Genomic DNA, 72,089 nt, shown 5'->3' on the forward strand with positions numbered 1-72,089 from the left:
AAATGGGATCGAGCGTGTTGGGTTATGTGGTGCACCCCTGCAGGGAAGTTTATCTATTCGAATAGTCGTGTCCCTCGGTAAAAGGACGACCCGGAGTTGTACCTTGACCGTATGACAACTAGAACTGGATACTGAATAAAATACACCCTTCCAAGTGCCAGATACAACCCGGTGATCGCTCTCTAACAGGGCGACGAGGAGGGGATCGCCGGGTAGGATTATGCTATGCGATGCTACTTGGAGGACTTCAATCTACTCTCTTCTACATGCTGCAAGATGGAGATGACCAGAAGCGTAGTCTTCGACGGGACTAGCTATCCCCCTTTTATTCTGGCATTCTGCAGTTCAGTCCACTGATATGCCCCTTTACACATATACCCATGCATATGTAGTGTAGCTCCTTGCTTGCGAGTACTTTGGATGAGTACTCACGGTTGCCTCTCTCCCTCTTTTCCCCCTTTCCTTTCTATCTGGTTGTCGCAACCAGATGTTGGAGTCCAGGAGCCAGACGCCACCGTCGACGATGACACCTACGACACTGGAGGTGCCTACTACTACGTGCAGGCCGCTGACGACGACCAGGAGTAGTTAGGAGGATCCCAGGCAGGAGGCCTGTGCCTCGTTCGATCTGTATCCCAGTTTGTGCTAGCCTTCTTAAGGCAACTTGTTTAACTTATGTCTGTACTCAGATATTGTTGCTTCCGCTGACTCGTCTATGATCGAGCACTTGTATTCGAGCCCTCGAGGCCCATGGCTTGTATTATGATGCTTGTATGACTTATAGATGTTGTAGAGTTGTGTTGTGATATCTTCCCGTGAGTCCCTGATCTTGATCGTACACATTTGCGTGCATGATTAGTGTACGGTCAAATCGGGGGCGTCACAGTGATGATTTGTTCAATTTGCTTACCGTTACTAGTCTTATCTTGATTCGGCGGCATTGTGGGATGAAGCGGCCCGGACCGACCTTACACGTACACTTACGTGAGACAGGTTCCACCGACTGACATGCACTTGATGCATAAGGTGGCTAGCGGGTGTTTGTCTCTCCCACTTTAATCGGATCGGATTCGATGAAGAGGGTCCTTATGAAGGGTAAATAGCAATTGGCATATCACCGTTGTGGCTTTTGTGTAGGTAAGAAACGTTCTTGCTAGAAACCCATAGCAGCCACGTAAAACATGCAACAACAATTAGAGGACGTCTAACTTGTTTTTGCAGGGTATGCTATGTGATGTGATATGGCCAAAAGGATGTGATGAATTATATATGTGATGTATGAGATTGATCATGTTCTTGTAATAGGAATCACGATTTGCATGTCGATGCGTATGACAACCGGCAGGAGCCATAGGAGTTGTCTTAATTTATTGTATGACCTGCGTGTCAATGAAAACGCCATATAATTACTTTACTTTATTGCTAACCGTTAGCCATAGTAGTGGAAGTAATAGTTGGCGAGACAACTTCATGAAGACACGATGATGGAGATCATGGTGTCATGCCGATGACGAAGGTGATCATGCCGCGCCTCGAAGATGGAGATCAAAGGCGCAAGATGATATTGGCCATATCATGTCACTTTATGATTTGCATGTGATGTTTGTCATGTTTACATCTTATTTGCTTAGAACGACGGTAGCATAAATAAGATGATCCCTCACTAAAATTTCAAGAGACGTGTTCCCCCTAACTGTGCACCGTTGCGAAGGTTCGTTGTTTCGAAGCACCACGTGATGATCGGGTGTGATAGATTCTAACGTTCGCATACAACGGGTGTAAGCCAGATTTACACATGCGAAACACTTAGGTTGACTTGACGAGCCTAGCATGTACAGACATGGCCTCGGAACACAAGAGACCGAAAGGTCGAACATGAGTCGTATAGTAGATACGATCAACATGGAGATGTTCACCGTTGATGACTAGTCCGTCTCACGTGATGATCGGACACGGTCTAGTCGATTCGGATCATGTATCACTTAGATGACTAGAGGGATGTCTATCTAAGTGGGAGTTCATTAAATAATCAGATGAACTTAATTATCGTGAACATAGTCAAAAGTTCTTTGCAAATTATGTCATAGCTTACGCTTCAGTTCTACTGTTTAAGATATGTTCCTAGAGAAAATTTAGTTGAAAGTTGACAGTAGCAATTATGCGGACTGGGTCCGTATACTGAGGATTGTCCTCATTGCTGCACAGAAGGCTTATGTCCTTAATGCACCGCTCGGTGTGTGAACCTCGAGCATCGTTTGTGGATGTTGCGAACATCTGACATACACGTTTTGATGACTACGTGATAGTTCAGTGCGTAATGCTAACGGTTTAAAATTGTGGCACCAAAGACGTTTTTTGAAACGTTGCAGATAATATGAGATGTTCCAAAGACTGAAATTGGGATTTCAGACTAGTGCCCACGTCAAGAGGTATGAGACCTCTGACAAGTTTCTTAAGCCTGCAAACTAAGGGAGAAAACCTCAACCGTTGAGCATGTGCTCAGATTGTCTGAGTACTACAATCGCTTGAATCAAGTGGGAGTTAATCTTCCAGATGAGATAGTGATGGTTCTCCAAAGTCACTGCCACCAAGCTACTAGAGCTTCGTGATGAACTATAACAAATCAGGGATAGATATGATGATCCTTGAGCTATTCGCGATGTTTGACACCACGAAAGTAGAAATCAAGTAGGAGCATCAATTGTTGATGGTTAGTAAAACCACTAGTTTCAAGAAGGGCAAGGGAAAGAAGGGATACTTCATGAAATGGCAAATCAGTTGCTGCTCTAGTGAAGAAACCCAGGGTTGAACCCAAACCCGAGACTAAGTGCTTCTGTAATGAGGGGAACGGTCACTGAAGCAGAACTACCCTAGATACTTGGTAGATGAGAAGGTAGGCAAGGTCGACAGAAGTATATTGGATATACATTATATTAATGTGTACTTTACTAGTACTCCTAGTAGCACCAGGGTATTAGATACCGGTTCGGTTGCTAAGTGTTGGTAACTTGAAATAAAAGGCTACGGAATAAACGGAGACTAGCTAAAGGTGAGATGACGATATGTGTTGGAAGTGTTTTCAAGGTTGATGTGATCAAGCATCGCATGCTCCCTCTACCATCGAGATTGGTGTTAAACCTAAATAATTGTTATTTGGTGTTTACGTTGAGCATAGACATGATTGGATTATGTTTATCGCAATACGGTTATTCATTTAAGGAGAATAATGGTTACTCTGTCTATTTGAATAATACCTTCAATGGTCTTGCACCTAAAATGAATGGTTTATTGAATCTCGATCGTAGTGATACACATGTTCATGCCAAAAGATATAAGATAGTAATGATAGTACCACATAATTGTGGCACTGCCACTTTAGTCATATTGGTATAAAACGCATGAAGAAGCTCCATGTTGATGGATCTTTGGACTCACTCGTTTTTGAAAAGATTGAGACATGCGAACCATGTCTATTAGTATATATGCATGAAGAAAGTCCATACATATGGATCGTTTGGACTCACTTGATTTTGAATCACTTGAGACATGCAAATCATACCACATGGGCAAGATGACTGAAAGGCCTCGTTTTCAGTAAGATGGAACAAGAAAGCAACTTGTTGGAAGTAATACATTTTGATGTGTGCAGTCCAATGAGTGCTGAGGCATGCAGTGGATATCGTTATGTTCTTGCTTCACAGATGATTTGAGTAGATGCTGAGTATATTTACTTGATGAAACACAAGTCTGGATTATTGAAAGGTTCAAGTAATTTCAGAGTGAAGTTGAAGATCGTCGTGACAAGAGGATAAAATGTCTGTGATATGATCATAGATATGAATATCTGAGTTACGAGTTTGGCACACAATTAAGAAATTGTGGAAATTGTTTCACGACTAATACCGCCTGGAACACCATAGTGTGATGGTGTGTCCGAACATCATAACTGCACCCTAATGGATATGGTGCATACCATGATGTCTCTTATCGAATTACCACTATCGTTTATGGGTTAGGCATTAGAGACAACCGCATTCACTTTAAATAGGGCACCACGCAATTCCGTTGAGACGACACCGTATGAACTGTGGTTTAGAGAAACCTAAGCTGTCGTTTCTTAAAAGTTTGGGGCTGCGACGCTTATGTGGAAAAGTTTCAGGCTGATAAGCTCGAACCCAAAGCGGATAAATGCATCTTCATAGAATACCCAAAACAGTTGGGTATACCTCCTATTTCAGATCCGGAAGCAAAGTGATTGTTTCTAGAAACAGGTCCTTTCTCGAGGAAAAGTTTCTCTCGAAAGAATTGAGTGGGAGGATGGTGGAGACTTGATGAGGTCATTGAACCATGACTTCAACTAGTGTGTAGCAGGGCACAGGAAGTTGTTCCTGTGGCACCTACACCAATTGAAGTGGAAGCTTATGATAGTGATCATGAAACTTCGGATCAAGTCACTACCAAACCTCGTAGGACGACAAGGATGCATGCTACTTCAGAGTGGTACGTAATCCTGTCTTGGAAGTCATGTTGCTAGACAACAATGAACCTACGAGCTATGGAGAAGCGATGATGGGCCCGGATTCCGACGAATGGCTCAAGGCCATAAAATCCGAGAGAGGATCCATGTATAAAAACAAAGTGTAGACTTTGGAAGAACTACTTGATGGTCGTAAGGCTGTTGGGTGCAGATGGATTTTAAAAGGAAGACAGACAATAATGGTAAATGTCACCATTAAGAAAGCTCGACTTGTCGTTAAGATGTTCTCCGGCAAGTTCAAGGAGTTGACTGCGATGAGACTTTCTCACTCGTAGCGATGCTAAGAGTCTGTTGGAATTATATTAGCAGTTACTGCATTATTTATGAAATCTTGCAGATAGGATGTCAAAACATTGTTTCCTCGACGATTTTCTTGAGGAAAGGTTGTATGTGATACAACCAGAAGGTTTTGTCAATCCTGAAAGATGCTAACAAGTATGCAAAGCTCCAGCAATCCTTCTAAGGATTGGAGTAAGCATCTCGGAGTTGGAATGTACGCTTTGATGAGATGATCAAAGATTTTGGGTTTTTACAAAGTTTATGAGAAACTTGTATTTCCAAAGAAGTGAGTGGGAGCACTATAGAATTTCTGATGAGTATATGTTGTTGACATATTGTTGATCAGAAATGATGTAGAATTTCTGGAAAGCATACAGGGTTATTTGATAAGTGTTTTTCAATGGAAAACCTGGATTAAGCTACTTGAACATTGAGCATCAAGATCTATAAGGATAGATCAAAAACGCTTAATAGTACTTTCAAATGAATACATACCGTGACAAGATTTTGAAGGAGTTCAAAATAGATCAGCAAAGAAGGAGTTCTTGGCTGTGTTACAAGGTGTGGGCATTGAGTAAGACTCAAGACCTGACCACGGCAGAAGAGAGAGAAAGGATGAAGGTCGTCCCCTATGCTTTAGACGTAGGCTCTACAGTATGCTATGTTGTATACCGCACCTGAAGTGTGCCTTGCCATGAGTTAGTCAAGGGGTACAATAGTGATCCGGGAATGGATCACATGACGGCGGTCGAACTTATCCTTAGTATCTAGTGGACTAAGGAATTTTCTCGATTATGGAGGTGGTAAAAGAGTTCGTCGTAAAGGGTTACGTCGATGCAAACTTTGACACTAATCCGGATGACTCTGAGTAGTAAACCGGATTCGTATAGTAGAGCAGTTATTTGGAATAGCTCCAAGTAGCGCGTGGTAGCTGCATCTACAAGATGACATAGAGATTTGTAAAGCACACACGGATCTGGAAGGTTCAGACCCGTTGACTAAAAAAACTCTCTCACAAGCGAGATATGAACAAACCCCATGGGTGTTGGATTCATTACAATCACATAGTGATGTGAACTAGATTATTGACTCTAGTGCAAGTGGGAGACTGTTGGAAATATGCCCTAGAGGCAATAATAAAATGGTTATTATTGTATTTCCTTGTTCATGATAATTGTCTATTGTTCATGCTATAATTGTATTAACTGGAAACCATAATACATGTGTGAATACATAGACCACAACATGTCCCTAGTAAGCCTCTAGTTGACTAGCTCATTGATCAATAGATGGTTATGGTTTCCTGACCATGGACATTGGATGTCATTGATAACGGGATCACATCATTAGGAGAATGATGTGATGGACAAGACCCAATCCTAAGCATAGCACAAGACCATGTAGTTCGTTTGCTAAGAGCTTTTCTAATGTCAAGTGTCATTTCCTTAGACCATGAGATTGTGCAACTCCCGGATACCGTAGGAATGCTTTGGGTGTACCAAACGTCACAACGTAACTGGGTGGCTATAAAGGTGCGCTACAGGTATCTCCGAAAGTGTCTGTTGGGTTGGCACGAATCGAGACTGGGATTTGTCACTCCATATGACGGAGAGGTATCTCTGGGCCCACTCGGTAATGCATCATCATAATGAGCTCAATGTGACTAATGAGTTAGCCACAGGATCATGCGTTACGCAACGAGTAAAGAGACTTGCCGGTAACGAGATTGAACGAGGTATTGGGATACCGACAATCGAATCTCGGGCAAGTAACATACCGATAGACAAAGGGAATTGTATACGGGATTGATTGAATCCCCGACATCGTGGTTCATCCGATGAGATCATCGTGGAACATGTGGGAGCCAATATGGGTATCCAGATCCCGCTATTGGTTATTGGTCGGAGAGGTGTCTCGGTCATGTCTGCATGGTTCCCGAACCCGTAGGGTCTACACACTTAAGGTTCGGTGGCGCTAGAGTTGTTATGGGAAATAGTATGTGGTTACCGAAGGTTGTTCGGAGTCCCGGATGAGATCCCGGACATCACGAGGAGTTCCGGAATGGTCCGACGGTGAAGATCGATATATTGGACGAAGGGTATTGGAGTCCGGAAGTGTTCCGGGGGTACCAGGCTATGGCCAGCATGACCGAAAGGTGTTTCGGGATCCCCGGCAAGTGTTGGAGGGCCTCATGGGCCAAAGGGGAAGGGGCAAACCAGGCCACTAAGGGGTGGTGCGCCCCCCACACCCTTTCCCACGTTACTTGGGGAGGTGGGGTGCCTCCACCTGGCTTGGGAGGCAAGCCTCCACCTGCTTGGCTTGGGGGGCAAGTCTCCCTAGGATTTTCCCTAGGGAGATCCAATCTGCTTGGCCGCCGCCCCCTAGGGGAAACCCTAGGGCGCCTTCCCCTCTGCCCTTGCCCCTATATATAGTGGAGGGGTGGGAGGGCAGCCGCACCTCTTCCCTGGCGCAGCCCTCCCTCCTCATACACCTCCTCCTCCTCCGTAGTGCTTAGCGAAGCTCTGCCGGAGAACCACGAGCTCCATTGCCACCACGCCGTCGTGCTGCTGGACTTCTCCCTCAACTTCTCCTGTCCCCTTGCTGGATCAAGAAGGAGGAGACGTCCCCGGGCTGTACGTGTGTTGAACGCGGAGGCGCCGTCCATTCGGCGCTAGATCGGATCTTCCGCGATTTGAATCGCTGCGAGTACGACTCCATCAACCGCGTTCTTGTAACGCTTCCGCTTAGCGATCCTCAAGGGTATGAAGATGCACTCCCTCTCTCTCGTCGCTAGCATCTCCTAGATTGATCTTGGTGACACGTAGGAAAATTTTGAATTATTGCTACGTTACCCAACAGAACACGCCCCCTCGCCTCCATCAAACCCCTCCGTTAAACCCGCATGCAAACCGAGAAACTTACTCCGGCCCGCGGGAGGAAATTTGCCGGTTGCCGTTGGAGAATAATAGAGTCACGTCCAATCCATTTGAGTTAATTGCGTGTATGATTCTCCCTCTATAAAAAGTTAATTGCATCCTTAATCTTGTATTCTAAGTACTCTGTGTGTTCCACTGTCAGTACAGTGTACATTACTTGCAGGCTGGCTACAGATTCATACAGAAAGTTAGAAAGAAACGAATCCATCCTTAATCGAATTTGAACTCAGGCGTCGCGCTGCAAGGATCCGGCCCGGACCAGTACACCAGGTGTTCGTTGCGGACGATTCAAGAGATAAACCTTTATAGCAATGAGCCGTCCGTAGCAACGGATCCAATGTAGAATAATACGTATACACAAATTTGAAAGAAAACAGTTTAGTTTTGATATACATATCACTAAAAATATCTTATGTTTCACTCCAAATATATTCTTTGGGCTGTTTTGATGAGGTAAGGGGCAAAAGGCCACAACTTACATCATAGCCGTTAGATGCAGATCTAATGGTCAGAAATGGTGGATGGCAGACACACTGTCATCACCAACTGAGTCTTTTATAGGAGTATACTAGCAAGTTGCCCGTGCGTTGCACGGAACATCAAGATGCATTTATATGAGTAGTTTATCTTGTGGGAGATAAGGATGAACGAGGGAAGGCCTTATCTACAAATGTGATGAGGGGTGCGGGTATCTTTCTGCAAAATTGCCATAGTTTCCTTCCTATCCGTCAGATATAGATCGGACGACCTATATTGTAGGATGGCAGGCACACCATCATCACCAACTCTGTTTTTTATAAGAGTAGAGATAAGTATAAGTAATACTAGCAAGAGGCCCATGCATTGCATGGAACATCAAGATGCATTTATACGAGCTGTTTATCTCGTGGGAGATGAAGATGAATGAGGGAAGTCCTTATCTACAAATGTGGAGAGGGGTGCGGGTATCTTTTTGCAAAATTGTCATAGTTTGCTTTCTATCCGTCAGATATAGATCAGACGGTCCATATTGCAGGATGGCAGGCACACCATCATCACCAACTCGGTTTTTTATAAGAGTAGAGATAGGAGTATGAGTAGAGAAAAAACCGAGTTGGTGATGATGGTGTGCCTGCCATCTTATAGTATAGACCGTCTATATCTGACGGATAGAAAGCAAATTATGACAATTTTACAAAAGATACCCACACCTCTCTCCACATTTACAGATAAGGCCTTACCTCATTCATCCTTATCTCCTACAACCTCATTGCCGAGCAATTAAAAAAGGAAGTCTCTGGAACAATCTGGCATGGTGGCCGCTGCCGGCGCCGTCCATCCCCATGCCTCCGCCTAGTCCGACCACCAGTCACCACCACGCCCCACTCCTCCTCACCTTATCTATCATCTTTCTCGAGATATCATATTTTCGATGAAATGGTCGAGATACCATGTTTCCGATAAAATTCTCGAGATATCATTAGTTTTTACACATGGGATTACTCCTGCATGGGTCAATCACAACAGGTGTTTTGTAAAAAAAATGCATCTTGATGTTCCGTGCAATGCACGTGCATCTTGCTATTTTTTTGCATATAATTCCAAACACCACGTAGACACGGTCTTTGACCATTTTACAACTATGTTAGTATCATTGTTAGTGGTCAGCCGGTGCAAGTTATAGCCCCGGGTGTTTTAACCTTTTTTTAGTAATGATATCTGGCGATTGTTCGCCACGAGCCCAATCATGGCGAATCCCACGTAACCGTCAGATTTCCATCCGACGGTGGCCTATTTTCAAGCCATAGTATTTGACAAAACCGCCACCCTTACACACGTACTGTAACTACGTCACGGGCGTTTGCAACTGCCATGTGTGCCAGCGAATGTTTGCTGGGGATTGGAGTTAGCACCGATGGCGGTTCGTAGTCGTTCCACGCTCGGGCATTGAAGTTTGTAACTATTTTAGATTAGAATATACTAATCCCCCGGTGCTAGTAGTAGAGCAGAGTCCTACTCCACTACTACTCTAGTCAAGCAAGTTAGGGCATAGTAGTAGGTGCTGTAGGGAGTACCAATATTGTGATTACTCAAGCAAGTTGTCTGGCATCGATATGATCCTACGCTGCTGGTATGTGTCTCGTAAGTCAAGCGGCGTGTTGTAGTCATCATCACCTGTCCACTTCTCGCAGCACATATTCGCTTCTCCATCCTTGTCCGCACATAATCGTCCAATCTTCCATCCCCGCTAAGGCGCCTCTCCCCTTTTCCGAAACCCAAGCACTAACAATGGCAGAACCGAGCAGCGTCCGCCGAAAGAGTGGCTGGAATTCGCTCCCCACAGAGGTAATCAAGCTCATTGTTTCGCGTGTGGACAATCTCAGTACCATGCCGCTCGCCGCGTGCTCGTTGGGGCTATACCGTTTACTCAAAGCCCTCAGGCCGGAGCTTTTTAAGCCAGCTCCTTGCTTGTTGATGCCGCCTGATCTTCAGAAACGGCGTGTCACGCAGCATAACTATCGTAGGGTGGCGAGCATCAACTCTCTTGACTGCGATCCGATCCCCGTCACCCTCAACTACATTAACGGTAGTACTAGGTCGGCATGAACACGTCTTGGATGGTGCTCGTCGACGGTGGCGGCAGCTGGATGCTCGTGGAGGTCTACACTCGGCGATTGATCCCCCTTCCTTCGATTAACACTGCACTGCTTTGGCACCGCGGCCTAGAATACTCGGAATCTTACAGTAGCCAACATGAAACCAAGTTTGATTTGCTCAAGGTTGTAATCTGCCAAGTGCCCACAAGATCTGCGAATTATAAATACTTCGGGCTAATTGCGTTCTTCAACCACGGTATCGCCTATCTGACAGTTCACTACGGTAAGTGGATAAATCTGCACGTCCATCGCAGGATCATACATCCTCCATGGTTCTCTGATGCCATTGAACACAATGGCTTCATTTACGTTGTTGACTCCTTCTATGGTTGGACGTATTGCTGGCCTACTCTAGTCATCGCTACAAACAGTTGTTACAGCAGTATGTTACTTTCCTATGATATCATGATGGCTTGCTTATATTACTGTCAACATTTACTAAAAAATATATTCATGCTCATAACATGCTGTTCTTAAGATTGACTACATTAAGAGCCCTTTTTTATTTGACTCCAACTTTATATGATGTTGTAGGCCACTTGGTGTCCCTACCCTTCCTAATCCCAGAACCTTTCAAAGAAAAGTGGCATGGCAGTTGCAGGTGGTTCATGGCTCGATCAGACGACGGCGAACGATTGATGATCGTTCGCACGTACCGGACGTGTTGTTTCGCGGAATACAATCACAGTCACTGCAAGGTCTTTGAGAAGGATCCCAGCTTCTCTAGGCCTTCAGGAATTTTTGACTCGAGGCTGGTAAGTAGCCTTGGTACACGCTCTCTGTTTCTCGGACTAAATTATCTGATTAACCAGGAGATAACCGACGGCAAGGATCATGATGGCAGCGCGGTTTCGTTCATCAGGCAAAACTGTGTGTACATAGCGTACCATGCGTCTCTGCATGCACCATACCCTGATATGTGCCGCCCCGCTCTGCAACCCAAAGTAGGAGAGAGGGTCGCAAGTATCAGACTTCGACCTGCTGGCTGGAGTTTCCCCCATCAGGCACCCATCTGGTTCAAGCCGTCAGCCAATCTCCACAGCTTAATAAATAGTAACGTCTAACTGAGCAAGTTAGTTAGATGCGTACTCTTGGTGTAGTAGGATCTTTATTTAGTTTGATGCATACATTTATTTTTTGTAGCCCTTTTGTAATGATGGCTGATGTTTGGTTTGGAAGAGAGAGCTGCGTCTTTACTCTTCTGGCCTGCTTACTGCTTCTGTTGCACCCCCAGCCCTGGTTGCTGATGCTGCTGTTTTCAATGTATAATCAGTACTATATTTCGTCTGTTGGTTGAATAAATGTGTTATCAGAACGACAAACACAATGTTTTGGAAGCCGTTGCACGGTCCGATCCTTTAGTGCCCCGTACCGTACGTAGCGCATACTATTTTTCGTATGAAACACATTTTCCACTTGTTGATAACATGCAGCCCACTGATGAAGGCCCAATAGAGGAGCCCATAATTAACTGGAAGGGAGGCTCTCACTTGAATCCGGCCCAGGTACATGCTCATGGTCCCCTAAACATAAATAAGTAAATAAATAAAGCTAAATGCTCATGCACCAGTTATTTAAATTCATGATTTAACAGGAAGATATTATTTCCTATGATAGTGTCGTTACATTCAGTCGATATAATTCTTAGGCAAATATAGCGACCAGTCTTCTTTCTTCCACCATTTTCTTCCTGCAACCAGCGGACCCATGCAAATCGTAGTCAACGTCGTAAATAGTTTCGGTCCATTTTTATGTTTCAATAAGAATGTCCAACTCAGCCCATCACATTGGCGACAACACTTTATCCTCCGCCTTGGTGCGCTCGCAACGGCGCCGCCGTCCGGCCCTGTCAACATAGTGAATCGGGACAGCACTGTAGATGTGAGTATGACAGTATGGACCCACCAGGTCCACTCCCTAACACAAGCAAAGTGCCTCTTTTACTACTCAGATGCACCCATCGTTGTTTTACTCTAATCCACCCTACTGATATCTGGGACCCACATCATTTTCAACGTATAGTCAATTAACGACATAATTGCACAATTTTTTTTTGAGGATTTGTTCGGAGGAGCAGGCTATAAACTGGGTTGTGTGGTCTCTGTGGCCCGTCTAACAATATGACCAGCCCAACAGTTTTTTCTTTGGGAAAATAGGTGTGCCACTATTTCTTTTTGAAGAATACCCAAGCTAGGTCTATTTGTTTTCTCCGACTTACTGGGCTACAAATCTTTCAAGACGAGGAGGGATGCATTCCGGCAGCAGTGACCGTTGGATTTGAATCGAACGGTCCTGTTGTTTCTTCAATCGTTGCTCTTCTTGCACCAGCCGCCCAAACCAGCGCCGACGAGACCGCCTGCTCCTGCCTCCAATGGCTGGTTTGTGCTGCCGTTGAGGCCTCACCACCCCTACTACTCCCACCGCTGGCCAGGCCCTGCGGCGACGGCAGGCTCACACCGAAGCCGAACCAGTGAACCCTCGTACTCCTCTCCGCGCGGGCTCCCACTGCCGCATCTTCCCCGGCTCCGCGTCGTCCCCTTCCTAGGCCTCGCCGTCGTCCACCGCCCTGGTGCTCTCGCCGCGGCGTGGTCAACATGGTCAAGGAACGACTTCCATCGGAAGAGTACTATATGTGGAGAGGCTGACAGCTGGGTCCACGGCCGCAGCAAGGAAGTGCCTCCTTATTTCGCAGAAAATAATGATTCCTCCACCTGGCAGCAGGGACCCATCGGACGGGCCACCGTATTTCATGAAAAAAACGTTTCCCCCTGACTGCTGGGACCCACCAGCTACATCTTCGCACGCAAGGAAGTGCGTCCATATTATGGCAAAAAAAATGATTCGCCCCCTGACTGCTGGGAACCACCAACTACATCTTCGCACGCAAGGAAGTGCCTGACAGTCGGGACCCGCCCGGTCGAAGCGTACGTAGCGTTGTCATTCTGGTCATGAACGTGTACGTACGTACTGGTCGATGTAGAGACGCGCACGTGTGGTAGTAGAGGCGCGCACGTAGCATGTACACGTACGTACAGCGGCCAGGGTGCAAGAAAGTAAATACGGCCACGTACGTACATACGGGCGGGGTCTCGAACGCCTACTCGCACATACATACGGCCAGGGCTCGTGTACATGGCTGTGGCTGGGTCGGAGCGGAGAAACTGCGTCGTCGTCGTGTTCATGGGGAGGCAACGGAATGCGTTGTGTTCATCGGGAGGCAACGGAAGGCGTGCTGTTCATCGGGAGCCAACCGGCTTGGACGGAACAGCCGATGGAAACGAGGCCTGGCGTACTGCAGAACGGAGGACCTTGTGTTCGACCGGCCACGGTGGAAACGGGATCCTGTTCATCGGAAGGGGTCTGGCGTACCGCAAAACGGAGGAAACGGACCTCCTACGATCGAAAAGGGGTCTTGTTGATCGGGAGGGGTGTGGCGTACCGCAAAACGGGACTCCACGGGACACTGTTCATCTCCACCGTCGACCTCCTCCAGCCTCCACGGGCTACTGTTCATCCACCGTCGACCTCCTCCAGCCTCCACCTGCGACTGTTCATCCACGGGCTCCTGTTCATCCAGCCTCCACCGCGCGCTCCTCCACCGGCTACTGTTCAACCAGCCCTCTCCATGGGATCCTGTTCAACCACCCCTCCACGAGCTACTGTTCATCCAGCCCTCCACCGGCTACTGTTCATCCAGACCTCCACGGGGTCCTGTTCATCCAGCCCTCCACGGGGTCCTGTTCATCCACCGGCTCGATCGATCGGGGTACTGTTCATCCAGCGACAACGGCCTCTACTACCACGGGGTCCTGTTCATCCAACCCCCACCGGGAACTGTTCATCCAACCCCCCCCCCCAACAACATTCACTGTTCATCCAGAGGCAGCATCGATCGGCTTCAGTTAGCAGCAGTAGCGAAGGAATCGCTCGATCGGGTTTAGTTAACAGCCATCGATCGATCGCTCGGGTTCAGTAACGCGTAGCCTGCAATGCAATCGCTCGGGTTCAGTTAGAGCCCAACGCCTCGCTCTGGTTCAGTTAGAGCGCAACGCCTCGCACACACGCGCGTACGTACGAGAGAAATGCGCATCGCTCGGCCCCCGACCACCCACCGTAATCAGGAACTCCCCCGATATTTTCCTCGCCCTCGCTTCTACCACGGTTTTCTCCGTCATGGACGGCCCAAAGAATGTCATGCAGCTGCGTCTCCGGCCCACCCAGGACGAAAAACCCATTTTTTGTCATAGAAGTAGGATCCCACCACATCTATGATGATACCGGGTTTTGTCACAATTATCGTCATAGAAGTGTCATAAGCATGACAGAAAAATATTCATTTGGCCCAAAATGTCACGGATGTGTCTTTTTTTTGTAGTATCACGATGGGCATCCATCCGTGAGGCCTTCGTGGGGTTCGAGAACAGGCGCCCTTATTTTTTGTTTTAATTTCCATACCATTATCCAGTGAAATGGTTAGCTTTTCTACAAATAAAAAAGCGAGAGAGTTTTGTGTAAATTGCGTCGCAGTGATCGGGTTTTTCCACAAATAAAAAATTGTGAGGGTGTGTTGTGTAAAAGGAGTAGGCCAAGCACCATCACTCACTGACAGGTGGGGCCATACACCATGATACGTTCGCATATGTGTTTTGTGACCGTATTTGCACGTGATGTCAAGTTAGGTGACCACAAATCCGTATTTTTAAAGTTCTAGTACCAAACTGAACATCAAGCGCAAGTTGTATGACTCCCGGTGATATTATCTCTTAAAACTTAGGTGTCTTTATGCTCAAGGAAACTTGGGTGGTGATGTCAGAAGAGTTGCAAGTTAGAGCATCTTCACCTGTGCCCCCACGACGCCCCGAGGAGCCTTTCTTTAGCACCGCGATCAAAAAACGTCCCAGCCGCACCCCAGAGGCTCGTTTTGCGCCGGATTTGACGAAAATTACAACCGGTGCATGCAAGGCAAACCCAGGGAACCGGGGGCAGTTGGGGGCGCCGACCCTATTTTTTGGCTGCAAAAGGCCCACTGACAACCTCTCTAATCTCTCTCCTTCCTTTTTCTGGCTAGGCCTACCACGTGTAGTGCATGGAAAAATCTTCTCTCTCCCGCATGCCCACCGCCCCTTCTCCTCCTTGCTCCACCAGCCCTCCTCGACCATCCCGCCGCCCCACCATCGCCGCGCCCACCACCCCAGGTCCCATCCCCATGTCGCCGCCATGGAGGAGAAGGTCTCGAGCTCCCGCTCGGCGGCGGCGGCGGTGGTGGTGTCGCTGTCGTTCGCGGTGGGGCGGGCGGCGACGTGTCCCGCGGCGAGTGGGTGTACGACGAGGCGGCGCGGCCGCTGTACCAGGAGGAGTGCCCCTACATCTAGCTGCAGCTGACCTGCAAGGCGCACGGACGCCCCGACACAGCCTCCCGCCCTCCCGAGCTTGCGTGGCCACGCCTCCCACCCTCGCCGCGCGCGCCCCTCCGCCTTGGCCGCACGCGGCCCCTGCCAGAGCCTCCTCGCTGGCCCCCGCCCTCGCCGCGCGCCTCGCCCGGCCGCGCGCCGCCGCCGCGCGTCTGAGCCTCCTCACACGGACCCCCCGCGTTGGCCCCTTGCAGCGCGGCGTTCTCAACGAGGTGGCGCGCGGTGCACCGGCTGGAGGCCTACCCCTCGCCGCGTCGTGCCCAACGCCTCCACGGGCGTGCCGGAGGTCGTGTGTGGCAACGCGGGGGCCGAGCTCGTGGTGGCGCACGTCAACGGGGCGCTCGCGGACGTGAACTTCGCCGACACCGATGCCTCGATGGGGCCGAGCTCGTGGTGGCGCATGTCGGCGCGGCGCTCGCGGACGTGGACTTCGCCGACGCCGACGCCTCGCTAGGGCGGATCCAGGTGCCGTTCGAGCACGGGCTCGCGCTGTCGCTGCAGCTCCTCCGGTTCGCGTGCAGCGGGTTCTCGCTCACCTGGGGCACCGACCACCTGCTCGTTGACGGCCACAGCCTCACCACGCTGCCCAATGCCTGGGCTGAGATGCTCGTCGCAGGCGGCCTCCGAGCCACACCACGATCGCGTCTCCCTCTTCCGGCCCCTACGACCCGGGCGCAGAGGTGCGGGCGGAGCGACAGCAGCACGGCGCCGATGCGCGCGCGGGCGCTCCTAGGACCGTTCCTTGTGGGCGGCAACGAGGAGGCCAGCTTCGGGTGGCCCAACGTGGTGGTGGCGGTGTGGTGGAGTGGGGGAGATGAGAGCAGTGGCGCATGGGGAAGAAGAGACAGGAGCTGGGTGGGGGCGGCTGGAAAAATTATCCTCCTCAATGAAAAAATTCTACCGGGGCAACCCCAGGAGGCCGAGAAAAAGCGTCCTGAAAGACACAATGGCCGGAGATGCTCTTACTAGTCCGGTTGTAGCTGCACATATGACATATGTGACAGCTTACATTAGATTACTAATAGTATTCACGGATGTGCAATTGCAACGAACGAGGGTCATGGTCGCTGGTCTACGTACCACCTAGAGATAAGTGTGGCGGGTGGAGATCGCTTTGATCTCGTCGGCTGATTCACACGTAAACATTGCGATGCACACTTTGGTGATGGGAAGTGTGCAGTACACCGAGACCTATCGTCTCTTCATGGTTTTCTCTTTAAGGCTAGTCGTGGGAGTAACTTAGCTAGTAACATATCGCACTTTAAAATGAAATTGTTTATGTGGTATGTAGTTAATAAAAAGTGATAACATAATAGAAAAGATGAGTCTACAATATAATAAATGAAGTCATCTATGACACTATTGCTATATTATTTTGCATTATAAAAATAATAACTTAGATTAGTGGCATATACATGATACTAGTATAAGTTATTCTTCACTATGACCAGCCTAAATGATTAAAAGAGAATAAACCTTTCCAACTCCCTCAGAGACTGCATCAATTAATTCGGATCCAAGAAAGTAATACGTACATTATTACAGAAATTTAATAAACAAATTCAATTCTTATGACCTTCGACTTTTTGCTTAAACCAAAAAAATGTCTTTTAGCTTATAAGTCATCAAAAGCCATGAGTTAACCCTAACCAAACACCTACCTCGACCTCTTTCTTGCATCCAACGGTGACACGTCGTGAGGGAAACTAGTCGCCGTCTCTGGGCCTCCGTCTCAGCTGAGCAAACTTGTTAAAATTCAGGAGATTGTAGAACCAGTGTCTGGGAGGTTGTCAATGTAGACCAAAAGATGCAACAACTCGATCTACGTACTAAACCGCCGCCACGAAGAAGAAAACATCTGGAGGATCTGTATAACCCTCTAGGCAGGGGCGGAGCCAGGATTTGAACTTGAGGGGGGCGAAAAGCCAATGATCACACAAGAGACAAAACATCACGCTGGCCTTGATGTCAATGCATATACAAATATATGTTTAGTACTTACCAAATAAAATAAAATTACATTTATATATATTAGATTATAAATTGAGTTGTATGATCACCAACATCCAACAAGTTGATTATCTCATCTGATCTTTAAGGCTTTTTCTTCCTAATAGTGTAACGCCTATGAGAGTCGTCTCCCATTTTGTGTGGAGACGTGTCTGACTATTTTTTACTGTTTTATGCACAATGCTAAATAACCCGACTAAAATCATGATTTATAAAAATAATACTTTCTCGGTTCACAAATATAAAATGTTTTGAATATTTCAATATACTCCCTCCATCCCTAATATAAGATTGTTCTGTAAGCTGTTTTAGTTTTCAAAACGATATTATATTATGGGACAAATGGATAGACTTTATGCAGAGTGAAAGGATTGGACAAACACGCTGAAATGCGCATGTATACATCTAAATGAGGAAATGGTAGAACATCTTATATTGTGAGTGGAGGAAGTAATAAATAATAGCTTAGTGCATAATGGTACCTGCTTATATCCTAACTCCAGGCGTCATCTGCTTGCATCTTGCCATCTAAGAACCGTAGAACAGTGGAAGGTTTCGTCGTCGTGGATATGCACAAGCGTCGGCCCACGGCCGGCGGCAAGCGTCCTAACAGTATACGCACAAACGGCGGCCAGCCGAAAACGCCTGACCAGGAGACGCGCTAGCGGCGTCGGCGACAAACGCCCTAGAGGAACACGCATGCTGAGTTGCTGACAAGACAAACGCCCTAGAATCAGATCAATCGATCGATCTGATCAAGCACGTATTCACGTCCAGAGGCACTGGCCTGGGCTAAAACAACCACCCGCATTGTGGGCTTTGGGCTGTTGTAATTCGGTACAACACATCTAAATTATTTATTCACGTATATGAGCTAATAAGTATGGGCTAATTAGGTAATTAGCTGCGGCCATTAGCGTATGTACACTGGACTACCTGCTACAAATCGTTGAGGGGGGCGAGCCATTGGCAGGGGTCTAGCCCCTGCTCGCCCCTCCCTCTCTCTGCCCCTGCCTCTAGGTCTAGCCAGAAGGGGTCGAGGAAGACACCTCTCACATCCTCCTCGAGGCTGAAGCTAGTCAACCTTCATCGGTTGTAGCTAGAGTTGAGTCGGAGGATCAAGGCGCACAACTGTGACATCCGCTCTGTGGGACAACGCCACCGTGACAAACATCCAAAAAAACACCATCTTTCACACACCTTCTAAAGATGCCAAGAAGCATCATCGAAACAAGGACAAGACGGGAAGGCCTTATTCCATTTCGATGGCGGCGTTATCGCCTCACTGTTGATGATTAGGGACTGAAACCTACACCTAAACTAAAAACCTCACCCTACCATCACCATCGGTTCGGAAACAACAGGGTCTCGGCCCCTTCCCTCCGTCAAAGTGGCAAACGAAGGGAAAAGAGGCCCCTGAACTCACCAGGGAGAAGGTAGATCGTCGCCTTCGCCCTAGCTGCTAGGGTTTCCCGGGAGAGAGGAAGGAGGTACGAACTTTACATGTGTTTTTCATAGACATAGACGCCTCTCGAATAAACCTATTAATTCCCCAGCAATCAGAGGATCACCGTGATACCGACGGCTCTAATATGCTACTGATCACGCACATTTCTTTTTAATCACGCACATGACTCACGAGGCGGAGACCTGAGCGTGACACTGCACCCAACCCAACCAGACCGTCTCCCGTCTGATCTGAAAACGATCGTCCAGCAAGGCAAGCAAGGTATCCCAACGGCGATCTCCCTGCTGCTGGGCGTCAGTAAACAAACAAGCACGGCCACATCCAAGTCGAACCAGATCTCACTCGCCCCGAAGTCCACCCACGCCCCCTCTTTCCCCACTTGTCCCCGTCGTCCCGTCGCCCTCCCCCATTTTTATTGCTCCCCACGCCTCGATCTCGCCTCGCCTCCGCTCCTCTGATTGGCCTCCCCTCTGTTTCACTCTGCTTTTCCCTTTGCCCGCTTTGCTTCTACTCCGCCCGCCCGCCTCTCTTTCCTCGCCCCTTCCTTCGCTTCGGATTCCCTCCCATCCCCCCCGGCTCTCCCACCCGCGCACCAACCCAAAACCCTAGCCAGCCCGCGCGCCCATGGCGTCGTCCCCCGCGCGCCCCGCCGCCGCGTCCGTCTCCGGCGCCTTCGGCCTCCCGCCCGACGCCCGCTGCTCCTTCGACCAGACGCGCCGCCGCGCCGAGGTACGTCCTGCCTGACTATCTCTCTGTCTGTCTGTCGGCCTCCATCTCCCTACTACTACCACCACCACGCGAGGTCCCTCGATCTCGGGCGTTTCTGAGGCGGGGGTTGATGCGTGTGTGAGCGGGGAAAGCAGGATTCGCAGGACAAGAGGCAGCTGGTGCGGACGTTCGTCAACGTGTACGGCCAGGAGGGCTACCCCAAGGAGGCCGTCATGGCGGCCGTCGAGGAGTGCATGAGGAAGCAGGCCGAGGGCCTGCTGCATTCGCTCGAGGGCATCGGCGGGAGGCTCTCGCAGCTCGAGCTCTACTGCTACAAGCTCGAGCGCTCCATCGGGGAGCTGCGCAGCGACGTCATGGACTACCACAGCGAGGGCACCGTCAACTTCCGCTGCCTCGACAAAAATCTCAGACAGGTACCTGCCCCGCCTTCAGATCGACGCACGCCCACCCAATTACTGCCAAATGTCTTGCTCTCGAGTACCCAATTAGTTGAGGCAGATTTCACCATTGAGCATTTGCGTTTCACGTTTGTCTTGTGTGATGCTTAAGGAGTCACAGCGGAACAATTTCACAGGCTGCTATTCTTAAACTACGTACGGTGGAGTCAGACACTCAGACTTGCTGTTCTCGTGAGATTTGGATCATTTTTGTCACATTAAGAATATGTCTCTGAGCTGAACAATCGTTTCTTCTGTTGACCAGGTTCAGAAAGCTGTGCAGATGCTTCAGGATAAGCATGAGCCGGCCGACACGGCGCAGCAACTGGCCAAACTTCAAATAGCGCATGAATTCCCTGCTCGAACAAATGAAGCCACTGCCTTGTCGATGCTCACTGCAAGGGAAAATGTCAATGATCATAGCACACAATTCACCAACCCTGAGGTTTCTTTTGTGCCAATTCACCAAGTTAATACCATGCAGTCTCCTGCTATGCCGAACCAAAGTAGCGGTGGTTATATTCTGCAGCAACTAGTGCCCGTCTCTTTGAGCACGCAACATGATCAGCAACATCCGAGCCAAGCTGCGGTGTACTATATGCAAAGCCAAAATCAGGTGAACTGCGCAGAGAACAAACCGTCCGAGTCTTTTGTTCAGGTTATGCAGCCGCATGTCCAGAACCCTGAAGCCAGGGTTGCAGTTGAGCTACCTCAGAAATCTAGTCAGCCAACGGAAATGTACCCTCCACTGCAGCATCATATGCTACAAATGCCTGCTCAGCATCACGAGTCACAGGCATGGCGATCACAGCCCCCTGTCGCGCAACAGCAGCACTACAGTGTTCAGCCAGTCCCACCACAGATGGTTCAACAGAAAACATCTTCTCCTCATGCTCAAAGTACTCCTCAAGTCACGCTCATGTATCCTCAATACTCTTCTCAGAAGCCTGCCAATGCTACCACTGAGCCACTTCCGAGAAGTTTGGTTGGGCAGTCTCCATACTCTTCACCCCAGCAGAAGCATCATGAAGTCATGCATTCGTTTTATGGCCAAGGCAACACAATTTTGCTTCCCACGGCAGAGCATAATATCCAGCATCAACAGCCACAGCAAATGCAAACACAGAGCCAGGCCTCATGCCCACCTCAACCAAGCAAGCCCAGCCACTGCAGTGTTGCATCATATGCTGTTCAGGGTAGTGGCCGAGCCTACACTGCCACATATAAGAATCCTGCCGAGAGCCCTGCAACTGTTGTTGCTGTTCTGCCTCAGCATTCGGCAACAGCTCCTATGGCGTTTCATCATTTGGGGCCACAAATCTTGCATAAGAATCCATATGGAAGTATGTTCGAAACGACCAGTGTAGTAGGGTATCCACATGATCAGGTTGGGAGTATGACGCTCCCAGTGGTGACTGCGGACTCCAGTGCCATGGTTGATAAGCTCAATGCTGGTAGCAATGTTACATCCCCGCGAGACTGGCCTGCATAGTGCAGAATGGGCAGTTATTGGGTACTTCATTGCTACCACAAAACTTATTTCCATGACTATAGCTGGAAGCTTGTCGGCTCACCCGGGTATTTCATCTGGCTTCCTTTTTATTAGCCAGCAGATTGGTACAGATCCTTCTACTCTCTTTTTTCTGCTGAAGGGTCAATCTGAAATAAGAATGATAGATTAGTCTAGTGATGATGCTGGCATATGTCCTCACTTTTAATGGACATATCTTGCTTGTAACCGACAGTTGGCGATGAACCTGTGCCTTTGCGATATGAATATATGACGAGTTTACATTATCTTATCAGCTGTTTAAATATCGGTTTACCACAGTTTATGTAGGCTTGTCATGCCATATTATTTATTTATTTATCTGGGTTTTTGTAGCATGTAGAGTAGTAAAGAAGAAAAGAGCTCAGATATATATGTATCTAGGCATCTAAAAATTAACTTATCAATAGCTCATAACTACTCCCTTGATCTAAAAGGTCTTGTATTAGTTTACAGAGGGAGTATATCTTTTCATAAACCATAATTGCTTTCAGATGTAGCAACTTTCATTTTTAACACCTCAGAATAAGCAGTATGTGTGCGAACACTGCCACTGGAGAAAGCAAGTGTTGCTGTGATTTTGGAAAATAACGGCCGGAAGTTCTCTCTTGGAGGAAGAACTGTAGAGTACAAATTTTTGAACAAACCACTACTTGCAAGTAACACTGTTCCAGCTACTGCTCCTTAGAGCATCTCCACTCGCGCCCCCAACAAGCCCCCCAGGGCGTGTTTTTTGGCGCCGGCGACGAAAAAAAACCCTAGTCGCGCCCCAAGAACGCCGAAATCCGCCGGCTCGGCCCATATTTTGGCCCGGCGATCCCAGGCCGAACCCTGCGCTTGGGGGCTCCGGCGAAAGAATAACCGCGCTTGGGCCACCACTGTCAGGTGAAAAAAGCATCTCGCACGTACACGACTTTCGCCGCCATACACGAACACGACTTTCGCCGCCATACACGAACACGACTTTCGCCGCGCACACATGACTTTCGCCGCCGTACCGAACCTGCCGCCACCTACCTACCCACCGCCGCTAGAAAGGCCATTCCCCCGTCGGAAAAGAGAGGGTTCACCGTGGCACCCTCCACCCCGCTCCTGGACGAGCTTCCCGGCGCTCCGGCCACGCAGGACGGGGTTACCGACGGCTGCGCGCCTACCATGCCCACCAGGTGTTCGGCGATTTGTCTGCTCGATGATGGAGTCGAACGACGAGGAGGCGTTCACGGCGCTGCTGGAGGAGGAAGCCGATGCCGACGCCCAAGGCGAAGAGCATCTCATGGTCCTCACCACTCTGGCCAGCCTGTTCGCGAGCAATGCAAAGCCGCGGCGAGGTGGCTCGGCGCCGGGCCGGCTGAAGGCAAAGCAGAGGCATCGACTGGAAGGCTATTGCTTGCTCTACGCCGACTACTTCACCGACGCTCCACTGCACGGCGAGCGGCGCCGTTATCGGATGAGCCGAAAGCTCTTCCTCAGGATTGTGAATTCCATTCGTGAGTTCGACAACTACTTCAAGTGCAAGAAGGATTGCACCGGCACACTTGGATTCACCTCACTCCAGGAGTGCACGACAGCTATGAGGATGCTTGCATACGGAGCTCCCAGTGATTCACTGAAAGACTATGGACGCATGGCCGAGTCCACGACCATTGAGTGTTTGTACAAGTTCTGCAGGGCAGTGGTGGCAGTGTTTGGACCTCAATACTTGCGATCACCTAATGCTGAAGACACTGCTCGGATCCTAGCACAGAATGCAGCAAGAGGATTTCCTAGGATGCTTGGAAGCATTGACTGCATGCATTGAAAATGGAAAAACTGTCCATTTGCTTGGTAGGGGATGTACAAAGGCGCCAAAGGCGGATGCAGTGTGGTACTTGAGACAGTGGCCACACAGGACCTCTGGATTTGGCACTCCTTCTTTGGTATGCCAGGAACTCACAATGACATCAACGTACTGTAGTGCTCCCCTATCTTTGCCAAGCTTGTTGAAGGTCATGCTCCTCCGGTGAACTTCGAGGTCAATGGGCGCCACTACAGCAAGGGATACTACCTAGCAGATGGCATCTATCCGAGATGGTCCACATTTGTGAAGACTATCTCAAACCCTGTGCCAGGAGGCAAGAACTCCTACTTTGCCAAGTGTCAGGAGGCTTGTAGGAAGGATGTCGAGCGGGCATTTGGTGTGCTCCAATCTCGATTTGCTCTTGTCCGGTACCCCGCTCAGACCTGGTCAAAATATCAAATGTGGGAGGTCATGACTTGCTGTGTCATCTTGCACAACATGATCATTGAGAGTGAGCAGGAAGAGCCAGTGTTTAACACTGAACCATATTACAGGCAGGGTCCTTTTGCCCAAGTTGATCACCAGCTACCGGCAACCTGGACTGCCTTCCTCAATATGTGTCAGGAGATCCGAGACCCACAGATGCATCAACAACCGCAACACGATCTAATGGAGCGCCTATGGAGGCTCAAGGGCAACGCCTAGCTCGACGCGTGATGAAATATGAGTTTTTATTTATTGAAGTATTTGATTGTATTGATTTGTTGAACTATTTGATTTGTATTATTTTTTGTGATGAACTATGTGATAGCTTCTGTTGAATTTTGTCTCGAAGCACGCTGAAATTGGTCCAATTTGTGCTGAAAATGGGCCGACGGTGAGCCGAAATCGGAGCCTGAGAGGTGGGAAACTGACCGCCCCACGCCAATTTTTCCGCCAGTACGCCCCAGGCGGCACTATTTTAAGCCCCTGGAGTGCCGAACAAGTGGAGATGTGCAAACAGAGCAAGATTGTGTTACTTTTTATGTCCGGGAACAACAAGATTAGTCGTTCATAGCGAAGTTACGAGTTGCATATATTGCGTGTGGTTGGTAGGCAACGTGCTATTCCAAGTATGTTTTGGCCTTATTGTCTTGGAAAGAGACTCCAATATTTTAATGACACTGATCAATTCGCTATGGCAGCATAGATGCTACTCCCTTGTGACTTACACATCGTATTTAGACAAATATAAGACAAGAATTTTAAGGAGGAAGTATATAAAAGTTTGAAGCCTTTACCCCAACAACCAAATACTACTACCTGGTACAAGAATTTTGAGACGGAGGGAGTATATAGAAGTTTGAAGCCTTTACCACAACAACCAAATACTACTACCTGGTACGCTGCTCCCTCGTGACTTGATATATCCGTATTTAAACAAATCTAAGACAAGAATTTTAAAACGGTTTGAAGCCTTTTACCACAACAATCAAATAATACTACCTGGAACAACTTTGCGATCACGGTGCGGTGCTCGGTAAAACTGCTGATTCAAAAAATATAACTGAAAATTTGGTTTGATCAGCATTACAAGGACTGGATAGCAATAAACTAATAAAACAAATAGAACAACACATTTGGGCATATACTACCTGGCTAGCATGCCTCCATGGTGTCACACAACGCTCTTCCCGCTGTCTATCAGTAGCAGCACACGACTTACCATCTGCTAATGTGCGTGTACTGTGGGAGCGTGTTTGTAAATCTGTCATACTCTCGCGCCCCTTTCCTTCTTCTGCTGCTTCCCCCACTGCGACGCGACTTTTCACTCTGTGCTGACCCTTTGCCCCGACCGTGCTCTCTTCCCTTTCCAGACCCCTCCTCGGTATCATCACTGCTTGATGCATCGGCCTTTGCCTTCTTTCGTGATTTCTTTTTTGACTTGGAGGACTTGCGTTTCCCCAGTGGTGACGAACTAGTGTCCTCGGATGCAGGTTGAGTGTTTCTGGGCAGTGGTTCATCGTCGTCTAATGCGTGCCAGTTATACAATGCGTCATTCTCACTGTCAAACCGTTGGGGCAATGGTTCCCAAGGTTCTGCTAACATGTCAGCTAACACACCATCAGTGTTCCAGCCTTTACGGTCGAGGAGCACCGAATCCGGTCTGACAATGGTGCCCAGAATGCTCCTGTTTGGTCCCAAGCTCGTAATCAACTTGCCATCAGTTAACACAGAATAAGCCTTCAAAAATGCTGATTTCACCTGTACCATGAATCAAGTTCCTTCGTCAGATATATGTCGTGTTGCCATGTAGATTTTTTTTATATGTCAAAGACTCAGCAAATGCACTTCAAACATCAAAGCCTAGTTACAATTGGTCCAAATCCATGGAAGTTTCACTTATTAAGTGAACAAACTGGAGCATTTGGCAAGAAAAGGGCAAAGTGCCATATACTGTTATCAAGACAGGTTTGCTGTGAATTACTTATGCATGCTGCGGTAGTTGATTAAGAACCAAACTAGAGAGACCTAGCATATTTAATCCAACATTAAAGACGCAAATACTCAAATTTAAACACATAATATTTTATGCCCAAAGATAAATTCAGACTAATGGCCCCAGGTTGCAAACAGAGATTGAATAACCATTCTGGGCCATTCATCACTGAAGAAAACGCTAGGATTCTGGTCAGCGAGTGATGATGTCAGACAGCCACTTAAGACTTAACTGGAATAACACTAAGAAGGCAAGGAAGGATCAAACCGAATCAAACCGCAAGCGGGAACCAGTAAAATAATCAGCGAATTAAAATAAGATTACTTTTATCAATTGTTAATTCGTTATCCATAAGAACTTACAGCATTATGAAATTATAAATGAGCGGCATCAAATAATTCAAGCATCATAGACAAAGAGGTGCACAAAGACAGATAGGAACTTTAGAAAGCTACCTTGAAGTAGTTGAAGGAATTCTTCCCGATATCATTATCTGGTACCTAGGCCACGAAATAATTTCAATAGGTAAACACGCTGCTCCTGAGAATTATGAAGTTCAACCAAAATGAACAAGGACAACGATCTTACCATGGGATCTTGAATGGCTATAAGATGTGGCCGGTCAAGATTCACAAAGCTTTAAAAACAGATTAGAAATAGGATCAATGAACCGCAGGACATCACAGTAGAGATAGTACTTATGTGGGAGTAATAATACAAATAAAACCAGTTGTCTTACTCTTTATCACTCTTCAAGAAAAAGGTTCTTGCAGAGTTGCAGGATATTCCAACATCCGTATAGTTCAACTTGCGTCCATAAAAGTCAAAAAACTTGATCTGACATGGAGAAAACATAAACTTGTATGAAGGGTTGCAACCATGTTTTGTATCTCCATCATTACAAAGATAATGTATCTTTCTCCATCATATCAAAGGTGATGCAAGTTTATCCAAAAGTAGCAAAAAGAAGATAAAACAGGCATTTCACATGTGTGCACTGGTATATATCCTGGTGCATATGAAGAAGCCAGTGACTATTAAGTGCAACTTTACATAAGATTAATACCAATGTTTAAAAGATCTCATTACCATGAATCATTAGGAAAGTATTGCTTACCAAAAGAATTCCCAAATTGTGTTCCTTGGATTGTCGATAGCCCATCATATCTTTCAGTCCCCAGATCAACTAGCAAAAAGGATAATCCTTTAGATGATAAATATATGTATGAAAAGAATTGCATATCCTTCATGAATATAGTACACGGAGTTTAATAACTAACATCATTTCTAAAACATTCCTTATTTTAAACACCTCTTAGCAACTTATGACCCAATTATTAAGTACAATGAAGTTTAATACGAAGGCTACTAATTTAAAGGTGATGTGGCTTAGTACCAATGCTGCATTAGGACTTTATTTAAGAATTTGTTTTAATAGAATTTATTTTAACTATTGGGTTGAAGGAAAGCATATGTCACAAGACAAATAACTAAAGCAATGCCACACTTTTTTGGCTAACAAGGCTAACTTGTGGATGATGGAGGCACAAGTGTGGCAAGTTTAGCGAAAAAATATGAGTGTGTAACACATGTGCCATGAGGCTAAGGAAGTGAGGCAAGGACATGCAGATAAAACAGAACTCAGTTCACCTGTAAATGTGTGATCAACATTGTGAGAAGAGCATATGACCCAACCCCACCAGTATAGACCTACCGACCAGAGTGAAGCAATCATTAGAAATCTCTGTCGACGCAACAATTCCAAGTAACCGGGTTTCATTATGGAGTGAAGAAATTACAATTTAAGTTGTGTACCTCATTGAGTTCTCTTTGATGAAGGAAAACCTTCAGAATCATACACAAAGGTCTTAAAGCAGGCATCTTCTTGATGGCATCCTATTGGTACGAAATGGAAAACGTAATTGTCTTCAGTATGACCGCAACATAGATGATTAGAAGTATATATTATCATATGTCTGTCAAAGATTAGCTACAAAAGAGCATGTGTGCCCTCCATAGTGTAGTGCCCAGTCCTTTATTGGAATAGATACCTTGATGAAGTCCGCTGCTTGTGGTCCACCATCAATATCAAAGCTGGGAAAGGAAAAGAAGATCATAACAGTAAGCGCTTGCACAACTTAGTAAAGAGGGAGGAGGGAGACCTATAAAACATGAGAAAACAAAATTTAACCTGATGTCAAAAGGTATTCCACTAATTCTTTCCACGAATTTCACGATTGGCACACGGGCCTTTGCTATTACCTGCCAAGAAACAAAGTTAACATCATACCAACTGACAACTGCAGAACAGAGCAGTCCTAGCTTCGAAACTCAACCAACAGCATTTGGCAACCTTCGAAGGTGGGTTATGTATCATCCCATATTGTAATTCAATTGGAGCAATTGGGCTTTTTTTCATTATCAGGAAAATAATAAACACCACATGTTTTCTTGCTTTAGAAGCTATCGTTACGAGCGTGATTCAGATACTGGCAAGTACTAAGGATCCTGGCCAACAAATAGCTTGGTAAAATCAGCCGGTTCGAGCTTGAATTTCAAACTCCAGTAGCCAAATTCCAATGGACAAGAAAATCATCAATAGTTTGGCTCGCACAAATATAGGGATAGAACAAGAGGCGTTTTGTGTTTCTCATGCGCAGTTAGTGTCCTCAGAAGGTTGTGCAAACTCTATTCACATGCACATTTTCTCAGAAGCCAAAAGGTAAGGAAATCTAGTAGGACCAAACAGTATTCTTCCGTAGCCACTTTTCTGCACGCACACATTAATTATACACCACTTCAAAATATCAAGCCCCGTTCAAAAAATAAATATTGAGTTCAATTCTCCGCAACATGTTCAAAAGCACGTTAACAACCTCCTTGTTCTCTACTGGCTGAATGACGAGTTTAGCAAATGAAGGAATTCCATATTTGCTTCCACATTACTTGAGTGTTGTCATCAACCTGATTTCCAGCAAACATCGTACCCAATCGCAATGTTCATACATTATTATTAACCAGAGAACCATTGGAATAATCTCCTATTTATCGGGTTGATGCACAATAGCTATGAATGCTGCAAATTTTGATGGAGCTATTCGAAAGCTGCATGCAATACTTCACGTACTGCATGACATATAACATCAGATCCTCCATGATAACACTTAGAATTCCATGTACATTCCCAAAAAAATAGAACTGGATCAATTTGACTTCTGAAGTTCACATTTGGGAAATCAAAATTCAAAAACTTGAAAGCTGTACGGACACTAGCAGGAAGTCTGGCAAAGAAATTTGAAACCTCCGGAGTATGGTAGTTCTTTAACATAAGAAAATGAGGCTTCCAGAGACCACATTATTGCCGCTAGATAAAGAAAGGGTGAGAATTGGAACCTGTATCTTTTTGGCAACACCTTTTTGAGATAATGCTTTCGCAAGAGCATATAGGCCTTGAGGAGTCTTAGCCCTGGTCTCGAATACTACAACCTGCAACAGAAATAACACATATGAACTTGAGAACTTCCAAGGACGAAGGGAGACACTCCTAAACGGAAGTATGTTTTCTATGTGTTTCCAGGTAAAAAAAGGAAGTGAGTGCATATCATTGTAACAAGCTGATACATCCAGGTAATTTCTTTTATCATAAAACAGCACAAGATACCATGTCTGAACTTTCAAAGACAAAGAAGATATTCTTAATACAAGTATGTTTTATGTCTGGTCACACATAATAAGGTGGTGAATGCAATCATTTGTAGCAAGCTGACGTATCACGGTAATTTATTTATTATAAAACAGAACAAGATGCCTTATCAGTTTCAGTATATGATTCCACAAGTGCAATTAGGTGAGCATTAGTCCAGAGAAACAGTGTACTGTTGTCCTAGACAAGTAGAGTTCAGAAACAGTGTAGGAACTCCACCTGTATGATATTGTGTTCTCTCCTTTCTTGTTACTTCAATTGAAAAAAAAAAATCTTAAGATTCTAACATTTTGGTTTCAGAATGCTCACCATGCTCAGATTCTACCATTTTTGTTGGAGTAAACTGCACTGATGACCAGGTATTGTGTCATAAGTTGCACTCTGGACCACGCACGCGCGGCGGGGGGTGGGGGTGGGGATGGAGGTGGAGGGGCAATAATTTTACACCTCAAACCAGGTCGTGCCGGTTTAGAGAAAAATCTAACAGTGAGGTTCTTAGAGAAATAAACCAGACTTTCCTCAAGCACGGATGCTTATTTGTACAGGGTAGACACTTAATTAGGCGCCTCTCCTGTAGAAATAGGCACTGGTGCTTCAGAAAAACCCGGTTTATTTTTCTAAGCACCTCCCTAAACACCTAGCATTGTACAAGGCCTTAGTTTGCCACACTACAGTCACACGCCACGCCACGCGGGAGGAGCACATATAGTATACTCTCAAAAAGGAAAAAACTCCGGCACCCCTCTGGTGTGGGCGAGGAGCACGAGGAGAGAAGAATGATTGATGATGGCAATATGACAGAGAAAGTTAAGTGCTGAAATTCATGAGAGTAGGATAGAAAATACTCTTACATCAATATCACTTGTTGGTAGATAGAGCCCTGTTCTGAAAGATCCAAAGACTTCCACCTGCCAAGCGGAGTCAAGAACTAACAAAATGATGTGGCTATCATCGTAAAAAATATATAAACAGGGAGAGAGAGAGAGAGAGAGAGAATGTTACGATGCCTTGCAATGAGGCCATATATGCTTGACAACATCAGAGACAGCTTGCACAGCAGCTGTCCGTGAAGATTGCTCTTCGGCAGAAGGTGAGATAAAATCACAGAAGTCAAGAATCTCTGCAACAGATAGGCAATACTTTATTTTTTCATCGGGCAAATGTTGCAGTAGAACCATATAAGTTTGTAAAGATGCCAAGTTTAACTTTGTAATGATTCCATGTTATAAAAACTAATTAAGCTTCCAAAGATCAAACAAAATGTGATCAGCGAGCCTTAAATCGACTACGTAATACAGTATGTTTGTTTGCCAAAATCTTCTCCTATCACTTTCTCCATCAAAAACACATGTAGACCACTATACGATTGGTTTTGACTAGCATTTGTACTTGTTTTGGATGTAGATATAAGTGCATTCGTCAAAGTGTGCAGAAAACGAGTTAGCCCATCATTGTACAAACTGCAACTGATGTCCCATGTTCTAGCTTGTCAAAACAAAAAATCACTTCTTTTTCCTCATCACACACGGCAGCAAGTTCTTAGCAGTAACCATAAGTCCAGACCTTTGTGTAGCTGCAGCATGGGGCTCCTGAACCGCCTCCCTCCTCGGAACCACGCGCGCTCCGACCCCTGCGCCGGCTGCTCCGTCGGGGCGAGGGAGCTCGAGGGCGTCGCCGCCGCGGCAGGCCGCGCCGCCACCGACGACGGGGAGGCCGGCTCGGCCCTGACGCCCCCCGAGACGTCAAGGGAGAAGAAATCGGCGGCGGGGATGTCGACAAGGGGGTCCCCGGCAGCCGTGATCTCGTTGCGGAAGACGGCATATGTCGCGGTCGCGTCCTCCTCCGCGGCGGCAGCGGCGGCAGGGTAGGAGGACGACAGGGGCTCGGGCGCGTCGAGGTCCTCCTCCGGGGAGAAGTCCAGGGTAAGACCCGGGAGGGCGTCGTAGACGCATGCCTGGGAGCTCGCTTCGGCGGCCTCCATGACGGCGGCGGCTGTGGTGGCGGCGGCCGCTTGGGTCGGATGAACTCGTTTGCCCTTGGACCGCCGGGTAGGCTCCGCGGCTTTCGCCTTGCGAGGCATTTGGTCGGAGGATTGATCGTCGGATGGGCTTTGGTTCGACTGGAGAAGCGGCCCGGAGAGATTAGTTGTTTTCATACGAGTCCGCGGATGTCGGAAATTATAGCCTTCCACGATTTCGCGGCCCGCGAAGCACCTATACAAAGCGGAACCTCAGAGCAACTTTTATGGCAACTTCAATAGCTGGGTCCGTTCCAATAAATTGCATCAGCTGGAACTGTCGAGGGCTTGAAACCCTACGACAGTTGGGGAGCTTCACAAAATTGTGAAGCAAGAAGGGCCCACCCTTCTCTTTGTTATGGAAACAAAAATTAGGGTAAACATGTGGAGAATCTGAAATCCGTTCTAGGTTTTCATTACTTTAAGTGATGGCATTGGTTCCTTATGGACAGACGAAGTACATGTTGAACTGAAAAATTACGGCCAAGCGCACATAGATGTGAGAGTCAGGAGGAGGAATAGTGACCAACCCCATGGCGTTTCACAGGTTTTTATGGAGAACCTCGGACTGAGAACATATATCAAAGTTGGGACTTTTTGCATACCCTATATGGCATCTCACATGAAGGATGGATTTGTGTAGGTGATTTTAATGAAACAATGTATGCCAAAGAACACTTCAGCATACACACTAGACCGTACGACAGATGCATGCCTTCTGTGAAGTCATTGATTTTTGCTCTTTCCTAGATTTAGGGTGGAGAAGTGTTCCCTTTACATGGGACAATAAACAACAAGGTGACTCAAATGTAAAAGCTCGGCTAGACCGAGCGTTAGCCAATAATGAATTTATGCAATATTTGAGTACACAACTGTCAAACACATTAGTTTCATTGCTTCAGACCATTGCTACGTGCTAGTAGAATTGAGAAGTGATCAACCGAACAGGTGGCCTGCTACGCAGCGCCCCTTACGTTATGAAATGTTTGGCAAACTCACACGGATTATGACAAAGTGGTTCAGAATCTTTGGCAATCCGGGGCTGGCCAAGGAGGACTCGAGGGAGTGGTGCAAGCACTAAACTCGGTCCAGTCCCATCTTGGCTCCTGGGGTGAGCGCGAGTTCGGAAACATGGTGAAGAAAGTACGTAAGTTGCAGAAATCACTGGAGCGACTGAGTTCCGCCTCCATTGGCAGAGGAACGACACAAGAAGAACTCTTTGTGGCTGCCCAACTCCAAGAAGCAGTACGACAAGAAGAAGAAGCGATCCAGAGTCCAAACAATTCAAGCCGGCGACAGGAACACCAAGTTCTTCCATGCCTGGGGGTCGCAGGAGGAGAATAAACAGGATCACTACCTTACAAAGAGATGATGGCCATGTATGTTCAGATCACGATGAAGTGAAGGAAGAGATCCAAGGTTTTTACAAGGATCTGTACTCTTCTCAAGGGTACAGAGATATGTCAGAGTTACTGCAGTTTGTCACACCACAAGTCACAGTAGTGATGAATGAAAGCCTAGAGAGAGATTACACTGCCGAAGAGGTGAGGACAACCCTATTCCAGATGGCTCCGTCCAAGGCGCCGGGTATTGATGGCTTCACTGCCGGATTTTTCCAAAGGCACTGAACATCATCGGTGATGATATAACAATGGCCAATCTGGATTTCCTGAATGGCGGCGAACTACCCGCGAGACTTAATGATACTGCCATAACCCTCATTCCCAAGGTGCGCAACCCCCAAAAAATTACTCAATACCGCCCTATAGCTCTCTGTCCAGTCCTTTACGAAATCGCTGATAAAGCTAACACCAACCGGATGAGAAGCATGATGGACGAGGTTATAGGTGCCCAGCAAAGTGCCTTTGTCCCAGGCCGTTTGATTACTGACAACGTCCTGGTGGCATATGGGAGTATTCATGCAATGAAGAACAAGAGAAAAGGGGAAAATTCTTCATGTGCGGTGAAGTTAGATATGCTTAAAGCATTTGACAGGGTGGAGTGGCACTACCTGGAAGCGATGATGACCAAGTTGGGCTTCTGCGACAAGTTTTTCAAGCTTGTTACGAAATGTGTCTCATTGGTTCATTTCTTTGTGAAGGTAAACGGTGCACTCCTACCCTACTTCCAGCCAACAGAAGGATTGCGGCAAGGGTGCCCCATGTCCCCCTTCCTATTCCTAATATGTGCAGAAGGTTTTACTACGCTGATGAACAACTTTGGTGGCCCTCACATAGATCGTGGAATATGTGTGAGTGTACGCTCACCATGGGTTAACCATCTACTATTCGTTGACGACAGCCTCATTTTCCTCGACGCTCAGCTGCAGAGTGCACGAAGATTAAATGAAATCTTACAAATATATGTTGAGTGCTCTGAACAAGCAGTGAACAAGGACAAGAGCTCCGTTTACTTCAGTCCAAATGCACTACCACCAGTTCGTGAAGGAATGAAGCAAGAACTTGGAATCACATCTGAAGCTTTCACGGAACGTTATTTGGGCCAACCTACAGAAGTAGGGTGCATCACCGGCGGCTCCTTTGATCATATTGGCGAGAGGAGCCGTGCTAATATGCAAGGCTGGGTGGAACGCTATCTAGCTTGTGCAGGGAGGGAAGTTTTGCTCAAATCGGTAATTCAGGCCATCCCTACATACAACATGTCTTGTTTTCAACTGACTAATTTTTTTTGTAAACAACTCACATCCTCTATGGCAAAAGATTGGTGGAGCAGTTCTGTCGATTAGCGATCTCTGCATTGGCTATCTAGGGAGAAATTGTCGGCACCAAAAGTTCAAGGAGGCATGGGTTTTAGGGAGTTTGAAAAGTTTAATATGGCGCTTCTTGGGAAGCATGGTTGGCGACTCCTAACTCACCCAGACTCCCAATGTTCTCGAGTTCTCAAAGGGAAATATTTCCCAGATTGTGAGTTTATGCAGTCCCACACTCCATCCTCGGCATCGGCAACATGGAAATCAATCATTGCGGGGAGATCGGCATTTGCAAATGGGACTAATTAAACGAGTGGGTAACAGTGAATCAATTTCTATTTGGCATGATACCTGGATCCCTAACACTCCTACTCTCGAGCCTATGGGGCGGCTGATGGAAATATGCCCTAGAGGCAATAATAAAGTTGTTATTATTATATTTCCTTATTCATGATAAAGGTTTTGAAAGTGCAACTAATCCCTGGGTGATTTTGGTAATTCATAACAGCATATAGCTCATTGAACTAATATCCTTTCAAGATGATTATTTCAGAAAGTTCAATGATTGGCATGGCATGGACTAGAGATGTGGACCCCTCAAAATACTAAGGGCAAATATTGGCAAAATCTCAAGACTCTTCATTTCTATTTTAGTGATCCAAGATCACATTGAGTCCATAGGAAAGCCAATACTATTAAAAGGGGATGAGGTGTTGCTTAATGGTCTACTTGCTCAAAATGCTTAGTGATATGCTCCAAATCCCTCAACCACTTTCTCATTGTAGGAGATATGCCCTAGAGGCAATAATAAATGATATTATTTATCTCCGAGTTCATATTATGTTTATGTTCCATGCTATAACTGTTGTGGTTCCCGAGCCCGTATATCCATAAAGGCTCTGGGGAGAACCCATATGCACGTGTGGAATAATAAACGATAAATTGTGTTCCTAGTCATGCCTCTAAGACTAGCTCAAGTGTTGCATGATGATTATGTTTTCCCAATCATGGGCATGTCTATGCCAAGCAACTTTGAGGGCACAATGTCAGGAAGGACATTTGTGTTGAATCGACCCGAATTGATGTTATGCTATGAGATACATTCGTCACAAGTTAATGGTTTATAACACAGAGATAGTTAATGTTTGCATAATTCCTTAGACCATGAGAGTATCGAGTTTCTTCATGCTTGCTTCATGAACTTTGGGGTTTGTTAAACGTCATCCGTAACTGGATGGCTATTACGGCGGCTTACGGGTTCATGGGAAAGTGTTAAGTAACTTGATAGCTCGAGATTGGGATTTGCTCCTCCGACGATGGAGAGATATACTCGGGCCCTCTCGGTGTTACGGTATCCATCATCGTCTGGCCAGACACTTTGTGATTTGATCACGGGGATGCCGGAACACGATAACGAGAAAAGAGAACAATACCGGTAACGAGGTAACTAGCATAGTGGACAAGTTGTTGATCCACGGGAATGCCAACATGTCTCACCTCGGGTATTTGTAACATATCGCGAAGCAACAGGAATAGCTCACTGCAACTGGAGGTTCACTCGAATATTCATTCGTGTGGGTATAGGGGTCAATATGGGTGTCCACGGCTCCGATGTTGATCATTGATCGGAAGGGGTTCCGGGTCATGTCTATACTTCACCGAACCTATAGGGTCACACGCTTAAGGGTCATCTATCTGCTGAATACTAGACAAGGAGTCTGAGAGAAAATCACCGAAAAAGTTTCGGACACCGAAAAGTTTCGGACAGCGGAAAAGTTCCGCAGAGAGAGGTCACCGGATGAGTTTCGGTGAAACCAAAAAAGTTGTTTCGGGGTATGCCATTAAGTCAAAATGGTTTCGGCACATGCCTGATAATTCTTGGAGGGTGCCAGAATCATTCTGGAAACTTTTTGGAATTTTCAGAAATAAAAACCAAAAATGTTTCGGAGCTGCCGGTACCGCTTTGGCTGTTTTTCACAGATGAAATTCACTAATCTGAAATTGTTTCAGAACGAATCCAAAATCATTTTAGTGGGTACTGGAATTATTCTAAGACCCACAGAAATATTTTCGGATTTAGTGGACGCGAAAAATTGTCTTCATGAATAGTGAAAACACATTCTTGTTTGCTTTTCGCAGATGAAAATCACTAAACCGAAATTGTTTCGGAACGCGTTGAAAATTATTTTAGTGGGTACTGGAAATGTTCTGAGCCCACATAAATATTTTCAGTTCGAACGGACGCTGAAAAATGTCGTCATGAATAGTGAAAGTGCTTTTTGCTTGGCTTCTTGGAGAAGTCACCTTGAGGGCCTTTTTGGTATTTCCCCCCTTGGCTTCTTGGAGAAGCCACCCTTGGGCTTGGCCTATAAATAGGGGTGGAGGGGGCTGCCTAAAGGATCATCCCTTCTCACATACAAGTGCCATGCATGATCTGGCTTCTCTCTCCCTCCCAGCGAAATAGTTTCGTAGAGCCGAAAGGCTGTCTGGGTTCCGGTGGGAACTAGTTCTGGACGGCGAAGGCCTGCCGGATAGATGACACCGTATGTGTGCAACTCTGTAGAGAGATCGTAGTTTCGGTCTTAGTTCGTGAGTGCCTCCCGAAGGGCTGTCCGTGTGACCGTCCGAGTTTCGAAGGTCCTCCCGAAGGGCTGTCCGAGTGACCGTTCGAGTTTCAAAGGTCCTCCCGAAGGGCTGTCCGCGACACCGTCCGGGGGGCTGTTCGACCGCCTCCCGGAGGGCTGTCTGAGAAGCAGATGAGGGTATACATCCTCGCGGTTGGGAGGTTGTAAATCCTAGCCGCGGGGATCTGCACCGCCGATCGTCATCGACTCTACTTCCCGCTGCGCTACGAGTCGGTAACGAAAAAGATCAAACCTTATATGCAGTCTCCATAGTGGTCCTGGGCTGGTGCGTAGGTCGGAAATTTTTTGTTTTCTGCTGCGTTACCCTACAGTGGCATCATGAGCCGTGCTATGTGTAGATGCAGGTTGCGATCTAGAATACATAGATATGTATGGGTATTGCATAATATAATTAGGTAGTAGATGAGATCTATTGCTGAAAATTATTTATGCGGGTGACAGATGAAATCTGTTACCCGATGTTCTTGTTGCTTCCCTAGAATTTGCGTTTGCTCAATCTCGAGACAACATGGTGGAATTTTACAAAGTTCTGGCAATCCGTGATCCTGATTGATCATGGAAGTGCTATCAGTTCTTTGGGTTCTGCCGTAGTCAAAAGAAAGATGAAATTCGCAGACGATAGGGTAATGCAGATATGATCTGCACGGGGGTCATGCGTATGACGAAGTTTAGTATGGGGTTCGAGATTTTATTGTCTCGTGCTTCATACACCCTGCAAAGTTAATCTAGTGACATGAACTATCATACTTGATGATGAACGTTGGTCGCTGCGGTTTAAGTCAAAACCTTAGAAGCCACGTAAAATAAATTTTGCATAAACCGATTAGAGGCGTCTAACTTGGTTTTGCAGGATGTGCATGTGATGTGGTATAGCAGTGCTCATACTAATTCGATTATGTATGAGATGACTATATGATGTAATTTGATTAACATGACCTGCGTGTCATGATTCGGCATGATGGCTGGAGCCATATGATTGCACTTTAATGACCTGCGTGTCAACCTTAAGTAATGCATTAATTTTATACGCTATGGAGATAGCAATATTATCTGGTGCATCGACAAGGTGGTGGCAGTCTTCGCGAAGGTGAACACCAACACGAATGCCGAAGACGAAGAAATGAAATACTTCTCCGTCAGAAAGGGCTATACCATATCATGCTATTATGAATTGCCTGAGATGTTTATCCCTTATGATGCACCCTTCTTGATTGCGCGGTAGTCGCTTTTTATTAGGGTGATCTCTCACAAAAATACCAAGTAGTTAGTGTTCTCCCAAGTGTAGCACCGTCACGGCACCTATCTTTTCGGGGTGCGCCGTGTCACACGGGTATGAACGATTAGAGAAGTGTGAGGCGGGTGAGTTGAGACCTCACAGCGAGATCACTTGGTTGTCTTGACGTTCAGGCATGACCGTCATGAGCTCGGAACACACGCATCGAAAGATGAACAAGAGTCACATAGAGATGTGATTGGCAAGTTGGCCTACCGGTTGAGATTTTTCGTCATCAGTGGTGTTACACCAATGGCGAACAATTGAAATGTGGGTCTTGTATCACTCACAATCAATTTTGAGAGATATTGATTTGAGTGGGAGCGCACTGTTGAATTAACATGTTTAATTCTCAATGCAATTAATTTTGAACACTGTCAAAGTGTGGTTTGCATAATAGTTGTAGAATAAATGGCTCACATTTCCACCTTCCCTATTAAAATTGAATAGTTGTTAAATATCTGGTTAAAACTTTACGATTGGTAACGTAATATGAGGATTGTCCTCAAAAGTGCCGAGAAGGACTTTGTCCTATCGCATGCTTTCCGTATCCTCCCGCTAATGCTATGGATCATGTGACTCTCGTCCTTCGATCCAAAAGCTAGAATTCTGTTACGGTCAAGTGGAATATGTTTGCTTCCATGAAACCCAAACTTCGAAAGTTGGGATAGTTATATGATATTCATGGAACTGAAAATTATTTTTAGATACAAACAAAGCAATGTTTGTTTGCAAGTATTAGTAAAAGTGTTTACTATGCATTTGACTGTTGGGAAAGGGATCCAGAAGAACGCCTGTCATATAATGAAAGGTGAATAAAACAACAACTTAAAGAGAAAGGAAGTGTCCAAAGGGTGTTAGTATGACTTACACGCCTAGGAAGTCCGGGGCTAATGCCACTCTTAAGTTGGGTGCTTCTTCTGAGAGTAGGAGAAATACTAAAAGTTAAACTGTTAGAAGTATAAAGGCAAAAGGAAAGAAGACTGGAATATCTAGCTCATGTATGAATGTCATACAAGTTTTTGATGTATAGAAGGCTGGTCAAAGATATAGTTCTTGCGAATTATGGTTAAACATGTTAATCACTAATTCTTGGGTATTGTGAGTTCATCACAAAATGCCCGCTCGATTGTATTCTGTTGCAACTTGATGTAAGAACTACTATGGCCTGAAAGACTAGCTAGAAATGAGGTTAAGGTATACACAGGGAACATAGTAAATGTTACTATACCTTCCATCGGTGTATTGCCATCTGTATTTATTTTCATAATTCATTTAGAGTTTTACAAACTCTATCCCATTGCATAAGGTATCTTGCAAGAAGGTTGTTCATAAGAGAACTTCTTATGTTCGATGTTATGAATACACAAGGGCCATACTTTCATTATGAATGAGATGTATGTTATGAATATTGATAATAATACAATACCTCTGGGTTTACTTTCATAATTCATTTTAGAGTTTCATAAACTCTAGCCCATTGCACAATGTTTGTTGCAAAAGAGTTGTTCATAAAAACAATAATTGTTGTTAAGTATTATGAATAACATGAAGGGCCATGCTTCCATCCAAGATGGATGTATGTTATGAATATTGATGGTAATATAATACATCCATAACACTTACGCTAAATGTCGCAAGACTATGAGAATACCACACATGTGTGGCACTGTATTTGGTCACATTGGAGAAACCCGCATGGAAAAATTCCATTATGATGGATTTTGAAGTCTTTTGATTTTGAATCATCTGACACTTGCAACTTTTCTCCGAAAAGTGAAGTGACTGAAATACCGTTCACAGGCCATAAGGAACGAGCAACAAACTTATTGGTGATCATACATTTTGATGTGTGTAGTTCAATAAATGTTGTTGCAAGTAGTGGATTTATATATCTTCATAAATGACTCAAGTAGATATATGGATATTTGCTTGATGAGACGTAAGTCTGGATCTTTTGAAATCATTCGAAAGGTTTTCAAAAATGAAGTAGAAGTTATTGTAACAAGAAAATTATGTTTCTGCAATTTGATTGCACAAAGGAATATTTGAGTTACATGTTTAGCGAATGTCTGATGAGTTGCGAAAGGGGTTTCATAACTTGCACCTCCCGGTACACCACTGCAAGTGAAAAGTCCGTGGAGATGTAATCTAACCATTTATGACATGGTAAGGTCAAAGATGACATAAATAAATTTGCCATTATCCTTTTTAAAGTGATGCTTTAGAGACTGCGGCTTTTACACTGAAAAGAGCTACATCGGGTCTGTTGAAATGAAGCCATGGTATGGTACGCCCAACCATGTTATATCTTTTCTTAACATTTGGAATATGGGGCTTGTGTAAAAGGTTACAAACCTATTCCAAATCAGACAAGTGCTACTTTGTAGGTTATACCAAAATGTTGGGTATTCCTCCCTCACTATACCGAGGCAAATAGTTTTGCCGCGAAACGGTGTGCTTTTAAAGAGAATGGTTCTTTCAAAAAGGTGAGTGGGAGAATAGTGCAACTCGACGAGATAAACAATATCTTCGTCATCAGATCAAAGGAAAGAGACCTTGGAAGTAATTCCAGAGTTTCCTACTGCGACTGATACAGAAGTCTCTACAATAAAATGTATGAACTTCGGTCGAACTTGCAGCTGAACCACGTAGGCAAGGCTCGTGCAAACCTCTCAGGTGCGCAAACGAGATATTGTTGTTAGACAACATTATACCTACGATACACAAGGAAGCGTTGATGGGCCCTGAATCCAGAATTGGCTAAATGCCAATACAACTCGAGTTAGTTTCCATATAAGTGATTCAAGATTAAAACCTTGATACACCTTTCGGAAGACTTAGAGTCTAACGAATATTTATGGAACTTAAAACTGATACGGATAAAAATGTTTTATCCATAAAGCTCGACTTGTTGAAATAACAAGTTCAAGAGTTGACTACGATGAGGTTGTTTTCATCATAGCGATGCTTAAAGTCGGTTCGGGTTGGACTAGCAATTAATACATATTTCAATCATGAGATATGAAACATGGATGACAATAGGATTTCCATCTGATGGAAATGAAACCAAGAACTTGCATGTGTTACAGTCCAAGGCATTTTGTCTATCCAGAGGATGCTAGTAAGGGTGCAAACTTCAGAGTTCCAGCGATGGACATAAGAGAGCAAAATGGAGTTGGAATCTTCGTGCTTTGATGAAATGGTCAAAGGGGTTTGACTTCATCAATGGGTAACGAAGATGCTTGTAATTCAAGAAAGTAAGTGGGAGCGTAATAATATTTCTAAAAACCTTATGTGCTTGTCACATTGGTAATTGGAAATAAATTTCTTGACACGAATTAGGACTTCATTTGAAAATAGTTTTTCGATGAAGTTCTTAGGCTAAATAGCCTCAATATTAGGCATGATGATCTATGGAGGTAGATTTACCTAATGGGGCTAAGTAATGAATGCATATTGACAAGATGCTAAAACCTTTTAGCATTTAAAACGCCAAGGAGTGATTCTTGCCGAAGTCACATGGAAAGAGTTTTTGCAAGACTCGGTGTCCCAAAACACTGATGAGTAAAATACATGATGGAGATTCCACACACTCTTGTGTTTGGATTAATCATGTATTCCATGGTATGTAAAACAACCAGATATGTCCGATACTCCCAAGGTGTTGCGAGTATGGATACCAAAGTGATCAAATTACTGATCATGGGACAACAGTGAAAGATGTCATTGAGTACTAGAGTAAGTACTGATGATATGTTTTCTCGCAAGCGGAGATCATGAAGAGTTCGTTGTAAAATGTTACATCGATACAGACTTCATCTTTTCTCCATGCGATTTTCGATTTAAGTTAAGGGTTTTGTGTAATACACAATATGGTGGCACATTAGTTGGAAATTGTTCCAAACAAGTTACTGTGGCGAATTCTATAACAGAGGCGAAGTATGTTGCCGCTTTAGAAGCGACAAAGACAAAGATGTTGAATCATATAGTTCATTCATGAACTTAGTATGGTTCCAAGAAGGCTTTGGTCAATGGACACTATTGCAGATAGTTGCTCCATAACTCAGTCTGAGGAATCAGGTTTCGACCAATGATTCACATATATACAAAGCCAAGTCCACACAAAATATGAATTTTGTGAAAGCATGAAAATGTGAGGATATGCAGAGATACACATGGAGCTGAAGTTGTCAGATCCGATGGACATCAGGCTATACCACATGCGAAGCATTTTTTACACCAGTATGCCATAGGTGTAAAGTGCATTAGCATTAACTAGATTATTGAGTCTAGTGCAAGTGGGAGTCTGCAGGAGATATGCCCTAGAGGCAATAATAAATGATATTATTTATCTCCGAGTTCATATTATGTCTATGTTCCATGCTATAACTGCTGTGGTTCCCGAGCCCGTATATCATTAAGGCTCTGGGGAGAACCCATATGCACGTGTGGAATAATAAACGATAAATTGTATTCCTAGTCGTGCCTCTAAGACTATCTCAAGTGTTGCATGATGATTATGTTTTCCCAATCATGGGCATGTCTATGCCAAGCAACTTTGAGGTCACAATGTCAGGAAGGACATTTGTGTTGAATCGTCCCGAATTGATGTTATGCTATGAGATACATTCGTCACAAGTTAATGGTTTATAACACAGAGATAGTTAATGTTTGCATAATTCCTTAGACCATGAGAGTATCGAGTTTCTTCATGCTTGCTTCATGAACTTTGGGGTTTGTTAAACGTCATCCGTAACTAGATGGCTATTACGGCGGCTTACGGGTTCATGGGAAAGTGTTAAGTAACTTGATAGCTCGAGATTGGGATTTGCTCCTCCGACGATGGAGAGATATACTCGGGCCCTCTCGGTGTTACAGTATCCATCATCGTCTGGCCAGACACTTTGTGATTTGATCACGGGGATGCCGGAACACGATAACGAGAAAAGAGAACAATACCGGTAATGAGGTAACTAGCATAGTGGACAAGTTGTTGATCCACGGGAATGCCAACATGTCTCACCTCGGGTATTTGTAACATATCGCGAAGCAACAGGAATAGCTCACTGCAACTGGAGGTTCACTCGAATATTCATTCGTGTGGGTATAGGGGTCAATATGGGTGTCCACGGCTCCGATGTTGATCATTGATCGGAAGGGGTTCCGGGTCATGTCTATACTTCACCGAACCTATAGGGTCACACGCTTAAGGGTCATCTATCTGCTGAATACTAGACAAGGAGTCTGAGAGAAAATCACCGAAAAAGTTTCGGACAGCGGAAAAGTTCCGCAGAGAGAGGTCACCGGATGAGTTTCGGTGAAACCAAAAAAGTTGTTTCGGGGTATGCCAGTAAGTCAAAATGGTTTCGGCACATGCCTGATAATTCTTGGAGGGTGCCAGAATCATTCTGGAAACTTTTTGGAATTTTCAGAAATAAAAACCAAAAATGTTTCGGAGCTGCCGGTACCGCTTTGGCAGTTTTTCGCAGATGAAATTCACTAATCTGAAATTGTTTCAGAACGAATCCAAAATCATTTTAGTGGGTACTGGAATTATTCTAAGACCCACAGAAATATTTTTGGATTTAGTGGACGCGAAAAATTGTCTTCATGAATAGTGAAAACACATTCTTGTTTGCTTTTCGCAGATGAAAATCACTAAACCGAAATTGTTTCGGAATGCGTTGAAAATTATTTTAGTGGGTACTGGAAATGTTCTGAGCCCACATAAATATTTTCAGTTCGAACGGACGCTGAAAAATGTCGTCATGAATAGTGAAAGTGCTTTTTGCTTGGCTTCTTGGAGAAGTCACCTTGAGGGCCTTTTTGGTATTTCCCCCTTGGCTTCTTGGAGAAGCCACCCTTGGGCTTGGCCTATAAATAGGGGTGGAGGGGGCTGCCTAAAGGATCATCCCTTCTCACATACAAGTGCCATGCATGATCTGGCTTCTCTCTCCCTCCCAGCGAAATAGTTTCGTAGAGCCGAAAGGCTATCTGGGTTCCGGTGGGAACTAGTTCTGGACGGCGAAGGCCTGCCGGATAGATGACACCGTATGTGTGCAACTCTGTAGAGAGATCGTAGTTTCGGTCTTAGTTCGTGAGTGCCTCCCGAAGGGCTGTCCGTGTGACCGTCCGAGTTTCGAAGGTCCTCCCGAAGGGCTGTCCGAGTGACCGTTCGAGTTTCAAAGGTCCTCCCGAAGGGCTGTCCGCGACACCGTCCAGGGGGCTGTTCGACCGCCTCCCGGAGGGCTGTCTGAGAAGCAGATGAGGGTATACATCCTCGCGGTTGGGAGGTTGTAAATCCTAGCTGCGGGGATCTGCACCGCCGATCGTCATCGACTCTACTTCCCGCTGCGCTACGAGTCGGTAACGAAAAAGATCAAACCTTGTATGCAGTCTCCATAATGGTCCTGGGCTGGTGCGTAGGTCGGAAATTTTTTGTTTTCTGCTGCGTTACCCTACACTCATATCCAAATATGTCCTAAACCTAAAGTCAAACTCGGTCCCACCGATTTGATTCATCTGGCGCCACCGAGTTCACTTGACAGAGCCAGAGTCAGAAACCCTAATCATTTCGGTCTCAACGATAGGGATCCCGATCTCACCGAGATGGGATTGCAGGCTCTGTGTTTCCCTTCGTAACGTTTCGGTCTCACAGAAATGAGCGATTGGTTCCACCTAGTTCGCAAAGCAAACTCTCTGTTTCTCTTTCGTAACGTTTCAGTCTTACTGAAAGGAGCGATCGGTCCCACCGAGTTTGCCTGACCAACTCTCTGTTTGCTTATTACTGAAATCGGTCTCAGCGAGTTGAAGTAACCGGTCCAACCGAGATCAAGTTTTGCCCTAACCCTAGCACATCGGTCCCACCGAGTTGATCATGTCAGTCCACCACCGAAAATCATAACGTTCACATTTTGAACTGAATCGGTCCCACCGAGTTCATACATTCGGTCTGACTGAGTTGGCTCTTTTGTGTGTAACGGTTAGATTTTGTGTGGAGGCTATATATACCCCTCCACCCTCCTCTCCATCAGAGAGAGAGCCATTAGAACGTGCCTACACTTCCAACATTCATTTTCTGAGAGAGAACCACCTACTCATGTGTTGAGACCAAGACATTCCAATCCTACCACAAGAATCTTGATCTCTAGCCTTCCCCAAGTTGCTTTCCACTCAAATCATCTTTCCACCATAGCCAAATCTGTGTGAGAGAGTTGAGTGTTGGGGAGACTATCATTTGAAGCACAAGAGAAAGGAGTTCATCATCAACACACCATCTTTTACCTTTTGGAGAGTGGTGTCTCCTAGATTGGTTAGGTGCCACTTGGGAGCCTCCGTCAAGATTGTGGAGTTGAACCAAGGAGTTTGTAAGGGCAAGGAGATCGCCTACTTCGTGAAGATCTACCCAAGCGAGGCAAGTCCTTCGTGGGCGATGACCATGGTGGGATAGACAAGGTTGCTGCTTCGTGGACCCTTCGTGGGTGGAGCTCTCCGTGGACTTGCACAACTCTTACCCTTCGTGGGTTGAAGTCTCCATCAACGTGGATGTACGATAGCACCACCTATCGGAACCATGCCAAAAATCTCTGTGTCTACATTGCGTTTGACACTCCAAACCCCTCCCTTTACCTTCATATGCAATGATTTACATTCCGCTGCTATACTCTTGGAATTGCATGTTTAGATTGATTGCTTGACTTGTGTTAAGTTGTTAAAATCTGCCAAGACTTAAAATTAGGAAAAGGCTAAATTTTTATTTGGTCAAGTAATCTAATCACCCCTCTAGACCTACTTTCGATCCTACAACTGGTATCAGAGCTTTGGTCTCCATTTGCCTTGATTTCCATAGCCTTGGTGATCATAGGCTTGGTTTCACAACCTAGGAGAGTATGGCGTCTAGTGAGGGAAATTACCACCTTAAAGGTCCTTACTTTGATGGCACTAATTTTGCTAGTTGGAAGCATAAGGTGAAAATGCATATTATTGGACATAACCCCGCCGTTTGGGCTATTGTGTGTATTGGATTGCAAGGTGAATTCTTCGATGGAAGGGAACCGAACCATGAAGCTACCGCGGAAGAATTAAAGATGTTGCAATACAATGCTCAAGCTTGCGATATCCTCTTCAACGGATTATGCCCCGAAGAATTCAACAAAATCAGCCATCTTGAGAATGCCAAGGAAATTTGGGATACTTTGATTGATATGCACGAAGGTACCGACTCCGTCAAGGAATCCAAATTGGATGTGCTTCAAAGTCAACTTGACAAGTTCAAAATGAAGGATGGTGAAGGTGTCACTGAAATGTACTCTAGGCTTGCTCTCATCACAAATGAGATTGCCGGCTTAGGAAGTGAAGAGATGACCGATAGATTCATCATCAAGAAGATCCTAAGAGCCTTGGATGGAAAATATGATACCGTGTGCACATTGATCCAAATGATGCCCAATTACAAAGATCTCACGCCAACGGAAGTCATTGGTAGAATTGTTGCTCATGAGATGTCACTCAAGGATAAAGAAGAGCTTCACAACAAGTCTAGTGGTGCTTACAAAGCTTCATGTGATGCTCCTACATCATCAAGTGAGAAACAAGTCTTCAATGAAGAATTGAGCCTAATGGTGAAGAACTTCAACAAGTTATACAAGAATAGTAGCAAATAAAGAAGTTCGAAGTCAAGGTCCTACAATGACAAAAGATCTTCTAGTCGTGATCGCAATTGCTACAGTTGTGGAAGACCTAGACACCACTCAAGTGAGTGTACGGCTCCCTACAAAAGAAGAGAAGACTCGCCTAAAAGGAGAAGCAAAAGAGAATAATCACCACCAAGAGAAAAAAGGAGTAGAGATGATCGTTATGAACGAAGATCCTCTCGCAGAAGCAAGGATTCGGAAAGGAAGGACAAGTTATCAAAGAGCAACACAAGACGAAGACATCAAGCTCATGTTGGTGAATGGGTATCCGGTTCCGACTTCGACAACCACTCCGAGAGAAGCTATCACTCCGACTCTGAATATACTCAAGATGAAGGTGTTGCCGGTCTCGCACTTGTGTCATCCAACTCCTACGACATATTTGATTCACCAAATGAAGGGATTGGAAGATGCTTCATGGCTAAAGGTCCAAAGGTATCACACCCCGAGTATGTTGATTTCAATAGTGATGAAGATGATTTGCTAGGTGATGGTGATTTACTTGTTGACAACTCTAGTGATGAAAACTATGATAAACTTGCTATTAATCATGCTAATCAAGATAAAACGAATGACGATGATAAGAAGGAGATTGAGCGTCTAACTAAAGAACTAAACACTCTTAAGTTAGCTCATGAAACTACCTTAGAAGATCATCGGGAGCTTTTAAAGACTCATGAGAAGCTACGCTTTGAAAAGCTCAATCTAGAGCAAGAGCATGGGTTCTTAAAAGCAATCAATGATGATCTTCGTAAGAAAAGTTCTTCTTACATTGCCAAGCGTTTACTCTTGTCTACTTACATGCCACAAGTAAAATCTAGCAACAAGAGTAAGAAAGATTCTTCTTCTAGTAGTAACAATAGTCATGTTAAATCCAATATTGTTGCTTCTAGTAGTTCTCTTGATCCAACTAATGATTCTCTTAGCCAAGTTACACTTGAGCAAGAAAATAGCTTATTGAAGGGAATTATAGAGAAAGGTGTTTACAAGAGCCTTGCCGGGAGTAAGCAATTTGAGGAAATTGTACACAAGCAAGGAAGGCACCGGAAGAATCAAGGTGTTGGTTTTGAATGCAAGTTCAATGCCAATGGAGTTGAGTGGGAAGAAGATCAATACCCCAAGACAAAGTTCATTCCTCAACAAGAGAAGTATGATCCCACTTCTTTCAAAGGAACACAAGCTCAAGATGATCTTCCACCACAAGCCCACAAGCTAAAAGGCAAGGACAAGCTTCAAGAGGAGATTGATGCATTTGAAGAAGCTCCTAAGGCCTTGGTCAAGTGGGTTCCCAAGACTACATCAAATTCTACTTCATCAAGTCGACTACAACTCCAAGGATTCCCATCAAGATGATGTGGATCCCAAAGAAGAAGAACTAGAGAGTTCTTGAGGGTGACTCCGCCAACATACTTCACTCATATTCATTTGGCAAGGACAAGTGCAATCAACTTTCACATCTTGCACTAGTTCAAGGAGTCACAAACCCTCTTGTTGGTAAGACAAGGGACAAGGTAACCTAATGCTTTCATGGACAACATCATGTGTGAATTTCACTCTATGTCTATGGATATCCTTGTATGTTCCTTGTGGGACTAACCCATGTAGGTATTGAAAGTGCAACTCACTCCAATGGATTGCTCCAAACGATCTACATCAACATTGAGCATCTACATCTTCAACACCTACATGAAGTCATCATCGACAAAACCCAAGGTTAGTTCATCCCTCTTAGGGGGGGATATCACATCTAGGGGGAGCTTTGCTCTAAAGAATTGAGCTAAAGCAACTCTAATGGTGTGAACACAACAATGTTTTTTGTAAAAGTGGTAACCCCACTTGTGCTTAAACGATGAGTATGACCTACGATCAAATATTCTCATTTGACTCCTCAGTCAATATTCATATATAGATGACCTAGTCATCGTCAATTGCTTGATAGATGCTAGAGTGTGTGTGCATGCTTTGTCACATATTTTATTTGCTATCTTATTGTGTGAGCATGTTGATTGCATATTTTTCTCATTCAAGGGCCTCCATTTGTTGCTCTGGTTGTTTTGGCTTTATCTTTTTGCCAAATGGATGGACAAGAATGCCTAAGAACTCCCTCTAGCTATCTATGCTTTTCTCGTCTCAAACTCTATTCATGCTACATCACAAAGTTTGAACAAGTCGAATTCGGACCCTCCGGGTGAGGAGCACTCGGAGTCACCGATCCGTCAAGGGATTAACTTCCAAAACCTCTTAGTGCATTTTGGTCTGACCGATTCATTCCATTCGGTCATACCGATTTCATTAAGTTGATCTAGGTTTTTGATCTCGATGCAACCGATTCGAACTTTTCGATCTCACCGAGTTGCAGCAACCGCTTGTGATTCTGCATCTCGGTGCCACCGAGTAGTTCCACTCGGTCACACCGATAGTGACTGGATATATATACCCGGGTTGAAAATTTGGAAATTCCTCCAAACCCTTCGCCTGCGCCTATCCAGCTCTGCCGACTCGTAGTCTCCGGATCGTCTCCTCGTCGCCCGCGACCTCCTGCCGCTGGTGTCCTCCGCCGTCAACGGGAATCTTCGCCGCCGTTGTCGCCGTAGCGGGTTCATCACCAAACTAGGGTATGAACTCGACCCTTTGTGCTTTCCCCGCTCCGATTCTTAGCACAAAGTGAAGGAAATATGCCCTAGAGGCAATAATAAAGTATTATTTATTTCCTTATATCATGATAAATGTTTATTATTCATGCTAGAATTGTATTAACCAGAAACATAATACATGTGTGAATACATAGACAAACAGAGTGTCACTAGTATGCCTCTACTTGACTAGCTCATTAATCAAAGATGGTTATGTTTCCTAGCCATAGACATGAGTTGTCATTTGATTAACTGGATCACCTCATTAGGAGAATTACGTGATTGACTTGACCCATTCCGTTAGCTTAGCACTCGATCGTTTAGTATGTTGCTATTGCTTTCTTCATGACTTATACATGTTCCTATGACTATGAGATTATGCAACTCCCGTTTACCGGAGGAACACTTTGTGTGCTACCAAACGTCACAACGTAACTGGGTGATTATAAAGGTGCTCTACAGGTGTCTCCAAAGGTACTTGTTGGGTTGGCGTATTTCGAGATTAGGATTTGTCACTCCGGTTGTCGGAGAGGTATCTCTGGGCCCATTCGGTAATGCACATCACTATAAGCCTTGCAAGCATTGTGACTAATGAGTTAGTTGCGGGATGATGTATTACGGAATGAGTAAAGAGACTTGCCGGTAACGAGATTGAACTAGGTATCGAGATACCGACGATCGAATCTCGGGCAAGTAACATACCGATGACAAAGGGAACAACGTATGTTGTTATGCGGTCTGACCGATAAAGATCTTCGTAGAATATGTGGGAACCAATATGAGCATCCAGGTTCCGCTATTGGTTATTGACCGGAGAGGTGTCTCGGTCATGTCTACATAGTTCTCGAACCCGTAGGGTCCGCACGCTTAAAGTTACGATGACAGTTTTATTATGAGTTTATATGTTTTGATGTACCGAAGGTTGTTCGGAGTTCCGGATATTATCACGGACATGACGAGGAGTCTCAAAATGGTCGAGACATAAAGATTGATATATTGGACGACTATATTCGGACACCGGAAGTGTTCCGGAGAAGTTTCGGATAAAACCGGAGTGCCGGAGGGGTTACCGGAACCCCCCGGGGAAGTATTGGGCCTTAGTGGGCCTGAGGGGAGAGAGAGGGAAGCAGCCCAGGAGGTGGCGCGCCCCCTCCCATGGGGAGTCCGAATCGGACTAGGGGAGGGGGCGCGGCCCCTCTTTCCCTCTCCCTCTCCCTCTCTTTCCTTCCCCCTTCTCTCTTCCTAGTTGGACTAGGAAAGGGGAGTCCTACTCCTACTAGGAGGAGGACTCCCCCCCTCCTTGGCGCGCCCCAAGGGCCGGCCAGCCTCCCCCTTCCTCCTTTATATACGGGGGCAGGGGGGCACCTCTAGACACACAATTGATATACGATATTTTAGCCGTGTGCGGTGCCCCCCTCCACCATATTACACCTCGATAATATCGTTGCGGAGCTTAGGCGAAGCCCCGCGTCGGTAGAACATCATCATCGTCACCACACCATCGTGCTAACAAAACTCTCCCTCAACACTCGGCTGGATCGGAGTTCGAGGGACGTCATCGAGCTGAACGTGTGCTGAACTCGGAGGTGCCGTGCGTTCGGTACTTGATCGGTCGGATCGTGAAGACGTACGACTACATCAACCGCGTTGTGTTAACGCTTCCGCTTTCGGTCTACGAGGGTACGTGGACAACACTCTCCCCTCTCGTTGCTATGCATCACCATGATCTTGCGTGTGCATAGGAATTTTTTTGAAATTACTACGTTCCCCAACAGTGACATCCGAGCCTGGTTTTATGCGTTGATGCTATGCACGAGTAGAACAAGTGAGTTGTGGGCGATATAAGTCATACTGCTTACCAGCATGTCATACTTTGGTTCAGCGGTATTGTGAGATGAAGTGGCCCGGACCGACATTACGCGTACGCTTACGCGAGACTGGTTTCACCGTTGCGAGCACTCGTTGCTTAAAGGTGACTGGCGGGTGTCTGTCTCTCTCACTTTAGTTGAACCGAGTGTGGCTACGCCCGGTCCTTGCGAAGGTTAAAACAGCACCAACTTGACAAACTATCGTTGTGGCTTTGATGCGTAGGTAAGAACGGTTCTTGCTAAAGCCCGTAGCAGCCACGTAAAACTTGCAACAACAAAGTAGAGGACGTCTAACTTGTTTTTGCAGGGGCATGTTGTGATGTGATATGGTCAAGACATGATGCTATATTTTATTGTATGAGATGATCATGTTTTGTAACCGAGTTATCGGCAACTGGCAGGAGCCATATGGTTGTCGCTTTATTGTATGCAATGCAATCGCCATGTAATTGTTTTACTTTATCACTAAGCGGTAGCGATAGTCGTAAAAGCAATAAGTTGGCGAGACGACAACGATACTACGATGGAGATCAAGGTGTCGCGCCGGTGACGATGGTGATCATGACGGTGCTTCGGAGATGGAGATCACAAGCACAAGATGATGATGGCCATATCATATCACTTATATTGATTGCATGTGATGTTAATCTTTTATGCATCTTATCTTGCTTTGATTGATGGTAGCATTATAAGATGATCTCTCACTAAAATTTCAAGATAAAAGTGTTCTCCCTGAGTATGCACCGTTGCGAAAATTCTTCGTGCTGAGACACCACGTGATGATCGGGTGTGATAGGCTCTACGTTCAAATACAACGGGTGCAAAACAGTTGCACACGCGGAATACTCAGGTTAAACTTGACGAGCCGAGCATATGCAGATATGGCCTCGGAACACGGAGACCGAAAGGTCGAGCGTGAATCATATAGTAGATATGATCAACATAGTGATGTTCACCATTGAAACTACTCCATCTCACGTGATGATCGGATATGGTTTAGTTGATTTGGATAACGTAAACACTTAGATGATTAGAGGGATGTCTATCTAAGTGGGAGTTCTTAAGTAATATGATTAATTGAACTTGAATTTATCATGAACTTAGTACCTGATAGTATCTTGCTTGTCTATGTTAATTGTAGATAAATGGCCCGTGCTGTTGTTCCGTTGAATTGTAATGCGTTCCTTGAGAAAGCAAAGTTGAAAGATGATGGTAGCAATTACACGGACTGGGTCCGTAACTTAAGGATTATCCTCATTGCTGCACAGAAGAATTATGTCCTGGAAGCGCCGCTAGGTGCCAGGCCTCCTGCAAGAGCAACACCAGAAGTTATGAACGTCTGGCAGAGCAAAGCTGATGACTACTCGATAGTTCAGTGTGCCATGCTTTACGGCTTAGAACCGGGTCTTCAACGACGTTTTGAACGTCATGGAGCATATGAGATGTTCCAGGAGTTGAATTTAATATTTCAAGCAAATGCCCGGATTGAGAGATATGAAGTCTCCAATAAGTTCTACAGCTGCAAGATGGAAGAGAATAGTTCTGTCAGTGAGCATATACTCAAAATGTCTGGGTATAATAATCACTTGATTCAACTGGGAGTTAATCTTCCGGATGATAGCGTCATTGAGAGAATTCTTCAATCACTGCCACCAAGCTACAAGAGCTTCGTGATGAACTATAACATGCAAGGGATGAATAAGACAATTCCCGAGCTCTTCGCAATGCTAAAGGCAGCGGAGGTAGAAATCAAAAAGGAGCATCAAGTGTTGATGGTCAGTAAAACCACTAGTTTCAAGAAAAAGGGCAAAGGGAAGAAGAAGGGGAACTTCAAGAAGAACAGCAAGCAAGTTGCTGTTCAGGAGAAGAAACCCAAGTCTGGACCTAAGCCTGAAACTGAGTGCTTCTACTGCAAGCAGACTGGTCACTGGAAGCGGAACTGCCCCAAGTATTTGGCGGATAAGAAGGATGGCAAGGTTAACAAAGGTATATGTGATATACATGTTATTGATGTGTACCTTACTAATGCTCGCAGTAGCACCTGGGTATTTGATACTGGTTCTGTTGCTAATATTTGCAACTCGAAACAGGGGCTACGGATTAAGCGAAGATTGGCTAAGGACGAGGTGACGATGCGCGTGGGAAATGGTTCCAAAGTCGATGTGATCGCCATCGGCACGCTACCTCTACATCTACCTTCGGGATTAGTATTAGACCTAAATAATTGTTATTTGGTGCCAGCGTTGAGCATGAACATTATATCTGGATCTTGTTTGATGCGAGACGGTTATTCATTTAAATCAGAGAATAATGGTTGTTCTATTTATATGAATAATATCTTTTATGGTCATGCACCCTTGAAGAGTGGTCTATTTTTAATGAATCTCGATAGTAGTGACACACATATTCATAATGTCGAAGCCAAAAGATGCAGAGTTGATAATGACAGTGCAACTTATTTGTGGCACTGCCGTTTAGGTCATATCGGTGTAAAGCGCATGAAGAAACTCCATACTGATGGACTTTTGGAATCACTTGATTATGAATCACTTGGTACTTGCGAACCGTGCCTAATGGGCAAGATGACTAAAACACCGTTCTCCGGAACTATGGAGAGAGCAACAGATTTATTGGAAATCATACATACAGATGTATGTGGTCCGATGAATATTGAGGCTCGTGGCGGATATCGTTATTTTCTCACCTTCACAGATGATTTGAGCAGATATGGGTATATCTACTTAATGAAACATAAGTCTGAAACATTTGAAAAGTTCAAAGAATTTCAGAGTGAAGTTGAAAATCATCGTAACAAGAAAATAAAGTTTCTACGATCTGATCGTGGAGGAGAATATTTGAGTTACGAGTTTGGCCTACATTTGAAACAATGCGGAATAGTTTCGCAACTCACGCCACCCGGAACACCACAGCGTAATGGTGTGTCTGAACGTCGTAATCGTACTTTACTAGATATGGTGCGATCTATGATGTCTCTTACTGATTTACCGCTATCGTTTTGGGGTTATGCTTTAGAGACGGCTGCATTCACTCTAAATAGGGCACCATCAAAATCCGTTGAAACGACACCTTATGAACTATGGTTTGGCAAGAAACCAAAGTTGTCGTATCTTAAAGTTTGGGGTTGCGATGCTTATGTGAAGAAACTTCAACATGATAAGCTCGAACCTAAATCGGAGAAATGTGCCTTCATAGGATACCCAAAGGAGACTGTTGGGTACACCTTCTATCACAGATCCGAAGGCAAGATATTCGTTGCTAAGAATGGAACCTTTCTAGAGAAGGAGTTTCTCTCGAAAGAAGTGAGTGGGAGGAAAGTAGAACTTGATGAGGTAACTGTACCTGCTCCCTTATTGGAAAGTAGATCATCACAGAAATCAGTTTCTACGACACCTACACCAATTAGTGAGGAAGTTAATGATAATGATCATGAAACTTCAGATCAAGTTATTACTGAACCTCGTAGGTCAACTAGATCAAGATCCGCACTAGAGTGGTACGGTAATCCTGTTCTGGAGGTTATGTTACTAGACCATGACGAACCTATGAACTATGAAGAAGCGATGGTGAGCCCAGATTCCGCAAAATGGCTTGAAGCCATGAAATCCGAGATGGGATCCATGTATGAGAACAAAGTATGGACTTTGGTTGACTTGCCCGATGGTCGGCAAGCCATTGAAAATAAATGGATCTTCAAGAAGAAGATTGACGCTGATGGTAATGTTACTGTCTATAAAGCTCGACTTGTTGCGAAAGGTTTTCAACAAGTTCAAGGGATTGACTACGATGAGACCTTCTCAATCGTAGCGATGCTTAAGTCTGTCCGAATCATGTTAGCAATTGCCGCATTTTATGATTATGAAATTTGGCAAATGGATGTAAAAACTGCATTCCTGAATAGATTTCTGGAAGAAGAGTTGTATATGATGCAACCGGAAGGTTTTATCGTTCCAAAGGGAGCTAACAAAGTGTGCAAGCTCCAGCGATCCATTTATGGACTGGTGCAAGCCTCTTAGAGTTGGAATAAACGCTTTGATAGTGTGATCAAAGCATTTGGTTTTATACAGACTTTTGGAGAAGCCTGTATTTACAAGAAAGTGAGTGGGAGCTCAGTAGCATTTCTGATATTATATGTGGATGACATATTGCTGATTGGAAATGATATAGAATTTCTGGATAGCATAAAGGGATACTTGAATAAGAGTTTTTCAATGAAAGACCTCGGTGAAGCTGCATATATATTAGGCATTAAGATCTATAGAGATAGATCAAGACGCTTAATTGGACTTTCACAAAGCACATACCTTGACAAAGTTTTGAAGAAGTTCAAAATGGATCAAGCAAAGAAAGGGTTCTTTCCTGTACTACAAGGTGTGAGATTGAGTAAGACTCAATGCCGGACCACTGCGGAAGATAGAGAGAAGATGAAAGATGTTCCCTATGCTTCAGCCATAGGCTCTATCATGTATGCAATGCTGTGTACCAGACCTGATGTGTGCCTTGCTATAAGTTTAGCAGGAAGGTACCAAAGTAATCCAGGAGTGGATCACTGGACAGCGGTCAAGAACATCCTGAAATACCTGAAAAGGACTAAGGATATGTTTCTCGTTTATGGAGGTGACAAAGAGCTCATCGTAAGTGGTTATGTTGATGCAAGCTTTGACACTGATCCGGACGATTCTAAATCGCAAACCGGATACGTATTTACATTGAACGGTGGAGCTGTCAGTTGGTGCAGTTCTAAGTGAAGTGCCGTGGCGGGATCTACGTGTGAAGCGGAGTACATAGCTGCTTCGGAAGCAGCAAATGAAGGAGTCTGGATGAAGGAGTTCATATCCGATCTAGGTGTCATACCTAGTGCATCGGGACCAATGAAAATCTTTTGTGACAATACTTGTGCAATTGCCTTAGCAAAGAAATCCAGATTTCACAAGAGAACCAAGCACATCAAAAGACGCTTCAATTCCATCCGGGATTTAGTCCAGGTGGGAGACATAGAAATTTGCAAGATACATACGGATCTGAATGTTGCAGACCCGTTGACTAAGCCTCTTCCACGAGCAAAACATGATCAGCACCAAGACTCCATGGGTGTAAGAATCATTACTGTGTAATCTAGATTATTGACTCTAGTGCAAGTGGGAGACTGAAGGAAATATGCCCTAGAGGCAATAATAAAGTATTATTTATTTCCTTATATCATGATAAATGTTTATTATTCATGCTAGAATTGTATTAACCGGAAACATAATACATGTGTGAATACATAGACAAACAGAGTGTCACTAGTATGCCTCTACTTGACTAGCTCGTTAATCAAAGATGGTTATGTTTCCTAGCCATAGACATGAGTTGTCATTTGATTAACGAGATCACCTCATTAGGAGAATGACGTGATTGACTTGACCCATTCCGTTAGCTTAGCACTCGATCGTTTAGTATGGTGCTATTGCTTTCTTCATGACTTATACATGTTCCTATGACTATGAGATTATGCAACTCCCGTTTACCGGAGGAACACTTTGTGTGCTACCAAACATCACAACGTAACTGGGTGATTATAAAGGTGCTCTACAGGTGTCTCCGAAGGTCGGAGAGGTATCTCTGGGCCCACTCGGTAATGCACATCACTATAAGCCTTGCAAGCATTGTGACTAATGAGTTAGTTGCGGGATGATGTATTACGGAACGAGTAAAGAGACTTGCCGGTAACGATATTGAACTAGGTATCGAGATACCGACGATCGAATCTCGGGCAAGTAACATACCGATGACAAAGGGAACAACGTATGTTGTTATGCGGTCTGACCGATAAAGATCTTCATAGAATATGTGGGAACCAATATGAGCATCCAGGTTCCGCTATTGGTTATTGACCGGAGAGGTGTCTCGGTCATGTCTACATAGTTCTCGAACCCGTAGGGTCCGCACGCTTAAAGTTACGATGACAGTTTTATTATGAGTTTATATGTTTTGATGTACCGAAGGTTGTTCGGAGTTCCGGATATGATCACGGACATGACGAGGAGTCTCGAAATGGTCGAGACATAAAGATTGATATATTGGACGACTATATTCGGACACCGGAAGTGTTCCGGAGAAGTTTCGGATAAAACCGGAGTGCCGGAGGGGTTACCGGAACCCCCCGGGGAAGTATTGGGCCTTAGTGGGCCTGAGGGGAGAGAGAGGGCAGCAGCCCAGGAGGTGGCGCGCCCCCTCCCATGGGGAGTCCGAATTGGACTAGGGGAGGGGGGCGCGGCCCCTCTTTCCCTCTCCCTCTCCCTCTCTTTCCTTCCCCCTTCTCTCTTCCTTGTTGGACTAGGAAAGGGGAGTCCTACTCCTACTAGGAGGAGGACTCCCCCCCTCCTTGGCGCGCCCCAAGGGCCGTCCGGCCTCCCCCCTTGCTCCTTTATATACGGGGGCAGGGGGGCACCTCTAGACACACAATTGATATACGATATTTTAGCCGTGTGCGGTGCCCCCCTCCACCATATTACACCTCGATAATATCGTTGCGGAGCTTAGGCGAAGCCCTGCGTCGGTAGAACATCATCATCGTCACCACGCCGTCGTGCTGACGAGACTCTCCCTCAACACTCGGATGGATCGGAGTTCGAGGGACGTCATCGAGCTGAACGTGTGCTGAACTCAGAGGTGCCGTGCGTTCGGTACTTGATCGGTCGGATCGTGAAGACGTACGACTACATCAACCGCATTGTGTTAACGCTTCCGCTTTCGGTCTACGAGGGTACGTGGACAACACTCTCCCCTCTCGTTGCTATGCATCACCATGATCTTGCGTGTGCGTAGGAATTTTTTTGAAATTACTACGTTCCCCAACACAAAGATCAATGCCAATATTCTTGCCACGATTGAAACGACTCTATCCACTGCAAAACTACGTTAGATTAGACTTGGTGCAAAAATTTAGGTTTAGGTTTCCGCCGAACTCATCTCGGACCGACCGATATTAGGATTTCGGTCTCACTGATTTGGCCCAAGCCATTGCACATGTACTACTCGGTCTGACCGAAGTGTAGGAATCGGTGTGTCCGAGTTTACTTTCTCTGTGAAACCCTAGCATCTCGGAGTCACCGAACTGTGTCTCGGTCTGACCGATTTCACCAGTTTAGACTCTAAAGCTGCTTCGTTGTCACCGAGTTTGTAATACCGGTAGCTCCGAAATGCTTTCCGTAGAAAACTAAAACTAAGTTTTTGACTCATTTGTTTTGCAAAATGGTTGTGCTTTGTGATACTCATCTACTCCATCTCAACCTATCTATTCACAGGGTCATCTTTCAGTGTCAGAGATGTCAGACCAGAGTGACAGCCAGAATAAGTCTGAGGAGCACCAAAATCTCAGTGAGGGCACTAGTCCCTCAAATAGCAGTTATAATGAGGGTAGCAGAAGCACCCGAAGCAACTTGTCCAAGGCAGCAACAAGGACAAGGAGGAAGAGAAATTCAGATTCTGAGGATGAAGACTTTGTAGTTGATGAAGAGGTCACTTCCAAGAAGAAGATGAACAAGAAAGAACAAGCTGCTGCTGCTGGCATCAAGCCAGGCATGAAGAAGAAGGCTCCTACTCAGAGGAAGCCTATGTCAAAAGTTAGAGCATCTACGCAAGAGAGATCTTAGCCAGCTAGTGGAGCTGGAAAATAAAAGAAAGAAAGAAAAAGGGGAAGATGGTGCAAACTTGTAGACCCAATGGCTGAGTTTGATAAGCATTCATCTGATGAGGAGGATGAAGAAGAAGATGTTGCACCAGCTCCCAAAGCTCAGAAGTTGATGGGAGATGCAATCAAGTTAGGGGCTGCAACATCCAAGCCCAAGACTGCTCCTAAGCAATCTGCACCCAAGAGATCTACTAGGAATATCCCTGCCGCTGAGAAGAACAAGGCCCCAGTGTGTGAGGTTCAGGAAGATGATGAGGCCCAAGTGCTCAGGAAGCTCAAGCCCAAGATTCCAGACCATGATGACACTCATCCAGTAGCAGAGAACATGAAGATAAGTATAAGTGCATCTAGCCCAAGATTCCAAATCACTGTCTTCACCAAGCTTACTAGTTCTATTTCCTCAACCCTTTCATTTCCTCATTACTATGTTATGAGCTTGTTCATATCTGTTTGAAGACTTTGACTTAAGACTTTCTCAATTTCTTCAGTCTGTTTGTCTTCATCCTGTTGTATCCTATGCTTACGCTTTCTGTACACTGTGTTTGTTTTCATTTCATCATGATGACTGTGCTTATGTTATGTTATGTTTGCATCTGAGTACTTATTTCGCTGCAAGTAGTTCTTCGCTTAGGAATTTGCTCACCCTGAAATTCCTCAGTGAAGAATTCATAAAAATCGCCTATTCACCCCCCTCTAGTCGACTTAACACACTTTCAATTGGTATCAGAGAAAGGTACTCCCTTGTTTTGTGTGATTTTGGTTTAACCGCCTAGAGTTTTAGTTATGTCGACCGCAGGTATGATCAAGGTCTCTGCTGGGCGTCCTACCTTCGTTGGGACGGACTACCCCTACTGGAAGAATAAGATGTGAATGCATCTTGAGGCAATCGATAACGATCTCTGGTATGTTGTGGAGAATGGTGTCCCCTCTGTCACTCCTACCATCAATGCTGCTGACGTGAAGAGATTCAAGCAACTCGACTCTCAAGCGAAGAACATCATATGTTGCCATCTGAGCAAAGGGCAGTATGGTAGAGTGAGTGCTTTGGAGACAGTTAAGCTTATCCGGGATAGGGTGTCCAAGTTCAGTGAAGGAGTCTCAACACAGCGTGACTCTCGAGTTGACGTTCTTCGCAATCTCTTCAACCGCTTCAAAGACTCGACAATGAAAATGTTCAGCAAACCTTTGATCGCCTCACTGACATCTCAAATGAGCTTCAAGCACTTGGTGCCACTGACATCACCGACCATGAGGTGGTGAAGAAATTGCTGAGATCTCTTGATCCCTCATTTGACACTCTGGCACTAATGATACAAGAACGTGGAGATTACAAGTCACTTGATCCCGCTGATATGCTCGAGAGGCTAAACACTCATGAGTTCCAGCTTGCTGAAAAGAGAGATCTCTATAGATCGAGCTATGGCAGATCACGCACTCTGAAGGCCAAGGCAGTGTCTAAATTTGAAGGTGAAGATTCTGGTAGCAGCCTTGGTGATCCTGAAGAACTGAGCCAGGAGCTAGTTGAAGGAAATATGCCCTAGAGGCAACAATAAAGTTGTAATTTATATTTCCTTATAACATGATAAATATTTATTATTCATGCTAGAATTGTATTAACCGGAAACTTAGTACATGTGTGAATACATAGACAAACAGAGTGTCACTACTATGCCTCTACTTGACTAGCTCGTTGAATCAAATATGGTTAAGTTTCCTAGCCATAGACATGAGTTGTCATTTGATTAACAGGATCACATCATTAGAGAATGATGTGATTGACTTGACCCATTCCGTTAGCTTAACACTTGATCATTTAGTATGTTGCTATTGCTTTCTTAATGACTTATACATGTTCCTATGACTATGAGATTATGCAACTCCCGAATACCGAAGGAACACTTTGTGTGCTACCAAACGTCACAACGTAACTGGGTGATTATAAAGGTGCTCTACAGGTGTCTCCAATGGTGTTTGTTGAGTTGGCATAGATCGAGATTAGGATTTGTCACCCCGATTGTCGGAGAGGTATCTCTGGGCCCTCTCGGTAATGCACATCACTATAAGCCTTGCAAGCAATGTGACTAATGAGTTAGTTGTGGGATGATGCATTACGGAACGAGTAAAGAGACTTGCCGGTAACGAGATTGAACTAGGTATTGAGATACCGACGATCGAATCTCGGGCAAGTAACCTACCGATGACAAAGGGAACAACGTATGTTGTTATGTGGTTTGACCAATAAAGATCTTCGTAGAATATGTAGGAACCAATATGAGCATCCAGGTTTCGCTATTGGTTATTGACCGGAGATGAGTCTCGGTCATGTCTACATAGTTCTCGAACCCGTAGGGTCCGCACGCTTAACGTTCGATGACGATCGGTATTATGAGTTTATGTGTTTTGATGTACCGAAGGTAGTTCGGAGTCCCGGATATGATCACGGACATGACGAGGAGTCTCGAAATGGTTGAGACATAAAGATCGATATATTGGATGACTATATTTGGACATCGGAATAGTTCCGGGTGAGTTCGGGCATTTACCGGAGTACCGGGAGGTTACCGGAAACCCCCGGGGAGTGTATGGGCCTTATTGGGCCTTAGTGGGAGATAGGAGGAGGCGGCCTAGGAGGGGGCACCCCCCCAAGCCCAATCCGAATTGGGAGGGGGGCTGGCCCCCCTTTCCTTCCTCCCTCTCTCCTCCTTCCTTCCTCTCCTACTCCTACTTGGAAGGGGGGAATCCTACTCCCGGTGGGAGTAGGACTCCCCTAGGGCGCGCCATAGAGAGGGCCGGCCCTCCCCCTCCTCCACTCCTTTATATACAGGGGAGGGGGCACCCCATAGACACACAAGTTGATCATTGTCTTAACCGTGTGCGGTGCCTCCCTCCACCATAATCCAGCTCGGTCATATCTTCGTAGTGCTTAGGCGAAGCCCTGCGCCGGTAGCTTCATCATCACCGTCATCATGCTGTCGTGCTGACGAAGGTCTCCCTCGACACTTAGCTGGATCGAGAGTTCGTGGGACGTCACCGAGCTGAACGTGTGCAGATCGCGAAGGTGCCGTACTTTCGGTACTAGGATCGGTCGGATCGTGAAGACGTACGACTACATCAACCGCGTTGTCATAACGCTTCCGCTTTCGGTCTACGAGGGTACGTAGACAACACTCTCCCCTCTCGTTGCTATGCATCACCATGATAGAACTTGCGTGTGCGTAGGATTTTTTTTGAAATTACTGCGTTCCCCAACACTAGCAATGCTCGTGAAGAAATTCCAGAAGTTCTCAAGACGTGGTCGCTTTGGAAAATCCTCAAGAATTGATGATTCCTCATCCCGTGACTACAAGAAGAGACTGTGCCACAAATGCAAGAAACCTGGTCACTACATTCAAGATTGTCCTCAGTGGGAAAAGGAATCAAAGAAGAAGAAATACAAGGATTACAGTTCTGATGACTCAAAGAAGAAGAAGAAATCTTCAAAGTCTTCATCATCAAAATCCTCAAAGTCTTCACCTCACAAGAAGAGCAGCTCCAAGAAGTCTTGGACATTCATTGGCAAGGAAATGGACGCTGAAGCTGAATCTGAGGAACATGAGGAAGAGGAGGCATCTGAGGAGTCAGAATCTGGTGTGGCGAGCCTAGCCCTCGCTACTGCGTTCGTCAGTAAGTCCATCTTCAACTCTGAGGAAAATGGCCTCCACAACAAGGCTGATGATGACGATGATGATTACACTCCCACCTATTGCTTCATGGCAAAGGGTGCTAAGGTACTCAAATACCCCTCTTCTGAATCAAGTGAGGATGAATCTGATGAAAACCTCAAGCCTAGTTACTCTAAACTTGCTAAGATTGCTGTGAAACAAAAAAAGGCTTTTGAAAAGGTTCAAAACATGCTAGACAAGAGCGATGATATGTTGGGTGAAGAAATGGATCGCACCAAAACTTTAACTAAAAATCTTCAGAGACTTCAGTCCAAGTTTAACAATCTTCAGAGTCATCATAACACTCTCTTATCTGATCATGAGAAGCTTTCTTATGAATTTTTTCAAAGAAAGCAAGATCTTGAGAAGCTAAGGGAGAGTTATGAAGATCTTCAGAAAGAGCGTGATTCATTACTTGCTCAACAAATCAACGCTGCTCAGGAAGAATTTATTCCTCCAAGTTTGAAGTGCATTGAATGTGAATCTGCTAATTCTTCACCTGAAAGTTCAAATGCTTCTACTGCTACAAATTCTTCACCTGTCTCTGCTATCACTAATTCCTCATCTGAGGATACTGCTAGTATCACTGACAATGCAAGGCTGAAGGAATTGTATATGTCAGGCATGTACAAAAGCCTCAAAGGGCATCAGGCTCTTTGTGATGTGCTTAAAAAGCAGATCCTCAACAGGAACCTTTGAGAGGAAACTCAATGCTGATGGAACATATTGGAAGCCTGAGCAGTATCCCAAAACCTCATGGGTTGCTGCAAAGGGACCTCCAGTAGATCCATCTACTTTATCTGGCTTTACATGTGAAACTCCTCATTCTTCTGATGAGTCATTTGACTCCAACTATAAGCTGTTCAAAAATCAGAATGGTGAAGTATTTGCTAGATATGTTGGCACTAACTGTAGGAATGGTTCCCCTATGAAGAAAATCTGGGTTCCCAAAAGGTGCCTTGAAAGTCTTCAGGTGAATTTCATCATGACACCACCTGTGAAGAACAGGAAACCCAGATCCAAGTCCTCATAAAGACCAAATTCCCCATGTGGATCAAAGTCCTCATATGAACATCATCGTGCTAACACTTTTGTTTCGCAGGGAAGAACTAAGGGCTATGAATATGTGCATTATTCTTCAAATCATTATGTTCATAAGTCCTCGAATAATTTCTCTGCTTATTCATATGCTTACCCTACCTCCTCTTATGTGAAACAAAGTGGACTGGCTTCTATGCCACCTTTCTCTTATGGAGCTCGCAGAATGATGAACACTTTGCCACCCCTTCAGATGTGGGTGGTGAAGAAAAATAACTAATCTCTTATCCAGGGCCAGGTCTCCAGACGTGCTTAAGCGTGTGAAGAATTTGTTGGAGACCTGAATATGCTTGAAAGGATGCAAGCTAATCATGAAGAAATGAATTCTCATTTCTCACGTCCTCATACTGCTATATTTGTTCTATTGCTTGATGAAATTGATCTGATGAATTTGATGTCATATTCTTCAGTGATGAAGTATATGAGTTCATAAGCTGCACTAATTCATCTGCAGGATGATCAACCCAAAGCCACTGAGTGGGTCCTTAATAGTGGATGTACAAATCACATGACTGGTGACAAGAACCTATTGATGGACGCTCCCTTATCTCCATCGCATCTGAAGCATATCACCTACACCGACAAAGGCAAAAGCAAGGTATTGGGTCTAGGTAAGGTTGCGATCTCAAAGGATCGACACATGGACAAAGTCATGCTTGTCGAGTCCTTAGGATTCAACCTCATGTCAGTCTCAATGCTTTGTGATCTTGATATGGTTGTTATCTTTGGCAAGTATCGTTGTGTTGTGATCATGGAAGCTGACCATTCCAAAGTCTTCGAAGGCTTTAGGAGAGGAGATCTGTATATTGTTGATTTCTCTACAGGACCACAACCTGCTATATGTCTACTTGCAAAAGCTTCAGAAGGCTGGCTATGGCATCGACGACTCGGTCATGCTGGCATGAGGAACTTGCACACGCTCGCGAAGAAGAAGCATGTCATTGGCATTGAGAATGTCGAATTCCTCAAGGATCACTTGTGCGGAGCCTGTGAAGCTAGAAAGATGACCAAGGCCAAGCATCCCGCGAAGACTATCATGACTACCACTCGTCCATTTGAATTGCTTCACATGGATCTCTTTGGTCCTAACCATTATTCTGCATTCACCAATGAAGCATCTCTATATGGCTTTGTTATTGTTGATGATTACTCTCGTTACACATGGGTGCATATTGTTACTTACAAACGTGAAGTGCAGGAAGTCTTCAAACGATTTTCCTCGAGGGCTTCAACCAACTTTGGTGTGAAGATCAAGCACATCGGAAGTGACAATGGAACTGAGTTCAAAAATACTGGTCTTGATGACTATCTTGATGAACTTGGTATTACTCATGAGTTATCTACTCCTTATACTCCTCAGCAGAACGACGTCGTGGAGCGCAAGAACAGGACTCTTGTTGAGATGGCTCGCACTATGCTTGATGAATACAAGACGCCTCGTCATTTCTGGATTGAAGCAATTGATACTGCGTGCCACATCATCAACAGGGTATATCTTCACAAGTTCTGCAAGAAGACTGCATATGAACTCATCACTGACAAGAAACCCAATGTGAGTTATTTCAAAGTCTTCGGTGCTAAATGTTGATTAGAGATCCTCATCACAATTCTAAATTTGCACCGAAAGCACATGAAGGTTTTATGCTTGGTTACGAAAAGGACTCGCACACCTACAGAGTCTTCAACAACGTTCACCATAAGGTTGTTGAAACTGTAGATGTGCGGTTCGATGAAACTAATGGCTCGCAAAGAGAGAACCTACCTCATGTGCTACATGAACAGTCACCTGAGGAAACAATCAGGTTCAAGGCTACTGAGGATGTTATTCCTACCAAAGAATCTGCTGAAGAAGTCATTCTAGACCGTGAAGAACATCATGCTGGTGCACCTGAGGAAAATGGTTCTGAAGAAAATGCTGATCCAATTCCTCGTCGCCAACCAGCTCATCCTCGTGTTGCAAATGACGTGCAGATTGAGAAAATCATCAGCGACATCAACGCACCAGGTCCTCTCACATGATCAAAAGCTTCACATTTATCTAACTTTTGTGGGCACTTTGCTTTCGTCTCTATCACAGAGCCCACTAAGGTAGACGAAGCATTTCTGGAGCCTGAGTGGATTCAAGCCATGCAAGAGGAATTACATCAGTTCGAGCTCAACAACGTCTGGGAACTTGTCAAGCGACCAGACTCTCGCAAGCACAATATCATCGGCACAAAGTGGATCTACCACAACAAGCAAGATGAAAATGGCCTTGTGGTGAGGAATAAGGCACGGCTTGTAGCTCAAGGCTACACACAGGTTGAAGGAATTGATTTCGATGAAACTTTTGCACCTGTTGCTAGACTTGAGGCTATTCGCATATTACTTGCTTATGCTAACCATCATGACATTATCTTATATCAAATGGATGTGAAAAGTGCATTCCTCAATGGTAAGCTTGAGGAAGAAGTATATGTTGCTCAACCCCGAGGTATTAAAGATCCAAAGCATCCTGACAAAGTCTTCAAACTCAATAAGGCCCTCTATGGCCTCAAGCAAGCCCCTCGGGCGTGGTATGATACTTTTAAGGAATTCCTCATGAAGAAAGGCTTCAAACCCGGTTCACTTGACCCAACTCTTTTCACTAAAACCTATGATGGTGAATTGTTTGTGTCCCAAATATATGTTGATGATATTATTTTTGGCTGTACTGACCAATGTTACACTGACGAATTTGGTTGTATGATGAGGGAGGAATATGAAATGTCTATGATGGGAGAATTGAAATTCTTATCAGGTCTTCAAATTCGTCAACAACGCAATGGCATTTTCATATCTCAGGAGAAATACCTCAAGGACGTATTGAGGAAATTCGGCATGCAAGATTGCAAAGGCGTCAAAATTCCTATACCCACAAATGGCCATCTTTGCACTGATGAAAATGGTATTGACTTCGATCAAAAGGTATACCGCTCCATGATTGGCTCTTTATTGTATTTATGTGCATCTCCAACACTTGGATTATGGTATCCCAAGGGCTCGACTTTTGATCTCATTGGATATTCAGACTCTGACTATGTTGGTGATCGTGTGGACCGCAAGTCAACATCAGGCACATGCCATTTCCTCAGACGATCCTTGGTCTGTTGGTCCTCTAAGAAGCAGAACAGCGTATCACTTTCTATTGCTGAAGCTGAGTACATTGCTGCTGGTTCGTGTTGTGCTCAATTGCTATGGACTGGACAGAAACTAGAAATAATTTTGGTGATCAAATGGCTTAAGTAAATGATCCCAAATTTGGTGGAGCGATGTTATATGGGTAGGGGCATGATCTGGTAATTTAGCAAAATTAATGAAGCAATTTAAAATATACTTGCTTCACAATCTAAAAATATTGCCAGAAACAAAGATTTGGTCTTGTGCTCACATAGATCATAGGATAGGGCTTAAAATTGGAGGAGGGCAATTATATGAGCACATGAAGGAGTGTGCAAAATTTCAACTTATTTGGATAACCCTACCTAGCACTTCCTTCACAAAGGCTTCCCTCAGACAGGAACTTTGAAAAATCACTGAGGAAGCTTGGCTAGGCAAATAAAGTTGAATTTTGGCACAGGCCAATTATTTGTACATGAAAAGGTGTCCAAGAAGTTTGAGGTCAATTGGGCAAAGGAAAATAGCACTTGCTTCACAATGTGCCATTTAGGGCAGAATAAGAAATGAATTATTTGAGCATGATGATAAACATGGCAAATGAAAAGTTTTTCCATATTTGAGGAAGATATGACCCAAACAATTTATGAGAATTATTTGGTAATTTTAGGAGTGATGGAAATATAGGTTGCTTCACAACCTAGGGCAGATAGGGTTATTCCTTTAATAGAAAAAGGAATATCCCCAATAAAAAGAATATTGGGATTTGGGCTAGGATGAAAATGGGAAGGTCTAGGGAAGGATTTGAGGTTGATAAGCCACTTTGGAAGCAAAGGAGAGGTCATCTTCTTCAGTTTCCAGACCACAAAGCCACGGAGAAAGAAAACTCAAGCAAAAATTTCAGAAAAACAAATGAAAAAGAAAGGGCCAAAAATCAGGCTGTGACAGTTTGGCCTACTAGATTGATCTTTCTTGCAATGGGAGAAGTGCTTAGCTTTGGGTTCAATCTTGCGTTGCTCGATCCCAGTGACAGAAGGGGAAACGACACGTATTGTATTGTTGCCATCAAGGATAAAAAGATGGGGTTTATATCATATTTCTTGAGTTTATCCCTCTACATCATGTCATCTTGCCTAATGCGTTACTCTGTTCTTATGAACTTAATACTCTAGATGCATGCTGGATAGCGGTCGATGTGTGGAGTAATAGTAGTAGATGCAGAATCGTTTCAGTCTACTTGTCACAGACGTGATGCCTATATACATGATCATGCCTAGATATTCTCATAACTATGCTTAATTCTATCAATTGCTCGACAGTAATTTGTTCACCCACCGTAATACTTATGCTCTTGAGAGAAGCCACTAGTGAAACCTATGGCCCCCGGGTCTATTCTCCATCATATAAGTTTACATCTATTTTATTTTACGTTCTTTACTTTCAATCTTTATCATAAAAATACCAAAAATATTATCTTATCATCTCTATCAGATCTCACTTTTGCAAGTGGCCGTGAAGGGATTGGCAACCACTTTATCGCGTTGGTTGCAAGGTTCTTATTTGTTTGTGTAGGTACGAGGGACTTGAGCGTGGTCTCCTACTGGATTGATACCTTGGTTCTCAAAAACTGAGGGAAATACTTACGCTACTTTACTGCATCACCCTTTCCTCTTCAAGGGAAAACCAACGTAGTGCTCAAGAGGTAGCAATTACCAAAAAGGGGGAGATTGAAAGTGCAACTAATCCCTGGGTTGTTTTGGTAATTCATAACAACATATAGCTCACTGAACTAATATCCTTTCAAGATGATTATTTTAGAAAGTTCAATGACTGGCATGGCATGGACTAGAGATGTGGACCCCTCAAAATACTAAGGACAAATATTGGCAAAAGCTCAAGACTCTTCATTTCTATTTTAGTGATCCAAGATCACATTGAGTCCATAGGAAAGCCAATACTATTAAAAGGGGATGAGGTGTTGCTTAATGGTCTACTTGCTCAAAATGCTTAGTGATATGCTCCAAATCCCTCAACCACTTTCTCATATCCAAATATGTCCTAAACCTAAAGTCAAACTTGGCCCCGCCGATTTGATTCGTCCGGCACCACCGAGTTCACTTGACATAGCGAGAGCCAGAAGCCCTAATCAGTTTGGTCTGACCGATAGGGATCTTGGTCTCACCGCGATGGGATTGCAAACTCTCTGTTTCCCTTCGTAACGTTTCGGTCTCACCGAAATGAGTGATCGGTCCCACCGAGTTCGCAATGCAAACTCTCAGTTTCTCCTTCGTAACATTTCGGTCTTACCGAAAGGAGCGATCGGTCCCATCGAGTTTGCCTAACCAATTCTCTGTTTGATTATTACTAAAATCGGTCCCACCGAGTTGAAGTAGTCGGTCAAACCGAGATCAAGTTTTGCCCTAACCCTAGCACATCGGTCCCACTGAGTTGATCATGTCGGTCCCACCGAAAATCCTAACGTTCACATTTTGAACTGAATCGGTCCCACCGAGTTCATACATTCGGTCTGACCGAGTTGCCTCTTTTGTGTGTAACGATTAGATTTTGTGTGGAGGCTATATATACCCCTCCACCCTCCTATCCATCAGAGAGAGAGCCATCAGAACGTGCCTACACTTCCAGCATTCATTTTCTGAGAGAGAACCACCTACTCATGTGTTGAGACCACGACATTCCAATCCTACCACAAGAATCTTGATCTCTAGCCTTCCCCAAGTTGCTTTCCACTCAAATCATCTTTCCACCATAGCCAAATCTGTGAGAGAGAGTTGAGTGTTGGGGAGACTATCATTTCAAGCACAAGAGCAAGGAGTTCATCATCAACACACCATCTATTACCTTTTGGAGAGTGGTGTCTCCTAGATTGGTTAGGTGTCACTTGGGAGCCTCCGTCAATATTGTGGAGTTGAACCAAGGAGTTTGTAAGGGCACGGAGACCGCCTACTTCGTGAAGATCTACCCAAGTGAGGCAAGTCCTTCGTGGGCGATGGCCATGGTGGAATAAACAAGGTTGCTTCTTCGTGGACCCTTCGTGGGTGGAGCTCTCTGTGGACTTGCGCAACTGTTACCCTTCGTGGGTTGAAGTCTCCATCAACGTGGATGTACGATAGCACCACCTATTGGAACCATGCCAAAAATCTCCGTGTCTACATTGCGTTTGCCACTCCAAACCCCTCCCTTTACCTTCATATGCAATGATTTACATTCCGCTGCTATACTCTTAGAATTGCATGTGTAGGTTGATTGCTTGACTTGTGTTAAGTTGTTAGAATCTGCCAAGACTTAAAATTGGGAAAAGGCTAGATTATTATTTGGTCAAGTAGTCTAATCACCCCCCTCTAGACCTACTTTCGATCCTATAGGTTTATTATTCATGCTAGATTTGTATTAATCAAAAACTTAGATACATGTGTGGATACATAAACAAATACCGTGTCCCTAGTGAGCCTCTACTTGACTAGCTTGTTGATCAATGATGGTTAAGGTTTCCTAGCCATAGACACGTGTTGTCACTTGATAACGGGATCACATCATTAGGAGAATGATGTGATGGACAAGACCCATCCATTAGCTTGGCATATGATCGTTCAGTTTGTTGATATTGCTTTCTTAATGTCAAATACATATTCCTTCGACTATGAGATCATGCAACTCCCGGATACCGGAGGAATACCTTGTGTGCTATCAAACGTCAAAACGTAACTGGGTGATCATAAAGATGCTCTATAGGTATCTCCGAAGGTGTCTGTTGAGTTGGCATGGATCGAGATTAGGATTTGTCACTTCGTGTATCGGAGAGGTATCTCTGGGCCCTCTCGGTAATACACATCACAAGAAGCTTGCAAGCAAAGTGACTAAGGAGTTAGTTACGAGACGATGTATTACGGAATGAGTAAAGAGACTTGCCAGTAACGAGATTGAACTAGGTATGAAGATACCGACGATCGAATCTCGGGCAAGTAACATACCGACAGACAAAGGGAATTATGTATGTTGTCATAAGGTTCAACCGATAAAGATCTTCGTAGAACATGTAGGAACCAATATGGGCATCTAGATTCCGCTATTGGTTATTGACTGAAGAGGTGTCTCGGTCATGTCTACATTGTTCTCGAACCCGTAGGGTCCGCACACTTAACGTTAGTTGACGATATAGTGTTATATGAGTTATATGATTTGGTGACTGAATGTTGTTCGGAGTCCGGGATGAGATCACGGACATGACTAGGAGCTCCGGAATGGTCTAGAGGTAAAGATTGATATATAGGATGATGCTATTTGGACATCGGAAAGGTTTCGGGTTGTATCGGGTAACCATGGGATCACCGAAAGGGGTTCTGGGAGGCCCCGGGAGGTCTATGGGCCTAATGGGCCAAGGGGAGGCACACACCGGCCCATAAGGGGGCCGACGCGCCCTCTCCCTCGCCGCCGCCCCTAGGGGAAGCAAAGGGGGAGGGTTGGCCCATCTCGCCTTTCCCTCCTCATGAGAGAAAGGAAAGGGGGGCGCCACCTCCCCGTGCCTTCCTCCCGCGCACAAATAAGGAAGGGGGGGCGCGACTAGGGCAGGAGCCGGAGGATGATTTGACCTCCTTTGGGGCTCCTCCTGGCTGCCTCCCCTCCCCCACCTATATATATGTGGGAGGGGGCG

At 45.1% G+C, this 72,089-nt stretch overlaps 2 protein-coding genes across 2 annotated transcripts; one reads left to right on the plus strand and one right to left on the minus strand.

The window, feature by feature from the left end:
- Positions 1–19,719: 19,719 nt before the first annotated feature.
- On the plus strand, positions 19,720–22,240 carry LOC109785195 (uncharacterized). The gene is made up of 3 exons (XM_020343804.4): positions 19,720–20,006; positions 20,141–20,419; positions 20,709–22,240. The coding sequence occupies exons 1-3, from the start codon at positions 19,902–19,904 to the stop codon at positions 21,933–21,935; spliced, it is 1,611 nt and encodes a 536-aa protein (XP_020199393.1). The 5' UTR covers positions 19,720–19,901; the 3' UTR covers positions 21,936–22,240.
- Positions 22,241–25,226: 2,986 nt separating this feature from the next.
- LOC109785194 (uncharacterized) lies at positions 25,227–32,077 on the minus strand. Its single transcript, XM_020343803.4, has 13 exons — positions 31,515–32,077; positions 30,959–31,071; positions 30,803–30,859; positions 29,642–29,734; positions 28,440–28,510; positions 28,300–28,342; positions 28,064–28,144; positions 27,899–27,958; positions 27,366–27,434; positions 26,988–27,085; positions 26,837–26,885; positions 26,704–26,748; positions 25,227–26,013 (listed from the first exon to the last, which is right to left on the minus strand). The coding sequence occupies exons 1-13, from the start codon at positions 32,029–32,031 to the stop codon at positions 25,471–25,473; spliced, it is 1,839 nt and encodes a 612-aa protein (XP_020199392.1). The 5' UTR covers positions 32,032–32,077; the 3' UTR covers positions 25,227–25,470.
- Positions 32,078–72,089: the final 40,012 nt, after the last annotated feature.

Source organism: Aegilops tauschii, chromosome 3, assembly GCF_002575655.3.
Source record: "Aegilops tauschii subsp. strangulata cultivar AL8/78 chromosome 3, Aet v6.0, whole genome shotgun sequence".
NCBI lineage: Eukaryota > Viridiplantae > Streptophyta > Magnoliopsida > Poales > Poaceae > Aegilops > Aegilops tauschii.

Excerpts from the sequence above, each read along its gene's own strand:
- LOC109785195 (XM_020343804.4), top strand. The coding sequence starts at position 19,902 with ATGGCGTCGTCCCCCGCGCGCCCCGCCGCCGCGTCCGTCTCCGGCGCC. Across the intron at positions 20,007-20,140 it reads AGACGCGCCGCCGCGCCGAG|GATTCGCAGGACAAGAGGCA; the intron begins GTACGTCCTGCC and ends CGGGGAAAGCAG. Across the intron at positions 20,420-20,708 it reads TCGACAAAAATCTCAGACAG|GTTCAGAAAGCTGTGCAGAT; the intron begins GTACCTGCCCCG and ends TCTGTTGACCAG.
- LOC109785194 (XM_020343803.4), bottom strand. The coding sequence starts at position 32,031 with ATGCCTCGCAAGGCGAAAGCCGCGGAGCCTACCCGGCGGTCCAAGGGC. Across the intron at positions 27,959-28,063 it reads ATCAAAGAGAACTCAATGAG|GTCTATACTGGTGGGGTTGG; the intron begins GTACACAACTTA and ends TCTGGTCGGTAG. Across the intron at positions 27,435-27,898 it reads TGTTGATCACACATTTACAG|TTGATCTGGGGACTGAAAGA; the intron begins GTGAACTGAGTT and ends CCTTTTTGCTAG.